At 37.6% G+C, this 62,256-nt stretch overlaps 5 protein-coding genes, 2 long non-coding RNA genes and 1 pseudogene across 8 annotated transcripts; 4 read left to right on the forward strand and 4 right to left on the reverse strand.

Annotated features, from left to right (window-relative positions):
• Window positions 1-3,554: 3,554 nt before the first annotated feature.
• LOC108170638 (uncharacterized) lies at window positions 3,555-4,883 on the forward strand. Its single transcript, XR_001787038.3, has 3 exons — window positions 3,555-4,192; window positions 4,448-4,518; window positions 4,808-4,883. It is a non-coding gene; the product is annotated as an uncharacterized lncRNA (long non-coding RNA).
• Window positions 4,884-5,150: 267 nt separating this feature from the next.
• LOC114826979 (uncharacterized) lies at window positions 5,151-11,945 on the forward strand. Its single transcript, XM_070805433.1, has 12 exons — window positions 5,151-5,291; window positions 5,386-5,535; window positions 6,377-6,536; window positions 7,301-7,374; window positions 8,606-8,672; window positions 9,081-9,199; window positions 9,320-9,496; window positions 9,611-9,693; window positions 10,017-10,514; window positions 10,603-10,812; window positions 10,955-10,995; window positions 11,363-11,945. Exons 2-4 carry the CDS (start codon window positions 5,407-5,409, stop codon window positions 7,333-7,335), a joined length of 324 nt encoding a protein of 107 aa, XP_070661534.1. The 5' UTR covers window positions 5,151-5,291; window positions 5,386-5,406; the 3' UTR covers window positions 7,336-7,374; window positions 8,606-8,672; window positions 9,081-9,199; window positions 9,320-9,496; window positions 9,611-9,693; window positions 10,017-10,514; window positions 10,603-10,812; window positions 10,955-10,995; window positions 11,363-11,945.
• A 3,428-nt stretch (window positions 11,946-15,373) lies between these two features.
• On the reverse strand, window positions 15,374-19,282 carry LOC103443170 (uncharacterized; annotated as a pseudogene).
• LOC139187970 (uncharacterized) lies at window positions 17,451-17,813 on the reverse strand. The gene is made up of 2 exons (XR_011571014.1): window positions 17,752-17,813; window positions 17,451-17,641 (listed from the first exon to the last, which is right to left on the reverse strand). It is a non-coding gene; the product is annotated as an uncharacterized lncRNA (long non-coding RNA).
• An 830-nt stretch (window positions 19,283-20,112) lies between the features above and the next one.
• On the forward strand, window positions 20,113-26,904 carry LOC103443169 (anaphase-promoting complex subunit 5). 2 transcript variants are annotated; one of them, XM_008381967.4, is made up of 20 exons: window positions 20,113-20,507; window positions 20,595-20,754; window positions 20,843-20,964; window positions 21,338-21,587; window positions 21,952-22,126; window positions 22,220-22,298; window positions 22,394-22,479; window positions 22,871-23,000; window positions 23,094-23,126; window positions 23,324-23,572; window positions 23,725-23,802; window positions 23,916-24,175; window positions 24,650-24,709; window positions 24,808-24,875; window positions 25,037-25,142; window positions 25,238-25,379; window positions 25,480-25,578; window positions 25,733-25,997; window positions 26,144-26,211; window positions 26,508-26,904. In XM_008381967.4, the coding sequence occupies exons 1-20, from the start codon at window positions 20,337-20,339 to the stop codon at window positions 26,667-26,669; spliced, it is 2,763 nt and encodes a 920-aa protein (XP_008380189.2). In that variant the 5' UTR covers window positions 20,113-20,336; the 3' UTR covers window positions 26,670-26,904. The 2 variants fall into 2 exon arrangements, with proteins under 2 accessions (XP_008380189.2, XP_070660925.1); XM_070804824.1 differs by having other exon boundaries at window positions 20,191-20,507; window positions 26,144-26,264; window positions 26,434-26,568.
• Window positions 26,905-27,075: 171 nt separating this feature from the next.
• On the forward strand, window positions 27,076-30,419 carry LOC103443168 (4-hydroxyphenylpyruvate dioxygenase). Its single transcript, XM_070804825.1, is given in 4 exon segments — window positions 27,076-27,748; window positions 27,750-28,664; window positions 29,428-29,510; window positions 29,949-30,419. Coding segments are annotated over 4 exon segments (1,350 nt in total). The 5' UTR covers window positions 27,076-27,583; the 3' UTR covers window positions 30,136-30,419.
• A 565-nt stretch (window positions 30,420-30,984) lies between these two features.
• On the reverse strand, window positions 30,985-34,157 carry LOC103411500 (GDSL esterase/lipase At2g42990). Its single transcript, XM_008350133.4, has 3 exons — window positions 32,955-34,157; window positions 32,266-32,755; window positions 30,985-31,252 (listed from the first exon to the last, which is right to left on the reverse strand). Exons 1-3 carry the CDS (start codon window positions 33,318-33,320, stop codon window positions 31,059-31,061), a joined length of 1,050 nt encoding a protein of 349 aa, XP_008348355.3. The 5' UTR covers window positions 33,321-34,157; the 3' UTR covers window positions 30,985-31,058.
• Window positions 34,158-57,817: 23,660 nt separating this feature from the next.
• Window positions 57,818-58,285, reverse strand: LOC139187769 (uncharacterized). Its single transcript, XM_070804352.1, has one exon. The coding sequence runs from the start codon at window positions 58,283-58,285 to the stop codon at window positions 57,818-57,820; it is 468 nt and encodes a 155-aa protein (XP_070660453.1).
• Between the last annotated feature and the right edge of the window lie 3,971 nt (window positions 58,286-62,256).

Genomic DNA, 62,256 nt, shown 5'->3' on the forward strand with positions numbered 1-62,256 from the left:
AGCCCAAAGTAATCGGCTGGAATGTTATGTGAAGGGCGAAGGCCTATATGCCCAAAAGAGCCAGACCCTCTATCATCACTAACCAAGTGATCAAAAGTACGTCCAGTACAAATTATTCGGCAGCCTGCCGCTATAATCACCAACCAGGTGATAAAAAATACGTCCAGTACTCCAAAATTATTCAACAGCTTGCCGCTATTATCACCAACCAGGTGATCAAAAGTACATCCAGTACTACAAAAAGTTATTCAGCAGCCTACCGCTATTATCACCAACCAGGTGATCAAAAGTACGTCCAGTACTCCAAAATTATTCGGCAGCCTACCGCTATTATCACCAACCAGGTGATCAAAAGTACGTCTAATACTCCAAAATTATTTGGCAGCCTGCCGCTATTTTCACCAACTAGGTGATCAAAAGTACGTTCAGTACTCCAAAATTATACATAAGCATCACTCATGTCAATCATAAATAAACATTCATGAGCATCACTCGTGTCAATCATACATAAACATTCATGACCATCATTCATGTCAACATTCATGAGCATCACTCATGTCAACATCCATGAGCATCACTCATGTCAATCAGCTTCGAAAGCTTCATTTACAAAGCTCCAGCTTCGAAAGCTTCATTTACAAAAGCTCCAGCTTCAAAGCTTCCCTTGCAAAGCTTCACCTACAAAGCTTCAGTGTAGGGTATACAAATACCGTCTCCGAACAACCGCCACTTCAGCCTATACATGGATTCAATTTAAGGTCTCCAGCCAACAAACTCTATTAACTAAAGACTTGGGGGACTACATTATGTACCATATATTGGGCTTCCGCAACTGGGCCTCATGAAAAATACTCGGGAGACTTAGTCCATTATTTATGTACTGAGGAGCGAACCCTTATTCTATAAAAGGGAATCCCTCACTTTCATTATAGAGTACCCATTATTTATGTATTGAGGAGCGAGCCTTTATTCTATAAAAAGGACTCCCTTACCATTGTTAGAGAGTATCGTTGCCTGCTGAGCAACCGCCTCGCCACGAGCCTCAACTCTAGCCCATCACTTATGTATTAAAGAGCGAGCCCTTATTCTATAAAAGGGACTCCCTCACCATCATTAGAGAGCATCGCCGCCTGCTGAGCAACCGCCTCGCCGTGAGCCTCAACTCTAGCCCATCACTTATGTATTGAGAAGCGAGCCTTTATTCTATAAAATGGACTCCCTCACCATCATTAGAGAGCATCGCTGCCTACTGAGCAACCACATCGCCGCCTACTGAGCAACCACATCGCCGCAAGCATCACTCTTAACCCATCACTTATGTATTGAGGAGCGAGCCCTTATTCTATAAAAGGGACTCCCTCACTATCATTAGAGAGCATCGCCGCCTGCTGAGCAACCGTCTTGCCGCGAGCATCAACTTTAGCCCATCATTTATGTATTGAGGAGCAAGCCCTTATTCTATAAAAAGGACTCCCTCACCTTCAACGTCACAAACCGAGCCAATCAAAGCAACATAAGCCACAAGCCGAGCAGCCTCGCAACATGTGCTACTTCTAATTGAGCATCATTTCACATTGAGCACCACCTCATATCGAGTATCAGTTCTAGACGACATCTAGTTACTTCGGCCTACAAATGGACTGAATTTCAAGTCTCTAGCCAAAAAATTCTCTTGACTGAAGACTTTGAGGATTACTGTTTGTACCATACTTAGGGCCTCCGTATTTGGACCTCGTATAAATACTCGGGAGACTCAAATGTAACTATGTAATAAATGAAGGGGCAAATAAATAATAAGTGAAGAGCCATTGGTCTATAAAATGGACTCCTCACCTTCAAAATCCTCAATCCTCACTTTCCTCATTAAAAGGGCCAAGTTTTAGGCCAAGATTGAGGCAAGGCTTAGGCCATAGGAAGAGAGAAAATAAGCTAGAGAGCACACTGCCTCTAGCCTTCTTGTATATTCACCATTCAGAGTGAAACAATATCAACATCAGTGTGGACGTAGCCCAAACATTGTGGTGAACCACGATACATCTTGTGTTCTCTACTTTCCTGCAGATTCATGGTCGGATTTACGTTGTCACAAGACTCCTCCAGTTTTGTGCATCAACACACACACACATATATATATATATATATATATATATATATCAATTCAAGTCATGCTTCACATATCTATATTCATATGCTAACTTATCACATAATCATCACGTCTGCTAGCTCATCATGTATTCACCACATATGCTAGCTCATCACATATATTCATTATGTATGCTAGCATTTCATCACATATCTCATCATAATTATATGCTAGCAATTCACACATATCCCATCATAAATATATACTAGTATTTCATCAAATATCTCATCAATCATGGCTAGCATGTAAGTCGGAGTCACCTCTAGTGACCTATACGACATATTCATATCTCATCACATATCTCATCAATCATGGCTAGCATGTAAGTCGGAGTTACTTAAAACATAAATGTAGTCATACCATAACCCCATCAATTCAACTAATACCGTAAACTTACTTGAACTTACCTAAACTTACCTGAACTTATCTGTGTGTCCTACGTTCACCTTTGCAATTCAGAGCGTTAATAGTAATTATGTGCAAGGAATATACGTATGGATATGCCATGATGAAATCTAAAATAAAAAAATTTCATAGTATTTCCAATTATATAATACGATGTATTTCCAATATTATATAATCTCATTTCTTATATGGCTGCATCTAACGCCTCGTTAGACTGCTTACGTACCCTAAACAGGGATCAAGACATTCGTAGTTCGTATTAATCATGTATTGTAATACGCATATGGATATATCACAATGAAATCTAAACTCAACTATCTCATAGTATTTTATAACATATATGTATGTGTGTGTGTGTGTATATATATATATATATGTCATGGCATAAATTTCTCAGTTTTTATTTAAAAGCATTTATAGAATTTTTAATCATGAAAAAATATGATAAGCAAGGAAAAATCCACTCACCTGGAGTCCGCGCTACAACTTCCTAGCACAAACATCGAGGCATCACGAACGATCGGTGCCTGTGACCAATTATCAAACCATATCTTAGAATTCTCGTCGATACAATACATAATTTACATCGCACATGAGTCTACGTAATTCGATCCAAAAGATCTACAAATTAGATCTCTGATCCGTAACTTCCAAAGATCTAAATTATGCTTCTAGAATAACATACTACAGTTTCGGAACGATCCAACAATCAGATCTCTGCCAATTGCCAAAACCAAGTGGCGGTTAACATTTTATTTTACGAACTTACAAATCCAATTCGAGAAGATCCGTACTTCGAATTCCCAATCCGTAAGTTCCTATATTCCTCAAATACTATGAATAATAACCTATTAAAGTTTGATGATGATCCAACGGTCGGATCATCGATTCATATAATGGCCTATTAACGTATCTTAGAGAATTTTGGTTCTAATGATCAATCTACGTCCTTAAATTCTCAAAAGTGAATTCCAGGCATCAAATTACTTTACTCTAAAGAAAGCATTGGAATTGGCACTGTATAAATGAACAGTGTTTTGTGGTGAATTTCAACTTATTTACAAATTTGCCACAGGCTCTATCTGCCGCTGATCTGCACACGCGTTGATGATCGCGGGAAGGGAATAACAATGGTAAAGCAGGCCTTTTCCGTTTCCTTCTCAAGCCCTCCTTGCCTTCTCCGTGTCGCGCACCTCGCCTTCTCTCCGTCGCACTCCTTACCAGAACTCCAATCAATGGTGAGGTGCATGTCGTTGTGTAACCCATCTTCAGCTCTGTCTCTTTCACTCTTGAGGTACCTGCTGTTAGATTCCATGTGCTGTCGCCGATCTACAGGTAAAGCTTCAATTTCCATAATGTCATTTCTGGAATTTGGGTTTTTATTTCAGTAATTTAATTGTGACTGTCAGTTTGTGCATGCGATTGAGAGAGAGAGAGAGAAAGCAAGGGAACTAGCGATGGAGCGAGAGAAAGAGAGAGTGAGTTTGGGATTGAGAGTGATTCTGGAGTCGTATATGAACGAACACGTTCCAAAATTCCACGAATGGATGAAACACCCCGCTCTCCTCCAAGCCACCGACTCCGAGCCCCTCACCCTAGACCAGGAATACCAGATGCAGCTTACCTGGACCCAAGAACCCAACAGTACTCTCTTTCTCTCTCTTACATGTGTTTGTGTGGGTTTTGGTAGATTCCTTTGCTTTTTCATAACAAAAACTGAACTGGGTTTTCTGGGTTTGACAAAAAAGTGGTAATTGTGGAATCTGATATTGAAGGTTTGATCTATCAGGAAAATTATAAAAAGGGTTCAATTTAGTTTTGACAAATGATTGAGGGTTTTTTATGTGATTGTATTAGTGGTTTGGTGAATGATTGAAGATTTGAAAATGGTTTTTGCAGAGTAGACTTTCATTGTATTGGATAAGCAATTGGTTGTGGGAGAGTTAGCCATGGAGAGCTTCATGCGGAAGGTTAACCAAATTTACAGTCTTTCTTCACAAAATTACCTTATGATTGGTTGCTGAGAAAAATTATGGAGACATTCAAATGATTACTTAAGAACAGTTGGTTGGATGGTTTTGGATGAAATCATAAGAAGTGTTTAATAAATTTTGTTCTTAATTTTACTTAAGAACAGTTTGTAATTTTCTATAAAACTCCCTGTATATTTATTATTTGTTTCCAATAGCAGGTAATTAGGTATTGTATTTTTTGAAAACTCCGATTAATTTTTTCATGTTCTTCTTTTCTAGTGGGAAGATTAGGGATAAGCTCCGTACCCAAACTCGAGAGAGAGAGAGGGCAATCTGTGGGCGCCAAATCCCAATGCGATCTCTGGAAAAGTTTGATTTTCTTGCATTGATGCCTTTAACCTTGACGTGGTTTTTTGTCATTTTTGCATTTTGTAATTGGAATTCGACTTGGTTTCTTTAAATTTCGTTAATTACTATGATCTTTGAGTTGGGTTTTTGTAATTGTTGGACATTGTAATTGTAATTGGAATGGGGTTTTTTGTTCATTAATTCTTGAAAGTTGAGGTAGGATTTTGTCAATTTTGTATATGGTGGTTGTAATTGTGATTGGGATTATTGAACTGGATCCTGATTTGCTTTTTATTATGCAGAAAAGTGGAACACATAGTGGAAGAGGCTCAGTCTGTGACAGATAGTTTGGATAGGTATGATGCGAGGAATCAGAAAAGGACGACGAAGCGAGAGAGAGGGCAGAGTTGCTTGGAAGAGCCGTATTAAACCAGAAATCCCTTTTAACATTCTGTTTAGTGCTTCAGTATCATGTATGCCTTTTGTTTTATATATGCCTATATTATTGTGATGTAGAATGGAGATGGTGCTCATGTTATGAGAATCTTCGACAAGGAGGTGCAAGCAGGGGACTCAGTTCGTAACTCTGCTCGCATGCTTGAAGAAACCAATGCTGCTGGGGAAACTATTCTCAGGAAATATGCAGAACAGAGGGAATTTCTAAAGGTATCACCCTATTTGTGCTCACCGCTATGCACCTCAACTTTCATGATTATTGAAAAGAAAAAAAAAGCAATGGTGAAACTGTGGCTCTGTCTATATCATTTTTGTTGAATATAAAACGTTCATTGGAGTACTTACTCAAGTTTTATAGCAAATTTTAACTACTAAAGGACAGTTGTATACTTAAGAAAATTGGTAGCTCTTGTGCACACATAGTAGTTGCTATAAACGAATAGGTTGAGTTAACGTTTGAGATGAGCATATGTGTCGCAGGATAGGAGAGAATCTGAGAGGAAATAGAGAGAATAGGAAAAGGAATTTATATACATTGTTTGTTAATTTGATTTTGCTAAATATTAATTTAACTGTAATTGTTTGCTTTGTCTTTTAGGTTTTTGGAATTCTGATGTTTGGTGGTTATTTTGTGTTTCGATTGAAGCATTTGGTAATGACCAGTTTGTTAACGTGGTCACAATGTTAATTCCTTTCTTTGCTTCTCGGTAGATGTGAGCATCCTCCCGTCACTTCCTAGATCATTGGTTGGTTCTTCTTGCTTGGTTTAATTGGGTAAATTATTAATTTCATGTATTGATACAATCTCATGTGAGAAATTAATAAAGCTTTGCATTTTTAATTTGTTGGTGTGTGATTATTGATTAGTTGGTTTGATTGAGTTGTTATATATTAATTTTTAGTGATAACATACTAATGGCATTCCAGAGCTGGTTATCTAACAAATTTGGTAGCAAAATAATTTCAATGTTGGTGCTTTGTGGATTTTGCATATTGTTACGGCTTCTTGAGACCTCATCATCTGTATTCTATGTGCTTTTGTTTTGTGCAGACGATAGTTCAAATGTATCAATGGTTCTGGAAATGCGATTACAAGTTTACATACATTCAGTCTACCAACAACATTTCTATGCACACAACTCAGACACATGGATATGTTACAATCTCTGCGACAAGTGAGGCCATTACCATAAGCGAATATCTTCATACATGTCAGTTCCCTTTTCTCACCCTCTTCATGTTTTGTCCAATATTATGTTTTTTATCTGATTTCATGTGTTTTCTTGATGCTTTTCTGTTCTTTGATATAGGTAATTTGTTATGTTTTCATGATCTGGGTCTTTTTTCAATTTGCATTTTGGTTGTCCAAGATTTCTAAGTTTTTGTATAAAAATATAAGAACAAAACTGCACATCGAGGAGTTTATGATGAACTTTTTGGAGTGACACGGTAACAATTCGCTTTAGGAATATGTAAAACTACTAATCATTGTTTGATAATTCCTGACATGTGTATAATGAACGACTCGGACTTTACCATAAATTAATTTAATTTCTATTGCAGCAAATCTGGTCATTTTCTGTGTAAGTTTCCCCTCATGGTTCAGTTTTGGCATTCCCCTCAAAACATCGTTTGTGTCATTTCCTCACTTTCTGTGTTCAGCTTACATACCTTACATATATATTGGAGACTACGACAATAAAAGATGTTAGTTGAATGTATATAAAAGGCAAGCTGCTTATCTTATCGACCTCATTCACTCATGTGTCCCTCTGTTAGTCCTCAACACTTTCTGTTTTTAATTACCTGTTGAAATGGCTACCTACACTGCAGGACACATATTATATGTGTGAACTACATGTTTCTTCTGTTTCTTAAGGAAACAGGCCCAAATGTGTTGGTTTTTTCCCATTTCTTGGTTCCTTATGTATTTGTTGGTTCTGTCTAATTTTTTGTTGTGGAATGATGCTTGCAGGTGAACTAGGTGCACGGTTTTTTGGGATGAGTTAGGAAGATCCACATGAAAACAACATAGAAGATAGAGAACTGGTATGCTGCTTTATCTTTCTATGGGATTTTTATGTTTATGTTCTGATGCTAAGAGGATTTTAAAATGTTCTAAATCTGTTTTGTAAATGTGCTTAAAGATTGCACATGTTCTTGAATATTAGCCATGTTGTTTGGATTGAATATTCGAAAAGATACCATCTTGCTTGATTTCAATTAAAGACTACTAATTTGATCAGCTTATATAAAGTCTGTTTATGTTTGAGATATATTTTGTTCGAATCTCTAAACTGAACAGTGCATCTATAACCTCTAGGTCTGTATCATGCCTGGTGAGTTATCTGTGAACATCACTCTAATATATATATGGACTCATATAAGGAGTAGTTAGGTAATTAAGCTTCACACAGTAATTAGTGATGTTAACAATGAATAAAACATGATCAGTCTCCTTCCTCTCAAACAAGTTTCTCAGTAGAAGCCCTCATCTCTGACAGACAAATACAAATGGAAGCAGCATCAATGGGTAGTTGTTGTGTTTCCCTAAGATAAAATTAGGTGTGTGTTTTGGAAATAAAAGGAATTCATTCCACAGATCTGTACATTCATATACGAACTATGCAAACAGAGCCTTTTCCTGTGAGATTTTAGGAACTGTGAAAGATACCGCATTCACAGCGGATGAATTTTCTGTTTTATTATTTTTTGTAGCTAAATAGTAAATTAGGCAAAGTTGATTTAAACTAATTTATAATGTTCATAGATTGGATTAGATCTGTATATGTTTATTTTAAGGAGAATATGTTCTTTAGTGAAGAAAAAGAAAAGGTTGATTGTTCTTTTACATTTCTATATTAATCTACATGATCAAAGTGGTGAAAGTTGTTTATGCGCACCTTTTACCGGATCCAAAGAGAATATATACTCGAATGCTTTAAGGCAAGTAAAACTGATCTAATTTGCATCACAATGATTTGTTTTCATAATTTGGTTGTATCTGAAAAGAAAAGAAAAGAAATGCTTGAATCAATTGCATAGTTATAAGACATTGTAAAGTTGAGGGTTTGATTGATAGGAGTGGAGACTCGGTTTGTGCCTCAAAATATACTCTCTTCTCTGTTGTGTGCTTGAATAACTCGGATTTGTGACTCTTGGATTGCTGAAAATTAGGTTTTTGCACCCCAACTATGAATTTTAGCATATTTTTTTTCTACGGATTAATGCAATCACAAGATTATTTTGTTGATTTTTATACATACGTTTGTGGATGAAGGGTTTAGGTGCTCTTGAAGATGCCCACCCTGATTTTTTTTACTACCCAAGCATTCCAACTTGCCCAGGTGCTTCAATCTTTTCAGTTTTTGGTAATTTTCGATTGCTATTTGATTGCTGAGAAAGAGAGGGAAAAAAAGAGAAATCATCAAAGTTGATATATGAATGCAAAAGTAAATTTGAAAAAAGTTTAAGTAATATATGAATGCCATATATTTTATTATGTTCAAAATTGAAATTAGAATTATGCTATTATTTGATATGAATGAAGTACATGGTGTTCTCCTTCAAAATTGAAATTAGATTTCTCCATCCCCTTAATTAAATGAAATATCAGAAAATTACTTTCCCTTTGCTTTGTTTGTCAAATATTATGCTTATATCTGTTTAATTTCATTTTCTATCAGCAAAAGAACTGTGATACCAATGTACTAATGAGTATTGTTTCAATTCTATGTTTACTCATCTTTTCCCAGGGAAATACTGCATTTAAGGAAAAGCCTGAAATAATGTTGTCGAGTGCTATACTGAAGCTATCAGATTGAACATGATGTGTGCAACTTATGATTGCAACCGTGCAACTGCTTACTTGGAGGTAATAGTCATTCTATTGCATGCATATCTTTAGAATCTTTGTTTTTATAACTATTGGTGAAAGCACTGCAGACCAAATCATGTTATATATGCTTATTGTAAACAGTTCTGTTTGTAAAAGGACAGTTGGGTGGTTTGGCGTTAGTTGCTGTTATCCAGATTTTGTATCTTTATGTGGAAATGAGTCGTAGCTGGTAGATGAGAAACAGAGTAAGCAAATTACGGAGATACCTCCAGAAGAGTACAAAACGCCACCAGTATGGATTGACTTGGAAATGACTGGTGAGGGTAAAATAAAGTATGTTCCTTCTACCCTTTTATTATTTGTGGATAAAATAATTTATGTTCCTATCATGGTTTCTTTTTATTCTCCAAAAATAGATTTTTAATATGCTGTTTACTGAAATTTCAGTCCTTGGAGTGAAGCTCCTTATAAAGGATGCTGCAGAGAGAACGGCATGTGGGAATTTACCTCTTAATGCATTTTTGTCTGAGGTATCTTCGTTTTCATTGCTACCCTGTTTAAATTAGCTTACATATGCTCTTCATGATTTTTTTTTTTCCATTTATTTTGGATGATATACATGTTTCCCTATTTTCTTTGTTTGGCAAGTGCCTTCGCCCATGAGCGGTAGGTCTCGGGTTCGAGACTTGGGAGCAGCCTCTCCATAAATGGGGGTAAGGCTAGCCGACATTCACCTCTCCCAGACCCTGCGTAAAGCGGGAGCCTTGTGCACTGGGTACGACCTTTTTTAAAGAATCTCCTTAAGCCAATTGTAAATTGTAACTATATCCTTGTTTTTTTTTTGTGATTCCAGTGGGGCCCTCATGACACTGTTAAATCCAAACCGAAGTTAATTTGATATATGTTGGATACAATGGCAGTTCTGCTTCAGCTATCCATGTAGGGCGCCCACGCTTCAATGATCGTGGATTGCTTCAACTCTGTTTCCATCCCCTTTTCTTTCCCTCTTTTCCTCTCCCGACTCTCTCTGCAACCATCCGTCAAATCCCCTCATCCCTCCCTTTTCTCAGCGGTACATTCCTATTACGTTCCAACCGTTTCTACGAAAAAGCACTGTAAATTCGTCAAAAAATCTGAAACAAATAGACACGTTTTGAGGAGGACAAAGTGAAAAAAAAAATCAAGGTGATTGGTGTGTATGATGAGTGCTTCAGAGGTTTTCTACGACCGGAGGTCTCGCTACAACAGCCGAATCTCCACCGATCTAGGGTTTGACTCCCTCCCTCCTCCTCCGACAGTTGCCCGAAGTCACAACCTTAATCATAGTCACCACCACCGCACCTACCTCCCGGTAATTTCGTAATTTGCAATTCAATTTGGTAATTGATTGAATCGTGTGTTTGGGTTTAGGCTTATCTTGCATTTGGGTTTGTTTGCAGGAGCGGGCAGCTATTGGGCTCAAGCAGGGTGGGATCCACCAGGGTTCTAGAAATAGGGTCGCCGGAAGCAGTGGCACTTTGAGCGAGAGCGAGAGACTTCCGGGGTCTGTCTGCTCGCCAGGGAAAGGCTGCTGAAGAGGCTGAAACGGATGCCTCGGTTCTTCAATTTGATTCGAATAATTTTTTTACCCAGAAAAGCAGTGTTTCCTGGTGAGTTTTACAGTTTTCTCAATGTTTTTGTGATTTTGGATTTGCAAATTTGTTTTCTTTTCAAATTTCCTTTTTTGATTTTGGGGGTTTTGTTTATCGATTCTCTCACTCATCTCTCAGCTCTCTCTCTCTCATTTTTGAGGTACATGCCATTGGATTCCGTTTGCTGCTGCTGATCTGCAAGTAAAGCTTTCAATTACCATATAAGGTTTACATTTTTCATGATTTCTTGAATTTGGGTTTTAAACAATGGAAATACTGCTAGATTCTTATCATTATGTGCAAATTACTGGCAATTTGGTTGGTGCCTGAGATTTAGAGAATGGCTCGCTGCTTTATTTTCTTTTTCCTTCATTATTACTGTTTTCAAAATTTTTATTGCTGGGTATTGGTAACTTGTAGTCTGTGAGGGCTTCAATCTGTTGGAATTTTGAATGATTATTGCTCCATCAGAATTTGGGTGACCCAAATTTTGAATTAGAAGAAACCCATTTCATTAATATTTTTGGTGGATTGGTTCTCTGTGTTTTCTCTGTTATTTCTCCCCCAGTTGGAAAGTGGAAGCCCCAACTTTTGAGCTCAGAGCTTGAATTTCTCAATCGTTCGTTTCTCTGCACTCTCATCAGTCATTCTTGATCCTCTCTCTGAAGAACTGGGTAATTTTCCAGCTCTATCAAGTAATACTCCATTTAATTGCTTAATTGAGGTTTTTTGTTTCTCTTTTTCTCTCTTTCATTAGTTAATTGGCTTTGATGTTGGGCTTAAGTAAATGGGAAATCATTAATTGGCATTGTCAAGATATAATTCTGTGTTTTTGGATTTGTGAAACGATTTGGCTAATGAAGATAGTGGTTAAGATAAATTTTTCATTACGAAAGAGAACATTGTTCTTCATTTGCCCACGGTTTTTACTACAAAGTTAAAACTACTGTGTTTTTGTTCAATTGACTGCAACTCATGCTGCAGTTTGCTTCATAAACCTCTACGGTTAGCTTTCATACAGTATGTTGCAAGTTTGAGGATATCTCTTCATCTTAATTTATGCTCTCTCTGGTTGCTTCAAGTTTGTAATTTTACGTGCTACACTGCCACTTGATTTGATTATAAAAATGTAAAACAAAATCCGTCCATGATTTACAAATTTGTATTCGATTGTTGATGTTTTTCCAATGTAAGGCATATGTTGCACAAGTGTTGTTTGTGCTGCAGGGCATATATTTTGCCGTCTTAACTGCCTACAATGCATGACACATATTATATGTGAACTAAATGTTTCTTCTGTTTCTTAAGGAAACAGAACTTTTTGGGAAACCATCTCTTTCTAATCAAAGACATTCAGTTTCTTCCCACTCATTGTACAATGTGTTTATATGTCAACTCACTTGAATGTATATAAAAGCAAAACCGCTTATCTTATCAACCTTATTCACTCGTGTATCCCTTTGTTTGTTCATAATTATGTTGAATTTATTCAACTTAAATGTGTTTTATTCATCTGATTACGCTTGAACCAGCTAGTTCCCGCGGCATCGTGCGGGCCTAATTTCTAGTATAGCCTAAAAATAGCATTGGTGGCCCTTTAGCCACGCGCCGCCGTGGCGGTTGGCCGTCCCTACTCGTCGGAAAAATCAACTATCTTTAAAAATTACCAAAATTTTCAGATTTGAAGATCTCAATGAGTATAACAACTTTCATACCTATGACCAAGGCCAATTTGGCCTGGAAATGCTCCAATTTCATCAAAATCCGTTGGAACCCTAGAATTGGGTGTTCTTGATTCGTCCCCAATTCGACTCCGACGTTCCAACCAATGATTGGGCATTGTTCTAGGCCTCAAGGGAAGTATATTGGTGGTGACAATTGGAAGAAATTGCTTCAAAATGGGAGAATTTATACAAAACCCGTCGGTGTCACCATCGCCAAAAGTCACGAATTTGACCCAATTTCCATCTAATCTTGATAGAAGAATGAAGGGGAAGAGGTATGGTGATGATTGCAGGAGGAAATGGGGTGAAATTCTCCTAAAAAAATGGCTCGAAAACGTCGGAATTCCACCGGTTTTGAAACTGGGTTGGGTGCGGGTTCAAGGGATCCAGCCGATCCTCTCCTTTTCTTTCTCCCTCCTTTCCCTTCTTTCCTTCTTCTGGTTGGTCACTCACCTTTCTCTCTCCTCTCCTCATCTGGTCTCTTCTTCAATTTTCCAGATTGGGCAGCTTTGTCCAATCCCTTTCCCCCCTCTGTTTTTCCTTCTTCCCGACGCCCTCTTCCTTCTTTTTCCCATAATTCTAACAACAATTAATAAGATAATAATACTTCTAAATATATACATATAAATATATATATAAATAGTAATCAAAATAAAAGTATTTCTCGGTTTAGAGTTCCGTAGAACTTTAACCGTAAATTCAAATCCTCCTCTGCTTGCGTCTACGAGCCCGTGTTGTCGAATACTTCGAGGATACGCTAAAGTAACATTTCATACGCCTCACTATACGCTCATCAACGAAAATCAAAATCCTCGCCTCTAAGGGCACTTTTGTAAAATCATGCCTTTAAAAATCATAAAATTGTAAAATTAAAGACAGGCTATCACAATCTACCCACCTTAAAGAATTCCGTCCCCGAAATTGAAAATCATTGTTATACTACACTCGAAGATAGGAGTAGAAGATATATATACATAAAATAGAAATCAAGTTAGAACGTATGCCAATGGAAATATGGCATTCTGTTGCGGTCATAATGTAATTATTCCTCTTTTATGCCTTCGAGCTCAAGTCTTCCTTCTCTTTCTAGGTATAATAATGCTACATAATAGACGGTAAAATAATTTTCCTCAAAAATAGTCGTCCTACAAGACACCGTTTTCAAGGGCCTTATGATGCTACTTTCGGAAAACTGAAGTGACCAATATACCCAAACAAGCTCAACCAATTCGTAAGCCTAAATCTCCCTTTCATAAAACAAATAAATAATTGTTGTACTTGTTTGGAAAGGTTGTTGCTCGCTCATGGGGTTTTGATCACTGGCGCACGTGCTTGCCAAGTTGATCTATTATGAATTCCCTACTAATCAAGTGTGAAATCATGTCAATAAGGCTAACAGGACACCCAAGAATATGAGCGTCAAGACAAATTCAAGAAATCTAGAGTATACGGTATCTGAATGAATTATGCAATGTCAATATCTAAACGATCTTCTTGGACAACTTATCAATCTCCTAAATCACATGAGGAATATACTAGTGACTCAAAATCAACCCAATTAACTTTAACAGCATGAGGTGAGACTAAGAGTACAACCATAATTGGCGCGGACTAAAATATTAAAAGTTGAAAATTTCAAAAGTAAGATAATAAAATAAGATGAATTACGACGGAATACTAAACAATTCCGCCATTACCTCAGACCAAGAAGAAGGAAGGTCGAATTTAAGAGGGAACTAACAAGGCTTCTTGATGATCAAAAGTCACATCACACATTATTAGAACTACCATGGATCAAAAACAATTTTCCCAAACTGTTCTTCCTTCGATTGCTACCACTTTAGAACCATCATCGAGCAAGACAGTTCTAGAGTTTTGCCATAAATAATTTTGCAGGAATTCTAATAGATGATATTCTAATAGATACTACAAAAAATCAAAACTAGCTGAAATTTCCAATCTCGAAAGGATCAATACTAACGGTGGAGGAATAATGATAGAATTATTTGATAAGAAGTGAAACACGTAATACGATACCGTATAAATACACCAAGATGATAATTTGTTGGGTTTCTGATTGTCCAAACTTGTATAAAGATCTAGAAGTAACTTTTTCATAATGCCATCATCCTCCAAAAGTAAACAGAAAAGAAACTGTGGTTATTCAGTTTGTTTGGACCTTCTTTCCTCAACATCCCACTTCTATCTTAGATGTTTTCACAAGTGTTTTGTTTGTTGAAATTTCAACGCCCATTTTAAGGAAAGAAATCATTATCAACACTTTAAGCTTTGAGACTGGAAGAATATGGCTTTCCACTTAAGTAAAGCTACCACCAATTGAACAACACATGAGCATAACATTTGTTCAGCATCATAATTATTGGTTTTCACATTCTCAATACATACAAAATATTTCGTACTAAAAGTTGTATAATGGTATTTCCCAACTCCATTCATATGACAAATGATTATAATCATTCAAACCATTTCCCGATAGGTTAAAGATAATTCCATATCGATACTCGTATTTTCCAACTGAAACAGAATAGGACAAACTAAAAGTATTCGAGAGTAAATATGTCCTCATACAACCGGAAAGATACCCTATAGCGCACTCATAGCTATTGATTAAATTCTTCTACTGCCACTATCAAAACTTAGTCCTTTCCAAAAGTAAGTGTATTTAAGAAGTTCTAAGATTGATAAAGATTTTAGACACGTTTTCCATAAGTAATTTTGTACAATTTACATTTTTTTTTTTTTTTGTTTTGTTTTGTTGTAGCGGATAGTTTAATGACCGGAATATCTTGTTTTCTGCTTGCCAAAATGCCAATAGTTTAATGCTCCATGCGGAATCAGCCTGCCAAAATGCCAATAGCTTAATTTGTTGAACGAAACAGGGTAAATAAAGAATACACCGACGAAGTTCACATCTCTCCTGTTTTCTGCTCTACAAACGTATCAGTTCATTTTCAAGGCTGTTGAAAAGAGTCCACTCCTTGCTCATGGTGGTTACCCGTCGGCTGGGTGACAACCGGAATATCCAAGCTACTTGCTTCTGGTTGGGGGGTCGACTTCTCTTACGTCGGCTATCCTTGCCTCTTGAGCCTGAATGTCACTCCATTCACGGTCACCAACTGGCTGTAGGTTGACTTGACCGTCAGCCATGTGGACTACACTCTCCCCTGGTACCGGAACTGCTCTAGAAACACTGAGGCATGCTTTATCAACATTTTCTTCAGACAAGTCTACATGTTTAGTCAAGGGTGTATTTCCAATATCTGAGCAAGACTCAGACTTCTCGAACACTTGCTTTGTATCTATGTGATGCCTGATAAAGGGAAAAAGGTTGATTAATCAACATTGACGATAACTTGATAAGGGACAAAAAGGATTCAATGCATAATAATCCCGAGCAACTTATAATATAAAAGGCAGAAGGTACTAAACCTCTGAAGTTGTGCTTGCAACGTATTCACATATTCCAGAAGCTCTTGCTTGTGTTTCAGCGCGGCTGATTCTTTCTGCACAGCCTCCTTTATTCTAGCTTGAGCATCTGCCTCGGCAACCCTGACCTTCTCCTCTGCCCTCACAACAGCTGCTTCTAATATCACAACACGCTCTCTAGCTTTTGCGAGCTCAGAACGCCACATGTGTGCCTCTTGGAGAGCAGAATCTCTCTGCCTAGTCAATTGGTCTCTTTCTTTGCTCAAGGTCGCAACCTTTTCTTCAGAATCTTTTAGCTACAAACACAAACAAAAGCCATAAATAAAGTAGAACAATCAAAAAGTTCTCTCAAACAAAATTCAGCTTTTCTTTTTCCACACTAAGAATATATTGTAATGGAAGGGGAAAAGAAAACAGATCCCTAATTATTCAAATATACTACACATTTAAGACGTAGCAAAGCTCATCATACCTTTGACAAGGAAGATTCCAGCTGCTTCGCTGAATCCTTTTTTAAGCGATCAATTTCTGCACAAACAATTTTCCTTTGTTCATCAATTGTATGAGCTGCAGAGGCTGCAGCCTCAGCAGCTTCGGCAGTCTCAGTTAATTTATCTGCTATTTCTTTAATTGTTGAATCGCGTGAACGAAGGTCCCTAGCCAAATTATGTAGTTCGTCATCTTTGACCCGAAGTGTCTCCTACAGGACACAGACAGTCACATAGATGCTGGGTGAACTGTGAACATAATAATCACAAAGAGCAATTACATTTAAATGACTCAGAGCTTTTCATTTAGAAATAGAATATCATTCTTTAACAAACTATACTGTAAAGTGCATTTCAAATGAATTTAGGGCACTGTATTCTGAGAACAGAATTATATCACAAGTAGAGTACCTTCATAATTGCAAAATCATCCATTGGCCCATCAGTTGGCTTATTGGTTATCACTCCCAAAGCATTTCTCAAAGAAATGTGCATTGCTGCTTCGATTTCCTTAGAACTCTCCGAAGCAGTTGAATTGGCAGCAGCAACTACTGCTGCAACCGTTCCTAGTTTTGCAGAGCCATTGCCACTCAAGGAATTCACAGCTTCTTTATGGGCCTTTAGAACCAATTGTGTTGCTCTGGTCGCCAGAGGAAAAAAATGAAAAAGAGCAAAAGAAGACAATATTGGATGAAACATTTAATATCGGAAACTTTATGGTTAATCTGGCCTTAATTGAAATGAGTTGCCAAATATCATATAAGAAATAAAAGGGAAATAAAGGAAAAGAAAGTGGAATTATTGTCAAATATGCATGTGATATATCATATAATTCGCTTATTTCACTACGGTAAGTGGCAACAGAAATTTTCAGTCCTGAGACCATCAAGCCCCTATCCTCATCATATATAATGGACAACAGCTTTCTAGTTTAAAAGACATTATACAAAAAATTCCAACAACCATGTCCATATGATGCTTGAATAATATCTCAGAGTGAAGCAACACACATACTTTATTTTTTTATTTATTTCCTGATGTCACATTTAAGATAAATAACTTGCTAATATACACCTTGAAAATGAGGAAAACATGGAAAAGCAATACATTTGAGCCTGTAAAAAAATCCAACTTCACAATGGCCAACCGCATGCAATGGACGATCTTGAAAGAGAAATACAACGTACTCTGGAGCATAAACAATAAGTCTTCATAGTGAAATTAGACCCTAACCATAGAAAAGTTCAAATTCTAAACCCCTTGTTACTGCCCCAACCCCACATTGATAATCTACATACCTACGTCAGCTAATTCCTCATTTGGACCAGCAGCATATAATTATGTCCTCCAAAGGTATATCCTAAAGCTCATAAAGTCTATATAAGAGAGGCACAGAAAAACGAAACTGTACACTATATAACATCTACACAATAGCTACAGCATATTGTAAAGGGAAATAACTTACTGTAGAGTTGCTACCCAAGCTCTAGCTGCCCCAGGAGTCTCTGCACAAAGGAAGTAGTCCTTTTTCTGCGGGGTCCCAATATCTAAAGAATAGAGTTAAGAAGCACAAACGTCCAGCTTTACAAGAGTACCTGTTTCTATAGCAGTTATAAGATACAACCTCATTTTGTTTCAACATCAAGCAAAAGTACAAGCGAAAATAAATGAGGATACAGAAACAGCAACCGTCATACTTTTGCAACCCACTGAAACCACGAACCAAAAAAATAACAGTTCATAATCAAGCAAATTGAAGCCTGCTGAGATGACTAATGTACTAAACGGACTACTATGAAATGCATCAATCTTACTGGAAGTTTACGGGAGATAGGGTGATTGTGCTATTCGCATCAAATGGAATGGTTCCCTTGACAGTCGGCTCATTTCTCCTAATCCTAAACCATAACAAGGTATAATGTTGGTCAATGCATTTATAAGACTTGAATTGAAGCGAAAGTCAGTGCAGAACTAACTTGTATTCCATTCTCCCTGTCGTCGGGTCTAAGATCACCCACCGCTCATTCCATTTTCTCAGCTGTTAAAGTACAAAACACAAAAAATAAGCCAATTTCCAGATTCCAGAACAAGGAGCACCACACAGACCAACCAACAAAAATCATCCCAGTATCCAGTTTCCATTTAGAACTCTTTCAAGCATGATTCATCCAAATTTCGAAATTACTGAACTTCGAAAGATTCAACCGGAGCTTATAAAACCTTAAACTGATCAAACATTCTGTAATCCGCATTATAATTTGTGCAATGAAAACTCAACTGAATCGAAATTTGGAATTTGACCCAACAAAAAAAACTTGAACTTTCGCCTAAAAATAAACTTCGGAATCACAGAAATACAATTAAAAGAAAGTGACAAAAAATGGGAGGTCCGGGGAGGATCGTACAGTCTCGGATCGCTTGAGAAGTGGACCCTGCAACAAGTTCCGACCCGAACCTGATGCGAGCTGGCGCTTGATCTTCTCCAAGCTGTTCTCAGCGTCCGCAGCTCTCTGCTCGATCGCAAAATTCACAATTCAGCTAACCCGCGAATATAAAAATAAAAAAAATCGATAAATACATACATATATAAATGGAAGAAAAAGTAAATAGAGATAGAGAGGGGCCGACCGGAGAGGCGCCATTGGTGGTGGCCATGGAATTGGGAGGATCGAGACGATCGAAAGCCTGAGAATTTTGGGGAATTTTTAAAGGGCTTTTGCTATGGGTGAGGTTTCTGCAGTCGCTCAGAAGGCTGTTAGGTTTGTTTCCCGGACTTGCAGGTGGAGGTGATGACGATGATGCTCTTTAGCTTATATCACAAACTTTCGTCACTTTGTACAGTAGACCGTTAAGTATTGCAATTTGGAAGGTACCTTTATGCCCAAATATACTAGACATTCAGTAATGCCAAGGATATAAAAAAATTTAAACTAAATGATATAGTGTGGTGGATTATTAGATTATTACTTAAGTATTGATTAACGTGTTTATTTTTTATTGGTAATATATTATTTGATTTACAAATTTAGTTTAAAAATTTGGTTTCCTATCATTACCCGTACTATATTATAGTGTAAATTGTAACAATAATCTCTCGATTTTAATTCATTTACTAAAAATTTGTGACCATTGATCCCTTAACTTATCAAAACATGCAATCATAATCATTTTCGTTAGCTCCGTTAAAACTTCAGTCAATATGAGTCACGCTCCACGCAAGTGAAGCTGATCCAAGGGGCAATATGGAAAACCAAATGAAAACAATTGTAACAATAGCCTCTCAACTTTAATCCATTTGGAGAAAATAATCTCTCAACTCTAATCCAATTAAAGTAATGGTCGGTCATTTTAACACAATTGTAGCAATAGTTCTTCTAACATGACTCATTGTGACAAAATTCTGAATAAATTGATGAAAATGACCATAATTATACATATTAATAAGTTAAGGAACCATTAATCATGAATTTTTAGTTAACGGACTATTACTCTTATAGAATTAAAATTGAAGAACTATTGCTACAATTTTCCCTATTATATAAGTCATCCTCTAAATATAGTGTTAGGATGGACACATAAGATTATGCAGTAGGATGTTTGATTTTTTCAGTTGTTTTCATGAACTATATACTTCATAGTAATTTTGTCCCCACAAAATATTTCAACCCAAATTTACCACAATCGAAAAAAGAAAAAAAAAATTGTATAAAATGGTTATCTTCCTCCCAAGGGACGATGAGAGCAGAAAGGAAAATAAAAACCATAATAATTTCCCGGTTCTTTTTTAAAATCCCATTTTCTTCTCCAAAAACCCTCCCAAACCCCCAAATATCAAGTGAGACCTCACTCCCCTCCGCTCCGAGCTAAACCTGCGACGGTGAGAATGGCGGGTATTGTCAAACCGCCGGGGGCTTTCGCGGTGACGCCGCACAAAGTCTCCGTCTGCATACTGCTCCAGATCTACGCGCCGCCCTCTCAAATCTCAGTCCCGTTCCCCTTCTCCACCGTCAGCCAGCACAACCGCCTCGGCCTGTTCTTGCTCTCCCTCACTAAGGTGCTCTTAAAGTTTCGCCCTTTCCCCCCAATTTAGCTTCAATTTTCGGAAATTACTTGCAATTAAGTTCTTCTTTACGTTTTGCAGTCTTATGATGATATGTTCGAGCCGAAATTGGATGAACTTATACACCAATTGAGGGGAATTGGGGGATTATTGAACTATTGGTTAACCGATCATCTGACCAGTAGGTTGTCGGCTCTGTCCTCGCCGGATGATTTGTTTAACTTCTTTAGTGATATGCGAGGTTGGTTAATCGTAATTGCCCTTGTTTTTGCTAACTTTGAATTTTACTTGCTTGCCGATGCTCGTTTGGTTTCGATATTTCTTTTTAGGGATCCTTGGGGGCCCCGAAGCAGGTGTTTTGGAAGATGACCAAGTTATTCTGGATCCAAATAGCAACTTGGGGATGTTTCTCCGACGTTGCATACTTGCGTTTAATCTTTTATCCTTTGAGGTAATGTGAGTTTTTATTTTATTTCACTTTCTTAATGCTTACTATATGTTTTGAGTTCATTTTGTATTCCATGTCGTTGCGCATCACAAATGCATCCCCACCCAATTGTTTGAAAATCAGGGGAACATGTACTACGCAGTTGTAATGTCTTCTATGTGGGTTCATGAGAGGCCAAAGGGAACGGCTTTGTAGATTAGATACTAAACTTTCAAATGAATGTCTTTTCTCCTGTGTGTATTTTTAGCAACCCAATGAATACGTGCATCGGTGGAAATGAGTGTTGTTTTGTCTTGTGTTCGTTGTTTTAGATTTTATAGCAAACAAAGCTTTTACGGTTAGCTACCCATTTCATATGATTTTACCATTGATGCAGGGTGCGTGTCATCTTTTAACAAGTATAGGAATGTACTGTAAAGAAGCCATCACAAGTTGTCCTCCATATGAGTCACCTCACTTAGATGATTCAAGTAATGATTTAGAAACACCTCCGGAATATGAAAACATGGAACTGGAGAATCTTGTTTTTGAAAAAGTCACCGAAGAAATCGAAGCAAGAGAAAGAGCTGGTGGAAGAGTTTCTTTTCATCTTCATGCACCCAAAGCACTTGTTGGATTGGTTGAAGGTATAAATAGTATACTAAGCGTCCTTCTCTTGAAGCACATAGAAATGCTACAACATCATTAGGTCTTTTTGATTGACAACAATAATCTTGAAAGCCTATTGTATAAAATTATTTCCAAATCAAGTAGGATGACCTACAATTTATACTTATATCAATAATTTATGTTACTCTATCTGTTTAGAACGTCCAATAATCCTTTAGTTTTGAGAGCAAACCCGGCATGCTTGTTGGGCTGGACATTCCCTGCCAACAAATAGCCTAGCACACTACTTTTGGGTTCCTTTATTTATGGATTTTCTTAAAATGTGATGTTTACAAATTCTGTTACAATCATAATTGTGCATCATATGAACTAAACATGCAGATATTGAAGTCCCTGGTGATCCAGAATTCAAACATGGTGGCAATAGAGAAGATTGTCATTATGCACATCCTACAAGCAGTACATTCAGTGATCTTGATCCCAACGGTGGGATATTCCTACGGACAAACTGGCAGATACAGGGATTTCTACAGGAGCAAGCTGATGCACTTGAAAAGTATGTGGCATATACATCTGTCAATCTTTTGGTTTTCCTATTTGTTTATGTACTTTAGGCTGTACTGCATCTTAATTTATATTCGTTTGGTAGGCAGGGGAGCTCTTTCTCTTTAAATGCTTTTGAGCTCATGCTTAGGCAGCTTCAAAAACTGGCACCTGAGCTACATCGTGTTAGTAACTTGCACAAATATTTTTCTTATTTGGTAATTTGTGTTGCACTTGCACTTAAGAAGTGTTTGTCTTAACATTTTGGATTTTGGTCCAGGTTCACTTCTTGCGTTACTTGAATGGTCTGTATCATGATGATTTTTTTGCTGCCTTGGAGAATGTTCACCGCTATTTTGATTACAGGTATATCAGAACTCAAATTTCTTGATCAAATAATGTTGTAAAAGTTTCTTTATCAATTTGTGACCTAATTTTGAAATATTGAACAAAAATTTGAAATGGTGAGCTATGACTGCGCTTCGTGTACTCCTATGAAAGGAGATACTTGTTATAACAGGATGCATTACTACTCTTCATGGCTTTTCATGCATGTTCAATGGCATGCTCCTAGTCTTGGCTACCTTTATGAATATAAGTTTGTATTTTGGTGGGCTTAGGTTAAGCCATCAAATGAAAGCTTTAAAACTGTAATTTTATGTTAGTTGTGTTAACATTTATGTCCATTATTTTATCTCTTCTATGTGTTTAACTGTTTATAACAAACAAACTAATCCAATAAATATTGGCACAATAGCTCAGGGATTGAAGGATTTGATTTCGTTCCTCCTGCATCCGGTTGCAATAGCTTAGGAAGATATGAAATTGCCTTGCTTTGTTTAGGAATGATGCATTTCCATTTTGGACACCCAAAGCAAGCTTTGGAGGTGAGCCCATGTTCCCTACTCTAATTATGAATCTTTCTGTCATTTATATTTTCCTTTGGTTTGAATATTCCTTTTTCTTGTTAAAATGTTCAGGTTTTGACCGAGGCAGTACATATTTCTCAACAGGTAATTTCCTTGGTTTACGTATTCACTTTTATCCTAAATCTAACATATACATTATGTCCGTAGGTATACTGTATCCAATGGTTTTCTATAACCTTTAGGATGACGTGTATGCCTCTGAATTAAAAGGGCATCCTAGTATTATCCTTCCTTTACATATATGTTGTCTACAAGAACCTCATGATTTTCAACTTGTGCAGCAAAGTAACGATACATGTCTTGCTTACACCTTAGCGGCTATCTGCAATTTGTTGTCCGAAACTGGCATATCTAGTACAACTGGAATACTGGGCTCATCATATTCACCTTTGACCAGAATAGGCATTTCACTGTCTGTCCAGCAACAACTATTTGTTCTCTTGAGAGGGTCTCTAAAGAGAGCAGAAAATTTGAAGTTGAAGCGTTTAGTGGCATCCAATCATCTTGCGATGGCTAAATTTGATTTAACGGTCAGCATGAAATTGCAGTTTATTTTTACTGATTCCTAATGTAGACTATCTGTGTACTTCCCACCTCAGTAAAGACTGAAGGGTGTATTGTGAGTATCATGCTGCCCATAATGATGATAAAGCTATTTCTCATTGCATAATTTCATTTGCAGCATGTGCAAAGGCCTCTAGTTTCATTTGGACCCAAGGCTTCAATGAAGCTTAGAACAAACCCAGTTACTGTTTGCAAGGTAACGATGACCCTTTGAAGATATTTCAATGTTCTTTGATTTCCTGACATGTTAGATTGTTCAATTTCCTAACAATGCTCCCCCTTCCCTTATGTTACATGTAATTCTTGCAGGAACTTAGATTGAGTTCTCAATTGATTAGTGAGTTTGGATCCGAAACTTCTTCAATGACAACTGATGGTGCTTTTAGTACTGCATGGCTTAAGAATTTACAGAAGCCAATGGATTCACAAGTCTTGTCTCAAGAAAGTGGAACAGGAAGCAATAATGCTTTCCAGTTCTGTGCACAACCAAGTTCAGTCCCTGCATCTGTGTTGCAGTTAATAGGCTCTTCATACTTACTTCGTGCCACTGCATGGGAAATATATGGCAGGTGATCTTTAGTAAAGGCCTGTGTTAGTGTTACTTTTTCTTTTATGCTAATTTGACTTCTACGGTTGACCGGATCAGTGTTTCCTGTTGGAAAAATCTGAAATTGTGTAGTTGATTGAGTGAGATGCCCCTTGCAGTTTTTATTTTCATTCATTTCTTAATAAAAAATAATATTGTAAATATGTTAACAATATAAACTAACAGTTATTTCATTTACTAAAACTTAAGGTTTTAGAAATAGTTATAAACAAACAAAAATTAACATGATACCAGAGCTGGAGATTCTGAATGTGAATACTTGCATCTACTCTACAGCCTCACATTTTATATGGAATTTCACATCGATTTACTTTTTCAGAATTTTAAGATTCTCGATTTATTTTAAACAGTAAATTTATTTACTTTAATCCAAACTATTTCTGGGGCTATGATATCTTGCTTGTTTTGATACATTTTTCTTTTTATATGTCATCAGCTCCTCTCTTGCCAGATTTAATGCACTTGTTCATGCAACTTGTTTTCCTGATGTTTCAAGGTAATTTTTAACTGAAAGTATCACAAGATTTACATATTGTGTTTATATTCCTTTCCATTCTTATAACTTGAGCCTGACTATTTCGTGGATGTCCTCAGTTCATCTGACACAGCATTAGCATATCTGAAGCTCATCCAACATCTAGCCGTTTATAAAGGATACAAAGGTTAGATAAAATGCTTGAGTACCTAAAAAGAATATTGTTTTTTTCATAGTTGCTGCCATATTAATTTATGGTTCGAGTACTCTATCTCCCTCTCATGTTCATCACATAAACAAATGCTGTTCATCCTTGATGACTTGTATTTTTTTTTTCTCCTTGTTTAGAGGCTTTTGCTGCTCTTAAAATAGCTGCAGAGAAGTTTTTATCCATCTCAAAATCAAGAATTTTGTTATTGAAACTTCAGCTGCTCCATGAGCGTGCTTTACATAGGTAAGTTTACCATGTGCACTATTTCATGAATATCTTGATCATATACAGTAATTTTTGTGTCTTTGTCGGTCATGACCTTGCCAAATATCATTTAGAGGACATTTGAAGTTTGCCCAACAAGTATGTGATGAGCTTGGAGTCCTGGCATCATCTGTCAATGGCGTGGATATGGAACTGAAGACGGAAGCAAGTCTCAGAAAAGCTCGTACATTGCTTGCCGCAAATCAGTTCAGTGAGGTTTGATATTTTCAGTACATTGAACTTGTTACCTTGTAAGTAGATTTCGTCCTATAAATGTGTGGCATGCTTTTCTTATTATTTTGGCATTTCATTGCAGGCGGCAGCTGTAGCACACTCACTCTTCTGCATGTGTTACAAATTCAATATGCAAGTTGAAAATGCCAGTGTGCTTCTTTTGCTAGCTGAAATCCACAAGGTACAATTGTACATTTGGTACACAATGTGGTCGGAGGTTCAGGCAAACTAAAGTTTTCATGACTCCTGTCTTCTTATCTATCTGTTTGTCTATTAAAATAGTTCCTGTTCTATATTTCCATGAAGGTAAAATTTCTTTTATTTCTGTTTTCCAGAAATCGGGTAATGCTGTTTTAGGTCTTCCGTATGCATTGGCAAGCCTCTCATTTTGCCAGTCGTTTAATCTGGATCTGCTTAAAGCATCGGCCACACTCACACTAGCTGAGTTGTGGCTCTCACTTGGATCAAGTCATGCAAAAAGGGCCCTGAGCCTTGTACATGGGGCTTTTCCTATGATTCTTGGTCAAGGAGGTTTGGAGCTCCGTGCTCGGGCCTTCATTGTAGAAGCAAAATGCTATCTATCCGATCCAAGCTTTTCCAGTAAGTATATAGAATGCATTTCCTGATAACATGTTTCATTGTCCTTGATTCATGAAGAGTTATCCTTGGCTTTGTGGCTTCATCAAACATATTTTATTTGAAGTCCTAATTAATTTCACATTGCTGTTGCAAATTTGACTCGCCAGTTTCTGAAAGCTCCGATGATGTGCTGGATCCGCTGAGACAAGCCTCGGACGAGCTTCAATTGCTAGAGGTAAATATACTTCCGAGTTTGAGTTTTCTGAAACATATGCTTTTATTGGTTGTGTTTAATGGGAAGAGATCATCTCCGGATCTCTCCCACCTAAGCCTAGGGATCAAGTGATCCGGGCCCTTGAAATTTGATCCAACGGTTACAATTATTATAACTTTTAGAAGGCCCCCTGTTCTTAGCCGTTAGATCAAATTTCAAGGGCCCGGATCACTTGATCCCTAGGCTTAGGTGGAAGAGATATGGAGAGAGGATCTCTTCCCGTGTTCAATGGCTATGAAAATGGTTCCCGTGCACAGTATCACGAATTGGCGGCCGAAGCTTTCTATTTAATGGCTATGGTGTTCGACAAACTGAAAAGAGTAGAGGACAGAGAAGATGCTGCGGCCTCGTTTAAGCAACACACTTTGGCTCTTGAGAATCCGCAACATGAGGAAGATCCTCTTATCAACATGTTTTGAAGGTGGATTTATATGTCATCGTGTAAACCAGCCATTTTAAGATGAATTATGATTCCTGTAGGCTATAATGTAAGCTTGTATAGGCATGAGGAACTGAGGGAATCTGATTAGGTTGTGTGCTGATCACAGCGTTACATTTAGGTTTGGTCGTATTTTTCATTTCATTTTGAAATATGTGGATTAATGAAAAATATTCTTGTGATCTAGAGGAATATTATTTGGTTCTTTACATGTACGACGACTTCTTACCATTACCAATAAAAAAATTTAATTTATACACATTTGTTAAACAGATTTATCCCGTCAGGATTTAGGTCTAGCTATTCACTTGTAAGCGAAAGATTTTAGGTTTGATTCTTGTCAAAGAAAAATTTAAATTATATTATTATTAGGCTTAGTCAACTTCATCGTCTTATCTTTACAGATTAAAAAAAAAAAAAAAATTCCCGAAGGGCTATTCTGGCTTTTCACCATTTTAACAATCATAGTTTTCACATTAAAACAGCCTTCTGACTGGATGAAGTCGAGTCTCAGACGTTAGTACCAGGCCCATACAAAAGTTATATAAAGGGGAACCGGATTCTCTTCGCATCCCAATAATCTGAGCTCAAAGATCATTTGATTAAGCGGTAGAAATTTGATTTAACGGTTATAATTATTATAACTTTTAAAAAGCTCTTTGTTTATAACCGTTTGATCAAATTTCAACGATTCGGATCATTTGATTTTTAAGCTCATATTATTAGGATCCGGAAGAGATCCGGTTCCATATTGGGATCTACATCTGCCAACGTGTCACGACAATTAGTTAATTCCACCTCTGCCACGTGTCAGATCACCTTCACCTCCAAGTCCACTGTCAGTCACTGCTTTATGACCCATCTCATTCACCCCCCGCCGCCACCACCACCACTATGACAGCCACGGCAACCAGCAGCACCATGGGCCAGGATAACGACACCCAGTTCAACCTCGTTGGCTTCTCCAACTTCGTACGGACCAACCCCCGATCCGACCGCTTCAAAGTCCACCGCTTCCACCACGTCGAGTTCTGGTGCACCGACGCCACTAATGCCGCCCCTCCGATTCTCCTGGGGACTCGGCATGCCCATGGTAGCTAAGTCGGACCTATCCACCGGCAATCAAACCCACGCTTCCTACCTCCTCCGCTCCGGCGACCTCGTTTTCCTCTTCACCGCCCCGTACTCACCCACCCTGACCCGAACCGCCGACCCGGCCAGGCCCAGAACCACGGCCTCGATCCCCACCTTCGACCACTCCGCCTCCCGCGCCTTCTCCGCCACCCACGGCCTTGGGGTCCGCGCCGTCGCCATCCAAGTCGAGGACGCCGTCTCCGCCTTCACAGCCAGTGTCGCCCACGGCGCCAAACCCTCGGCGGCCCCCATCCTCCTGGACAACCGAGTCACCATCGCCGAAGTCCAACTGTACGGTGATGTCGTTTTGCGATACGTCAGCTATACGGACCACAACCACCTCACAGACCCGGACCCCCACCTCTGGTTCCTCCCTGGATTCGAATCGCTAACGTCGTCGTTCCCAATCGATTTCGGAATCCGCCGCCTCGACCACGCCGTCGGCAACGTGGAGGATCTCAAATCGGCAGTGTCCTACGTCATAGGCTTCACCGGATTCCACGAGTTCGCCGAGTTCACCGCCGAGGACGTCGGGACGAGCGAGAGCGGACTCAACTCTGTCGTCTTGGCGAACAACGAGGAGATGGTGCTGTTTCCGATGAACGAGCCGGTGTACGGGACGAAGAGGAAGAGCCAGATTCAGACGTACCTGGAGCACAACGAGGGTGCAGGGGTTCAGCATTTGGCGCTGGGGAGCGAGGACATATTCAGGACGCTGAGGGAAATGCGGAGCCGGAGCGGCGTCGGCGGGTTTCAGTTCCTGCCAGCGCCGCCGCCGCCGACGTATTACAGGAATTTGAAGAAGAGGGTGGGGGACGTGCTGACGGATGAGCAGATTAAGGCCCCGTTTGGGATTGAGGCGATTTAAAAAAAAGTCACTGTGAAAAAAAGCTGAGGGTCATTTTTGTGTTTGGTAAACTGAAAAAAAAAGGCTTATTTTGGAAGCTGCTGTGAGAATAAGCTGAAAATCAAAGGAAAAGTTGAAGCTGCTATTTGCTGCTTTGAAAAAAAAGCCATTTTTTTTCAAAGCACACGGAGTTACAGTGCTCCTTTAATGAAAAGACACACTATCATCCTGCTTTTTTTACCAAAAGCACTTTCACATAAAAGTTTACCAAACACTCTACTGGCTTTATTTCATAGCCGCTTATTCTCACAGCACAGCTGCTTATTCTCACAGCAGCTTTTTTTCAAAGTACAGCAATACCAAACCAGCCCTAAGACCAGTTTGAGAGTTCGGTGCTAAAAAAAAAACACCTATGAAAAAAAGCTGTGAGGGTTTTAGGTGTTTGGTAATCTGAAAAAAAAAGGCTTATTTTGGAAGCTGCTGTAAGAATAAGCTGAAATCAAAGGAAAAAGCTGAAGTTGCTATTTGCAGCTTTGAAAAACTGGTTTTTTTTCAAAGCGCATGGAGCATGGAGCTACGGTGCTCCTTTAATGAAAAGACCCACTATCAGACTGCTTTTTTTTCCAAAAGCACTTTTACAAAAAAGTTTACCAAACGCTCTGCTGCTTTATTTCACAGCCGCTTATTCTCACAGCACAGCCGCTTATTCTCACAGCAGTTTTTTTTCAAAGCACAGCAATACCAAACCAGCCCTAAGGAGTGTGAGGAGTTGGGGATTTTGGTGGATAGGGACGATCAGGGGACTCTGCTTCAGATTTTCACTAAGCCTGTTGGAGATAGGTAAATGTCATAACTTTCTGTGCTCTTTTTTCTTTGTGTTTTTCGATATTCTAAACTACTCTAATTTACAAAAAGTGGGCATTGGACAAAAAGTTCATATATTTTTCGAAAAGTTGATAACTTTATGCTTCTCTGTGTATTTCATGATTCAATTCTTGGTGGGGGAATATGGTTTATCATGATTCTGTCAAACTATATGCCTGTCGAGTTGGCTTTTTAGTGTTTAGCTTCGATTTTAGTCCTTTCAATTCGAGTCTTGTAAATCTTTGTCCTTTGAGAGAAATATCGAAAAGTGGTCATTCGGAGTAATGTTTTGAAGCTTATGCCTTTGTGTGTGAAAAGGAAAAATTGATCACAAATATATTAATTAATAATGCAAATCGCGTTTCCCCTGCTGTATCTATCGTCGGATGATTGGTTCTTGTATAAAATGGGCAGGCCAACCATATTCGTAGAGATCATTCAGAGAGTGGGGTGCATGCTTAAGGATGAAGAAGGAAAGATACACCAGAAGGGTGGATGTGGTGGGTTCGGGAAGGGTAACTTCTCCGAGCTCTTCAAGTCCATCGAGGAATACGAGAAGACGCTTGAAGCCAAACAGATCGCTGAGCCAGCTGATGCGTGATTCGCCTTTGTCTTGGATACTGTAAAATAAGGTAGTTGCTGAACCCAGGTTCGTTGTACTCTACTCATTGTAAGGCTGTTGTATACGTAGTGTTACTGTGTATAACAAGCTGTATGGCTGTCACTGTTGGTGCCTATTGATTTATGCACAATGACACAAATTTTAGTGCTAATTATATTTGTCGAGTGCAATCATCAATCACCGACCTGTTGCACCCTCGACATGCTTGTAATAACCAACTTTAGCGAGGAATAAAGATCGAAATATTCACTCTTGTACTGTAATCATGTGTTCTTGTTTTTCTTAATGTTGTTGAACCGTGTACAACTTTGGTAATTCCGTTCTTTTATTATCAACCAGATCGGTTGTTTGGAGCTAGAAATAATTGAATCTTTACTTGTACATTTTCTATACTAGGCTTCCAGATGGAGGTGGGTGGTGAGAGCAGTTGTTTCCCGTCATTCATGAAATTGTTTGATAGATTATCATAGATTGCGATGTTGAAACAAACTGATCGTGATAAGTGTAGCGGAAATTTCAATAGCTTAATCTAGATACACGTTTGGTGACTAATTTAGGTCATTCTTGTTAGAGAATTGAGACTGCAGTTCGTTTCGGCTGACGAAAATGCAGTGTGGATGTTCGAGTTATGGTGACTAGCAGGAAGTAGCATGCTGTTTGAAGTTTCAAACTATATGCCATTGCTGTGGATTTTCAGGCAGAACTTTAACTGGTCATTCAAAACACCAACTCACTGATCCCGGTTCAAACCCAAAACTCGGTATTACAGGGGATGGGGATTGTAGTTACCCGTGTGAGATGAGTCTCCAGCACGGAAGGATGAAAACGTTGGAAACATTTGGCTTTGATTCAGCAATGTGCTTGCCTTAATTTTACAAATTACACTTGGAACAAACATCAAATTAAAGGAACTTTGCTAGAGAAGTTTTGAGTGCATATTCTGAGATGATTCGATTGGTTTTCTCAGAAGGATGGAAGGCATCCCAAAACACGTATTTATTTGCATCCTGACAAGTAAATGGATTGAACTGATCGCAGAGGAAACTCATCTCAAATGTTCCTGTGCCGCAGCATCCCACTCGTGCTTCCTCCAATCCTGTCATCCAGAAGAGAACACACCTTAAACCCAGAAGATTTACTGGACAAAATTAGAGAAAAAGGAAGCTAAACACTCGCAAGTTTTCTTTTCTCCAGATGAGGGTTGGACAAAGAAAACCTATTTAATTTATTAATTTTAAAATTGCAGAGAGAAATGAAACGGATAAGTTTTTTGCTTTAACGTCGTGCAAACCGATTCTATTTGAGCATATTTTTCCAATTTTGTAGTTCTAAGTTGCTTTAATAGGAAATATGCGCAAATAGAGTTAGTTACAAACTTTTAATAAAACAAACACTAAATAGGCTTAATTGTTTGTGTGCTATCATTTTAGCACTATTTTTTTGTTAAACGTTTTTTACCGGTCTATTAAATCATGATATAAAATAGTGGTTTTTCACATATTAGTCCTTTGATAACATTACAGTAAATAGAAAAATATTTCAAACTAAATACTTTAAAGAAAAACCTAATTGACATCGTAACGTGCACAAGAGTAATTTCTCAACTGAAAATCAATTAAAACATAATAAGTGGATAGATGAGAGGTTTTGTTTTTCTCGAATTGAGTTCTTGACGTATTTTTGCATAAAGCTTATAACTGCTAGAGTATTTTTCTAATATCTACTAATTAATAAAACACTTATTGTCAACCAAAATTATATGAAATTACCAATTTAACCCTCTAATTAAAATATGGGGTAGAAATGTAATTTCACACAACCAAATTTTGCCTTTTTTTTTCTTTCAAAACTTCACCTACATATTAAAAAAAAAAAAAACACTTCCTACTCCCACATTCTCTATCACTCTCTTCCTCTCTCATTCTATTTCAAAAACAAAAATAAAATTTTTTATCACACTTTGTATGTACCCATATGCTAGTTTACTATTAAAATAACACTTGCCGACATGTAGAAGTCAGAATCAACTATCTTTTCAACGGAGTTCAGAGTTAAAATTTTGGGGCCGTAGAATCAATACTTAGAGCATTAATCAAGTTAAAGACTTACCAAATGCAGAAGGCCTTTTTATGATTTGCAAGAAAATGTAATAAACATCTGAAAACATCAAATCAAGCCCCGGAAGCTCCTCATTCAGCTTTGCCACCAAACCCTTCAACTTGCCATTAAACTCCAAAGCTAAGTTGTTGCGTTCCTCCACACATGAATTTTGCCCCATAATATTTGTGGTCCTCTCCAATGGCAAACACCCCATTGGAGGAAGCCCCGCGAGCGATATCTTCCGAGCTCCTAGAACGTATAGTTTCTTCAGAAAATCTGCGGCAAGATCGATCAGGAAATCTTCGTACTGTTTCACGGTGAACTGGGACTGCCGGTTCGGGAGTGTAAAATAGTTTTCAAGGAAGTCATTTGTTCCTATGCTGATCAAATATAATGCCTCGCTTAGTAGCTTCTTTGCATTCCTAACTCCAAGATAGGCTTTTAGTTTCTTTTGGTATTCCTTGTAGTACTCCACTTCTTTCCACAGTGGAATCACTTGCTGCATTAAACACAAAAAAATGATGAGATATTTAGCCTAACATGTTTAAATATTCATCAACATAAATTAGTTAATGCAAGGGGCATGCAACTCAGTTGGTTAAAAGCATACAACACTGCATTTGAGGTTTTGCGTTCGACTTTCTCTCTCCCAGCAGTATCACTCGTATAAATAAAATATGAGTTGGTTGATTACTTACTACAACATCAGAAGTAGCATTATCATAGCCAGTTCCTGCAGAAGCGAAGCAAACACCAGTGGCAAAATCTGATATGTTGTGAGTTGGATCTAAGTAGGCAGGTATAATTGGCTTGCAGCCTAGACCTTCGGAGATGAAGTCAGGAGGAATCCGGCCATTGCAGAACCGCCCGGTGGGCTGGCCTCCCGGAAAATCTTGACCATAAGGCTGGAAGTTGCTCCTGGCAATTGTAGGAATGAAGTTGTTGTTACCTGAATCAACAGAAGAATCTCCAAATACTATGACTGCTGGAACTTTAGCTCTACATTTGGCAACAAGGGTTAGGGTATGAACTAAGAAAAGCCAGGGAATATACAAGTTTTCCATGTTGCTTTGTAACTGTATGGTTTCCCTTTGCAAGCTCACAATTGGATGGAAATATGTGAAATGAGAATAACTAGATTGGTGGGAGATATTAGTTTATTTTATTAATTGCTCATTTATTTCATGGAATAATAGAGAACGTGGATATAATCGAGCAACTTCTCATTCAGTGACGACACATATTTAACCATTAAATCAGTTTAAACTCTTGAATTAAATTCAATGATCAAATAAGTGTCGACACTGAGTTCGGAAGTACGTAAGTACTTATTAAGAGAAATCGATAATTGAGAAAGTTTGGTGAGGGGTTCTCATTATTATGGCAGTAGAAAGCTTGGCATGTGCCAGCATTATGGGGTTAGGATTAACCAAAATGGGTTACAATTCAATATGCCTAGGTTCCTGAAATCATAAAATTTTGATGAAAAGTAAGGAGTAAAAAGTGGGAAGACCCCATTAAAAACCAACAAATGGAAAGTTTTGGCACCAAAAAATGAGATGAGTTGCTTGTGTGATTGTTAGTATTGGTAATGCTATAAATGTAGTAGATGGAGGTTGTCAGGTTATTGGAATGCTTCTATGTGAATTCAATTCTCCATTCCTGTTCCTGAGGAAAAGATAGAAAAATCTTCCCGCACTACTTGTTACCAAAAAATAAAAAGGAAAAAAAAACAATGATGCAGCTGGTAAGTTGAAGACAAAATGACCGAGCTGTGCACCAAGGAGGATTTAAAATTTTAGAACCCTACTGAGAGAGAGAGAGAGAGAGAGAGAGAGAGAGAGAGAGAGTACTTGGAGAGCAAGATATATCTGAATTGTATAGAATGTATTTCATCATCCTTAACTGTTTCCTTACAAGGGTTATTTATATTGTCTAAGATAGCTTCCTAACTAAGCTATCTTCTAACAACCTTATAACTGCAAGACTAATCTATTGACATTTGGTAACATCTTAGCCATTCACTTAATACTCCTAACAATGATTTCCAAATTTTAGGGATATAAAACTGATGTATATATCATGTATTTGAATTTTCATGCACAATTCAAGTGGAGATTCTAGCATACAATCGGGCATATATCGCTAGTTTTTTCTATTTTTTATCATGTAACGTGACAAAGTTAAGTGAAATGTAAAAATATGAGGATATATTGCGGAGACACCTAAAAATCTGCCTAATTTGAGAAACAACAGTAATTTTCAAAGACCAGCAAACTTCTACGACTTTGCATATTTTGTGGCCCATAATTAAGAGGTATTAAAGACATTAAAAGCTTCCCAATCGGATAAGTGCTTTGGTTGGTACCCATTTATGAGGAATGCTGTCATCCCTTCATGTAGAATGATCGATCTTGCTCTCGGAAGAACACAGTTGGCTCAGCTTTAATAGGTGGTTGCAGGGGTATGCTATCAAAATTTTGACTCATGATTTCACCTTTCTTTCATTAGAGAGGGTCAATTTGACAAGATGATTGGTTGTTTTTTCTTTTTGAACAAACGATATTATCTACACTAAAAGGGTGGGGGAGTGGGCTAAGCCTCACAAGGTTAGCAATAATATGGTTGAAATTTGCCTAGCTATGTTAAGAATCGAACATAAGACTTCTCACTTATAAGTGAAGAGGAATACCATTAGACTGTAATATTAAGTGGCAAATGATCATTTGCTATAATAACCAAAAGTTCAAAAAAGGTAAAATAAAAAGGAACCATATATATCTTGTATTTTACCACTGAACACTAGTACTAATGAGTGTTGTGGTTACTTGTCGTATGATTAGAGAGATACTTGGTAACTATGAAATGAAAATATCAATGCTCCAAAAGGGTGAAAATATACACATGTACAAGTAGGTATATATGTATCTACATACACATATTTTTTGGGTATTCACTACCAGTTAACCAGGGCCGGCCTTGAGAAAATGGGGGCCCTAGGCGAGCCTTCGAGTGAGGCCCCTAAAGTTTTTACCCAACTCATTGTACATTTGTATGTATAAGAAAATGTTTCGCTAAATACATGAAAAAGTTCATTTCTACATCAAAAATCATTAGAATTCATATCCAAAGAAGAAAGATATGCAAACATTACTTAAATATTACACGTCTCACGTTTTTAGACGCAAAAGTATTAATTAAGTTTACATAATCTAACTTTTCAACCAATTCTTTTTCAATTGACAAAATAGCTAACCCATTCAATCTTTTTTGTGACATAGTTGATCGAAGATACGATTTGATCAACTTTAATTTTGAGAAACTTCTTTCTGCGGAGGCAACTGTAACTGGTATGGTTAACAAAATACGATAAGCAACCCATGCATTTGGGAAACAACCATCCATTCGGGAATCAACTCAATATTCTGTGAACAACAAATTGACAAAGAAACAAACTAAAATTCAAATTTTACCCACTACCCAACACAAAAGTTTGATACAAATGACACAACACAAAATGAGGTGCATAAAAAATACGGTAAAATTCAACATCAAAACTTTGAATTATCTTGAACCAAAACTAGTTAGAAAGCAAAAGTAACCAACATTGTTAAGTGCACCCATAATCCATTTATCTTCTTGAAGGGATTTAACCACTTTATTAAGTGCATCCACATGTTCGAATTTTATAACTGCAATATAGACACTTGACAAGTGAATACTCTAATGAAAAGGGCTTGAAAACTTTGAGTTTTAATGATAAGGACAAAATAAAGGGTAAAGTGAATAGTACCAGGATTGACTTTTTAGTGTGAAAATGTGGTTTTTCGTTAAAGTAAACAGTACCAGGTGCTTTTCGTTAAAGTTCCCTAAAATAAACAAATCATAAACCCTAGAATCGAAAATCCTAATTATATTTACAAACACAACGCTCACAAATTAAATTATAGAAAAAGAAGCAAAAGAGAAGAGGGGCATTGATCGGGTACTTGACCTCTATAAGTGGAGTGGGAAAGAACCGATTCGCAGGCGCAGACTTGCTACTAGTATGCTGTGCGTTAAATTCCCAAAAAAAAGTTGAATTCTTGCTGAAGTTTCACCCCACCCAAGACACTTTGTACGCCAAGTTTCAAGACAATTATATGATTTTATATTTAAATATTTTATTAAATTCAAACTCTAAAAATATATTTATATATATATATTATATATACACACACATATTTAAAAAGAAATATTTTGGCCCCCCCCACCCAAAACACTGCACGGCAAGTTCCCAAAAAATATTTATAATTTCATATTTAGATATTTTACTCAAACTACAAAATTATATATATAAATATATATAAAAAATTATGATTGGAACTCCAAAATTCTTATTCTACATTCCAAACTTTCTATATTTGGAAAGAAAAATACACTTGTGAAGAGTGCAGAATGAGATTTTTAGAGTGTTAATAACACTTCCCTATATATAAAAAAAATTAAAAAATTTGGGGGCCCTAGGCGGGCGCCTACTCGGACTACCCTCAGGGCCGGCCCTGCAGTTAACTAATATAGATCGTTGAATTTGTTGCAAGCATGAAGCGTGAATGAGAAACCTAGCTATTAATCCAACCATCTTCATCAAAAAAGGAAGGACTATCCATGCCTTTCTAATATGAAAATTGTATAAAATATTTTAGTGTGACTGACCAACAAGTTCAAAGTACCAATGATATATTCAATTTCAATTTCATGCATTATAAAAATTTGAATATCCTCCCTGCCTTATCAACAATATTTGACTAAGCAATATGTGGAAATTCAGACAATTATTAACTGTTTAATTTCATGCAAGGGTTTTTATCACAAATAGTCTTTGAAATTGACCAATCCCATCAAGATGGTTTCTGAAATTGAATGTCGCAAATCAATGTGGTCATTCCGTCACAATTCCGTAAAAAATTATGTTAACTGCTGATGTGTTAAGTAATTGGATCTCATAAATCTAATTAAATATTATTATATAAATTAAAATTTTTTAAATAATAAAAAATAATTTTTATTTCTATATAATTATAAACTTGAAAAAAACAAAAGAAGATTACTATTTATCTTCTTCCCCATCCGATCCGAGCAACACCCAGTCCCCACCCCCACCCCGTCGCGTCGACCACACCAGAGAGGTTTCAATTCGGATAATCGGCGCTAGCAAGCACTAGAACCGCGGGAATAGGGTGCGACAATGGCATTTCAAGGGGAGGAGAGCCCTCACCCACCATGTTGCCTACACCTCCGGGTCAAGCAAAACCGGAAAGATTTCAATTCGAATTATCGGCGCCGACAAGTGTAGTTGTTTCAATTCGGATTATCAAGCTCTCCCTCCATATCGTTTTCTTTTGGGAAATATTTGTGAGATTGTTTCAGAATTTTCTTTTCTTATGTAGGCGACAGGGTGGGGTGGAGTGGGGAAGATGATAAACAGTGATCTTCTTTTGTTTTTTTCAAGTTTATAATTATATAGAAATAATTTTTTTTTATTATTTAGATATTTTTTTTATTATTTAGATATTTTTAATTTATATAATAATATTTAATTAGACTTGTAGGAACCAATTACTTGACACATCAACACTTAATAGAATTTTTTACGGAATTATGATGGAAGGACCACATTGATTTGCGGAATTCAATTTCAGGGACTACATTGATTGATTTTCAATTTCAGGGACCATCTTGATGGGATTAGTCAATTTCATGGATCATTTGTGATAAAAACCCTTAATGCAATAAAAACCATATGTGTAACATCTTAACAATCTTGACATGCTTGTATGAATTGCTGAAATTAGACATTCAAGAGGAAATGATGAATCTTACAGAGGAAAAAAAGAGAGCACAATTGTATTTCTCAATATTCAGTTTGTTACAAAATATTAACCGACTCACTAAAGTAAGAGAGGGAAGGTCTTTATATACTGTAGACATTGAAATTTCGGTGAAATAAATGTTCACCAACATTAAAGTTTCGACATTCCAAGGCATACGTGACATGCACCATGTGTCTCACAAATCATACACATGGATGTGACTCATCAAAATCGGACGAGTCATAAAAAAGAGCACGTGTCAACACCTGGCGAAAATGAATCATTTGATTTTAATTAATTAAATCAAATGTTAATTAATGAAGTCAAATATTTCCCAAAAGAAAACAACCAAATCAAATATTAATTAAAGAAGTCAAATATTTCATGGATCATTTTATGATCGATCTAAGAAATATTTCAACCAGTAAAACTATCAAAGAATTATCATATGTAACTGTAATTAAGAGAGCAACTGAGCAACGTATATTGGGGTCGTACGTATCCACACCTGCTCATCCAAAAACAAAACAACAATTGGAATATTATCTTAAGGGTGCGTTTGGTACGTGGGACGGAACGGGACGAGGCGTTCCGTCCCGCGTTTGGTGCGCCAAAAATGGGTGAAACGAGCTGTTCCACGAGACAGATTTTGGGTGTTTTTGCGTCCCACCTCCCCCCTGGAACGGGTTGTTCCACGTCTGTGGAACACAATATTTTACCATTTTAAGACAAATATACCCCATGTCTTTTTTCAAAAATTACACCATCTAAATCATTCAACAAACCCTAAAAACAATCTTCTCTTCTCTCTGCTGTTGTCTTCATTTCATCCTCCTAAAAAACTATCATTTCTCCTCTTTGCCGCTATGAACTTGTTCATCCCTGCATCTCCCTTTCGCAACCTTCCTCCTCATCCTCTTTCGTGTAGCCTCTCCATGAACTTTCAGCTCTGCATCTCCGTTCTAGGTTCGATCTGATTGTGATTGTGTAGCCTCTCGATCTCTCCGGTTCCGTCACCATAGCCAAGCCGACGACGACAACGTATGGAGCGCATACAGGCTGAGAATGACATTTTTGAAATTCAGGGCAAGGTTGTCCAGCTCCGATTCCGCAAGGAAAAGGCTCGAGAGGCTCTAGATCTTGCCAGGGTGGCTGTTGCTGATCAGGAGAAGAGTTTGCAGCAAAAAAAGTTGCAGTTGGCTGCTTCCTCGAACAGGATTGAGGAGTTGGTGAGGGAGCTTGAAATGATTGGATGATATGATATAATGAATGATCTAGTTTAGTTTGGATTCATAATCTAGGGTTTTGAATTGGGATTAATTGTTCAAGTAATTTTTAATTCTGCTGATTGTCTGTTTTCTGGATGTTTCTATGTAATTAGCTTATGTTCAAGTAATTTTTAATTGTGCGAAGTGTTGGATAATGTTTGATTGACTCTGGGATTTTGTTTTCATTTAGTTTTTCCTGTGGAAGAGTGAGGGCATTTACTATTGATTTGGAATTGAAAAAGTAAACTTTAAACATTTCCTTGGTGTTGAATTTCAAACCTCTACCATCTGCCCAAAGAATTTCATTATCTTCAACCAGATCATCGAAGTCAGATTATGTTCAATCCTGAAATTGCCCACAAAATTACTGGTCCTGTCTTTAACCTCTGTGTAGCTTACATCCAAGACAATCTGGGATTGATACGTTGTTGAAAGTTTTCTGGTTTTTAATTAATTGGGGTTTTCTTGTGCTTATTGTAAGGCATATGATGCATGGGTAAGTTAGTCTTTTAATCTTTAGGTTCCGTTCTGTCCTGCGCATACCAAACACAGAACGGAACAACCGTTCTGTTCCATCCTGCGCGTACCAAACATGACATAGAACCTTTGTTCTATCCCGTCCCGTCCTGTCCCGTCCCATCTACGTACCAAATGCTACCTAAAAGAACCAAAACAGATGGAGGTGTGTCATAATCTCACTAATCAATCTGTTAAAATATATATGCGCCAGAAACATGTCATACAGTAACATTAGTTTATTGATATCCAAATCACGAAACGTTCATTGTACAGAATAGTTACTCTTGTATCTCTTTTGTATGACTATATAACAGTCTCACAATTATTACATTATACAAGTAACACATAAGTATGAATTTATGGCACTCCTCGATTGAAGGCAAGCTTTTCTTAACCAGAGCTAAAAGTGGGTAATATATGTTCCTTTTTTGAGGGAATGGGTAATATATGTTCCTAGCTGTAATGGGTATGGCAACTCCAACAGTAAAAAGGATACAGGTCACTAGTACAAAAAACACTTTGCGAGACGCAGGTCCTTTTTCGTGTAAATTTAAAAAAATGTCGAGCAAAACTTAGACCAACGAACCTTCATCACGTGCTAACCATCGTGCCAAGGCTAAGACAGAAGGGTTTGCGCGACGAAGAAGAAACATGCGTCGCGCAAAGCCACTTTGTGTGACTCATATCCCTGCGTTGCTCAAAGCCACTTTGTGTGACTCATATCCCTACGTTGCTCAAAGCCACTTTGCGCGACGCAGGCTGCGTTGTGCAAAGTGGCTTTGCAATACGTAGGCTGCGTCACGCAAAGTGCATTAGGTCTCTTCACACGAACCCCTTTTTTGGTTTTGGTCAAAAATATTATTTTTAAAAATTTTAATAATATTGTAATTAAATTTTAAACAATAATTAATTAACCAAAAGAAAAGTATTTAATTATAAAATATATGAAAATGTACTTACAAGATGTCCGAACAAAAAAAGAAAAAACTACAAGTAGTCTTCTAAGTGAAGTGGCTACTAGGTATCGGCATGGTGAAATGGCTCGAAGTTTGAAAATGTAGCAAGATCAGGTACTGGTAGCAAGATCGGGTACTGGTAACTACATCTCTGCCAAGGGCAAGAAAGTTGTGGTAATTGGTGGAGGTGACACTAGCACTGATTGCATTGGAACATCTGTTCGCCATGGCTGCACTAACATCATAAATTTGGAGCTTCTTCCTAAGCCACCACGAAAAAGGGCTCCAGGAAAACCTTGGCCACAGGTTGGATTACTACAATATCTTGCCTGTCTGTTCTTACATCGCTCTTGCTTGGATCGCTGATTAACCAGGTTTTGTGACATTGTAAGTGTATTCTTACGTCTTTTGTATTTATTTTCTTTACTTTGGATTTGCAGTGGCCTCTTGTATTCCGTGTGGATTATGGGCACCAAGAAGTTGCAGGCCGATGTTGTTCGCCGGTCACAATCTTAGGTTGTTGTTTACTTATTTATAGACAAACTCAAGTAGTCAATTGTAGTTGGTGTATAAGGCTATCTTTAATCTCAAAACTAAAATCTAAAAGTTATGAATTCGTACTCGGCCTAAAATGTGGTAGTGCATCTATGGCCATCATCTTTTCACGAATTCTCAGCCCTACTCCCTACGGCCTGCACCTCCAGGTTGAGCAATATCGAGGAAGTTTCATTTTGAATTACGTCACCGGCGAACACGAGAATTGGGGGAAAGGGGTGCGACGGTGCCGTTTCAAGGGTAGGAGAATGGTGGGTTGCTAGGTATGAGGGGAAGAAGATGATGAATAGTCGTCTTCTTTTTCTTTTTCTCTTTTTTTTTTTGTTTTTAATTATATAAAATAGTTTTTTAATTATTATTTAAATACTTTTAATCCACATGGTAATATTTTATTATATTGTGGAACCCAATTATGTGCCACATCAACACATAACAAAATTTTTAACGGAGCTGTGACAGAAGGACTACATTGATTTGTGACACCTAATTTCAGGGATTACAGTGATCGATTTTCAATTTCAGGGACCATCTTGATTGGGTGGGTCAATTTCAGGGACCATTTCTGATAAATACCCTAATACTAATGATAAGGAAACCATTTTCTTTCTGAACATACTAACCCCCTGTTTTGAAAACACATATAGTACTACATAATAGGTTTTCTAAAAACTTTAGCATGCCATGAAAAACATTTGTAAAACAAGCACGTATAAACTGGTACTCAGTTATGGTAATATAGCTGCCCGAAGGTAAATCCATAAATCTCATCAATGATGTACTCAACTAGAGGTATCATAGTCACCCGAAGGTATAACCATCACCTCGAAGGTGAAGCTATACGACACTGGGTTACGCTAGAGAAGAAACATATACATAATATAACATACCGACACTAGTCGTGGCTAGTGAAGCTGTCCAACACTGGTTTTGCCAATGAAGCTGAGAGTATGTCATGAATATCCTCAAATGTGTCCTATGGCCATAGACGTCACATACTCGTGTTGTATGTATGTGTTGTATGATAACCCACTAGATAAGCACAGAAAACGTATCTCAAAATCTCATATCAAATCACCGAGGCTCAAAAGCTTAAGGCATCAATTCATAAACCATAATAAATTATATCCGTAAATCTATAATATATCATACGCGTAAATCCAATAATTGATAACGTTCCGTAAACCATAATTCGATAAATCATAAATAATGCATAAAACGTAAAATCATGAAATCATGCTTTTCGTGAATGCAAGCCTAGTATTTAATAAAAACATGCAATTTAAGAAGGGGTCCACTCACAAATATTCCACTACCGGAGAGCCGCTCGAACTAGAGAGGACAAGGTCACTTCTCACTGATGGACCTAAACACAAATAGAGACCATTTAGTAAAACTCTACTAAAAAGATAGAATTTTGGAAAATGGACAGCGGATTTGGATTTGGCGCGTAAAAAAACCTAAGGAGAGACATCGGGTTCCCTCACCCACCGTCGCCACGGGGTGGCGTCTGGGAGGCTAAGTGCTGAAAAATTCATCAGCGTCGCCGTGGACAGTGATGGAGTATAGTACCTACGCTAACCATAATAGCCCTTCATGCGCACCCACGTGCTGCTCACACACCGACCATGGAAACTAGGTATTGGGTCCGGGTCTGGGTTAGGTCAGATCCGAGTCGGGTCTGGGTCAGGTGGGCCATGTCAAATCCAGGTCGAATTTGGGTTTTGGGTTGCTAGGTTGGGCCGGGTTATGTGATTGGGCCCGGTTGCTGATTTTGGATCTGGTTTGGGTTACGGGTCTGGTCGACCCGATTTCAGGCATAAGTCGGTCAGAAATTGGGCAGAGGTTTTAGAGCTCCATTCGAGCTCATCTCTTCACCATTTTCGATGTTTTAGTTATAAAAAATGAAGGTTAGAATAAGGATAAGGGTTTTATACCAATTTGGACATGTGTCGGAAAACGGCTCAAAAGCCATCAGACCTCGCCAAAAAATATGGAAAAATGAATCGAGTTGATTTCTGTACTAAAACTCTACCAATTCATGCATGTATACTCTGCAATAGCATCGGAACATCAAAAGGAAGAGAAAGAAGGTGTCCTTAAGGCTTACCTTGGCCGGGATTATGGAGAACTCGCCGGATTCCATGGCAACTCATTGGGAATCAAGGAGATCGAGGTTCGGGTTCAGGTTTATAATGTAGGGGTCTTAGTTTCAATTATGAGATGTTGGTGAACCTCGTTAAGGTGATAAAGAATAAGTGGTGGCGTCCAGCTATGGTGGTGAGTGGGATGGTGTCACAATGAGAATCTTGGCCTCACAACCATTTGGCATTTGCAGAGGTAAGAGAGACAAGAGCGGGAGAGATCAGAGCTGAGGGATGAGAGCTCGGGAAAGGGTTCGAGAGAGACAACCTAGATGGTGGTTTGGTTTTTCGCCAGCATAGTTGTTTGTTTGTGAGGGTCTAACATCTCTGCATTAGCATAGAGATGGTTGAGAGAGTTTGAGAGAGATGATTGAAAATGGAGGATGACATAAATGAGATAGGGAGAAATAAATGAAGAGTTTGAGAGAGTCCGAGAGCTTGGGGGGAAAGGAAGACACGGGGAAGAAGGGAAAGTGAGGTGTGGGCCCCACGGCTACAAAGACCCACTAGAAAAATTAATAAAATAAAATAAATATCCAACACTAATATCTAGAATAGTGAATTAACTATTTTGCCCCTCAACTTCGTAATTCTGTGTAACGTTCATCGTAACTTTGAATTCGATTCCACTTGCACCCACACATACGTAGCGACAAGTGCAACGTGAATAAATTAAAGGGAACTTTAACGAAAATCTCCCGGTACTGTTCATTTTAACAAAAAATCACATTTTTACTCTAAAAAGTCAATCCTGGTACTATTCACTTTACCCTTTTTTTGTCATTTTCGTTAAAACTCAAAGTTTTCAAGCCCTTTTCATTAGTTTTCCTTAAATTAAAAGAAAAGTTCCTACATGTCATAGAACGATAGTCAATGAAAGTCAACATTTTCCTCGTTATGGGTATTTTCGTAAATTCACATTATACAAATTATAAAACAATAATATTTGGGGACGGGTCGTTACAGCTGTTTCTTCCACAATTAGAGTGAAATCGAGAAGAATTTTGATGTGAGAATTGATTCTGAGTTGCAAATGCTTGAGGCGGTAGAGTGGGAAGTAAAAATGCTTATGGCTGCACAGAGAACGCCTAAAATGGTTCAGTATTGGATGAGATCTTCTTGTGACGAGACTTGGAGAGTTCTTGTGTGAGAATAACTCCATGTAAATCATCTAAAGAGATGGATGAAAGGTGAAGCATGAGTGAATCAATGAAAGATTTGAACTCATTTGGTAAACCAACTAGTGTTGCCGTCATTAAATCACGATCGGAAATCAGTGCTCCAGCTGTAGAGAGAGAATAAGAGATTTCTTTCAACTGTTGGAGATAATCTGACATAAATTGATAGCCTTTCTGTATAGCTTGGAGACGAGATCGAAGAAGGTGAATATGAGCATTAGAAACATCACCAAAACGTTGCTCAAGCTTGATCCAAAGATCTTGAGAAGGAGATACACCAACAATAAAGGGAATTACATCTTCAGAAAGTGTAGAATTCAACCTGATCAAAAGAGTCTAATCTTTCTCATACCAGAGTTTAAAGGTAGGATTGATGGAGAGATCTGGGAGAAAAGGCGGTGGACACAACTCAGTTCCATCAACGATTCTAAGAAGCTTGTAATAGCAGAGAATCGGTGCAAACAGTGCATGCCATAGAAGGTACTTAGATCGTTTGAGCTTGATTGGAACCATGATTCCAATGTTCTGAATCGTAAGAGATGCATACGAATTTGACGAACTTGTGAAATTAGGGTTTAGAGAAGAGGAATTTGGTACTTGATTTTGAAGCGATTCATGCTGAGATGATGAATCAAAAGGATAAGCCATGGCAACTGAGATGAAAAATCCTTGAAAATAATCAAGAAATCAAAGATGCGAATCGAAGACGATGAGGATCGAGGAGGCCGGAAGGTGTGGAGCCAAAAATAATCACAAAGTGACACGTGAATTTTTGGGTGAAGATGACAAATTTACCCTTAAGGCATACCGGGTTTCCTACACGCGAACAGTGGAGAATCATCCACCAACCAAATCAGGAGTACTTAAAATAGGTAACAAGTTCAAATTTGTCTCATCCATCCTCATTCCATAACCTCCAAATACCTCCCAAAACATTTCTTTTATTATGATAATTAGCCAATTAATATATTTATACCTAATTAATATATTAATTGCTAATTGAATCACCAAATAACACCCCAAAACACACTTAAAGGCCGGCCACACCCCATTCCCTATATATAGGATCCTATTTCTTCTACAAAGCGAAGTTGATACTCTTGTAAAACTCCCAAAAGTCCTCTAAACACTTTTTCTCTCGAAATTCTAACTTTGGCATCGGAGGTTCTTCGGCCAAAGCCCCCCTCATTCATCGTGGGCGCGTGAGGTTTTTGGCCTTGACCAAAGGTGTTGATTGTTTTGTAGGTGCAATTTTGTCCAAGAAGAAGAAGGCGGAAATTTGCATCCACAAATTGGTGCTTTCATTGAGAGTTGAGATTCACACTTGTAGAAGACTATCGTACAAAAAGATTTTTTCTCTATTTTATCTATTTACTAGTCCATTTGTATTTTTCGTACGTTCTTATTATTAGAAATTTTTATTTGCAAAGATTCTTTGATAAAACGTGAAAGAGAAATACAATGGCTAGAAATTTAGAAAATTCCAATATTCAAGAAATGAGACTGCAGCGATCCACAAGACTAAATGTGATCTTAGAGGGAGCGGCACCGCCACCACAAGGCTCAACCATGGCAACCACCACGGTGGCCACCATGGCAATTACCCATGGCGAGGTCCATGACTCTACCACCACAGCCCGAGCCATGTCATTCCATGCCCAACGCGAGCCCTATGCGTTGCCAAGCCTAGCTCAAGCCTTGCATTCGCGAGCATCACACACCGAGCAGCCTGCTTCTGACGAGCAACCCATTCTCGTGGCCCAGCCTGCTCCCACTGAGCAGCCCATTCTCGTGGCCTAGCCTGTTCTCGATGAGGAGCCCACTCCCATGGCCCAACCTGTTCTCGTGGCCCAGCCTGCTTCAGCTGAGCAGCCCACTCTCGTGGCCCAGCCTGCTCCCGACGAGCAGCCCACTCTCATAGCCCAAATCGGTCCAAGATTAGTTCAACTATCCCGATTTCAAATTTTTGGGCTTACGATTGAACCGGGGGCATTCTCACCACATTTCTTCACGAATTTGACATTTCCCAACTTAAATCTCGCGCCCGGAGTCTACCACATTTCCACTGCTTAAAGAGGCACATTCCTTCCAAGCTCTTCCAATCCAAAAGGTGAACAACACTTGTCTTAACAAGTCATAGAATTGACAAGCGCCCTAGCACAGCAAACGACCTTGGTGAACCAGCTCTTGCAACCAAGGAAGAAAATATCGGTAATATCGGAAATATCGGTAGTCCGAAAACACGGAAATATCGATGGAAATATCGGGATAATATCGATATCGATAAAAATTACATGGAAACCACGGAAATTGTAAGAAAAACTTGGAAATTTTTATTGAAACTTTGCAAGATGTTTATTTAGTCAATTATCTATTAGTTTATCACAAAAAATTGGAAGGAAATGCATTGCATGATGGATTTAATTGATTTAAGTTGATTATATAGCGAGCTGGCAAACATTGTGAGTGTAGAAAATATATAATAATTAATGAAAGAAGTTTAAACACACCATAATCATTTATATATAATGAATTAGTACAATATTTTACACTTTATACATTGCATGGTAAGATACATGAGTGACTAAGTACCACATAGAGTTCCTATGAGGTTCAAAATTTTCACTATCTTCATCATCACTATGTGTAGAGTAAGTGTATTGTGAAGAGTAGTTAGCAACCATGGCAATGGCTTTCAAGAACCGAAACCCAAAAGTCAATAGGAAACCGAATACTTCGGTATTTTTCGGGATTTCAGGATTACCAAACAAATGGGATTTGGAAACCAATCCCATATCGAAAATTTCCGTATTTTTCGGGATGGTTTTGGTTTGGGACTTTTTCGGTTTGGTTTGGGATTTTCGGGAATTTTTTCCAACCATACATGTAAGTGACCAAATAAAAAATAGAAAAATTAAAAACCACATGCCATTGACTAAGTAATTAATTGACACAATTTAAAATATAATACCACAAAAAATTTGGAATATGTGCAAATTTGTTTCTTGCAAAAAGAATTCAAAACAAAACCATATATATAAATAGTTTAGCATGTTTTCACAAAAACGTAAGTGGTATAGTGGTCAAGTCGCTGAAGGAGTTAGATGGGAGGGGTTCGAATCCCTTTATGTGCATGTTTGAGACTTTTCAGAAATTTTCAAATATTTTTAGGTTCATCTCGCGATATTATATATAATATCGCGATATTATATATAATATCGAGATAATAGCGATAATATCGCGATATTATCGATATTATCGATATTATCGCGATATATTAACGATAATTAAAAAAATACTCACGAAATATCGTTATATGAAAAAAACGATAATATCGGCGAAATATCGCCGATATTATCGATTTTTAAATCTATGCTTGCAACGCACCAAGATGTAACGTGCCCCAAACGAGGTATCCCAAAAGTAGGACAAGGGCAGATGAAAAACCTCTCCAGCAGCATCCCGGCAAGCAACCACTCGACCATCCACGAACCGAGCGTTTGGGTAGAGTACACTCCCGATTGGGCCCTTGAGATAACGTATACTCTTGTCTTAGCGCGCGGAGGAGCATGCAATATCGACTAGGCCCACGGACGAGCATACACTCACGGTTAATGACGCACTCCGATAATCAACATGAGCAGCCTTCCAAGCGAAGTATTCATTCATGGCTAGGTCCGTAAGAAGTATCATTCACATTACATCGGAGCAGGCAGCACAGCAGATGGAAAAAAGTAGTCACTCAATCCGGCTCAAGTTCAACCAGCAGCCTGTGAGTTACATACTCGCATGCTAGGAACATACCACACCCACCGCAACCGCGGCATAGACGAGCCGAACATATGGAATAACAGCTTAGACCAGCACATCATGATCAGGGGCAGTCGAGAGCTCTGCCACCCCAACAAATGAAAATTCATGAGGAAGTAGAAAGGCTCATAACCAAGCGATTGCATAATTTCTCACGCCAACTAAGCCTTAAAAGGGTCTACTTTCCAGTGCGAGAGGATAAACTAATTGCTCTCCAGTGCGAGAGGGTAAACCAATTCCCCGACGCCCAAAAGGGTCTGTTCTCCAGTGTGAGAGGATAAACTAATTGCTCTCCAGTGCGATAGGGTAAACCAATTCCCCGACACCCAAAATGGTCCGCTCTCCAGTGCGAGAGAATAAACTAATTGCTCTCCAGTGCAAAAGGGTAAACCAATTCCCCGACACCCATATGAGTTTGCTCTCCAGTGCGAAAGGATAAACTAATTGCTCTCCAGTGCAAGAGGGTAAATTAAATCCCTGAGACCCATATGGGTAAACTCTCCAGTGCAAGAAGGCCACATAGTTCAAAAGATCGAATGCTTGAAGATCAACTAAGCAACAAATGTTGAAAAAGCGAACTCAAGCAGTTTCCTCATTTTCAGTCGGCAGCCAAGACGTGGCAGCCCAAACAATTGCCTATCCCACGCCACTTCCTCGCCCTATGCCGAACCAATCCTTGGCTACAATCAAGCCGAGCTGCTCAAGCAATGGCATCTGCCACATCACCTATTTGGCCCATGCCAAGCCGACTCCTGGCCCCTGCCAGCCGACATGTCGCACCACCCCGATGACTGCTCTGTGGTAGCACCACCTAAGAAGAAGACAAGAAGAAATTAAGTTTTTATTACATTGGTGCGGCACGGAGAAGACGAAGAAAGCTACGAAAGACGATCCTTTGCACGGGTAAGATGTAAAAGATTGTTGGAGGAGGGGGAACAAATATCCTCTAAGCTTTCTCTCTCTCTTATAGGGTAGAATAAATCACTCTCCAAAGTTGATTTAATAACCCACTTAAGGTGGACTTAAATAGGCTTTGAAAGAAATTTATTTCCTTTTCCTAGAAGGATCTAATTTCATATTAAAGAGGGAATCTACATCAAAACAAGAAGCAGTCATAAGTTTCCTAGAGCAAGAAGATCTCTACACCTGCTGCACTTTCCTACGAGCTGCCCAGCAGGTGTGGGGCATTTGTGGAGCCAAAATAATCACAAAACGACACGTGGATTTTTGGGTGAAGATGACAAATTTACCCTCAAGGCATACCGGGTCTCCTACACGCGAACAGTTGACAATCATCTATCAACCAAATCAGGAGTACCCAAAATAGGTAACAAGTTCAAATTTGTCTCATCCATCCTCATTCCATAACCTCCAAAAACCTCCCAAAACATTTCTTTTATTATGATAATTAGCCAATTAATATATTTATACCTAATTAATATATTAATTGCTAATTGAATCACCAAATAACACCCCAAAACACACTTAAAGGCTGGCCACACCCCATTCCCTATATATAGGACCCTATTTCTTCTAAAAAAGCGAAGTTGATACTCTTGCAAAACTCCCAAAAATCCTCTAAACACTTTTTCTCTCTAAATTCTAACTTTGGCATCGGAGGTTCTTCGGCCAAAGCCCCCCCCCCCAAATTCATCGTGGGCGCGTGAGGTTCTTGGCCTTGACCAAATGTGTTGATTGTTTTGTAGGTGCAATTTTGTCCAAGAAGAATAAGGCGGAAATTTGCATCCATAAAAGGCAAGAAGCGAAGGATACCATATAGAAACTCAAGGCTTTCTCTGAAAGCTTTCCTTAAAGACTAAGAAGAGTATATTTCTCATTAATTTTCAAATGAAGGATACAACCACTAATATATAGTCTTTGACTATTTACACTCTGACTAACCAAAAACATAATACATTATAACAAACCTATAACAAACTAATAAGAACATTTGTTATGACTTAGCATCTTCATCTTTATGTGCTGGTCAAACCACTTTCCTTATGTATTTAGATATACTATTTGGCCTCACATAGGTGTACATTCTCGAATGCAGAAATATTTTTGCTCACCATCCTCAAATGGTAGTAATGTTCACTACTCTATTTATTACCATTAAATGAGTTTAAATTTCGAGATATGTGTAGTGGATAGACACTGTGAGAGTGTCTCACCAATACGTACCGCAAACTTTCTTCTCAACTCTATAGTTATATTCCATTAAAATGACCAAAAAGTTTGATAAAATCTACCTAGAATATACACTAAATCTGATATTTTAGCAATTTGCAAAACGAGAAAAACTTGTTTGAAGACTTTCTGCCACATGGTAATTAGGTGAGTGTCAAGTTTTTACACATGAATATATTTACACTAAAGGCATCTCCAATGGAAAGATGCAAATTTGAGATGTCAAAGTCATATTTGCATCTCATTTTACATTTTCGAGAATGTAAATGTTACTTCTATTCTAATGGGGGAGATGTAAATTTAGGAGTCTATTTATTGTTCTCTCTTTGATTGACGAGATTCACCTCCAAAAGATGTAAAAATGTGCAAATTTTTTATTTTATTTCCATCTTCCGATGACGATGGATATTTTACATCCCGTCATTGGAGTGTTTTTCAACCAACAAAAAAAGTAAAATGTCAATTTCAAGAAAGATGATAAATTAGTATTGAATGCGGCATTCATGAGATTCGAACTAAAAACTCTTCACTTACAAGCAAAGATAAATAAAAAAAATGCTACTTTTATCATCTATACCATCATTTGTACAATCTCTCTAATAGAAACGGGGACCCATATGCATTGGTGAGCCCTACCTCCATTAGAAAGATGGTACAAATAATGGTACAACCAGGTGATAAGTGTAGTATTACTCAAGATAAAAACCACTAAACATACAGTGTGACATTTGTATACATGCTTAAAAAGGTCTTTGGATTCCCAAAAAAAAAAACAATAAAACTCTTTGGCTTCCTCTATTAATTCATTTTCAAAGTTTGTAACTTCTTGTTGTTTACATGTTACCCTTTTCAAAAACAAATTGTCGATTATCAAAGTACTTCAATGCTAGGTAGGTGTTCAAACCTTGTGTCCAAACTGAAAAAGGTCGAGTTGGGTCGGTTTTCCTTCTTTTGGGCACGTGAGATTCATCTAGGAGCTCTCCCAAATATAGGAGAAATTTTTTGGGTGACAGGAACATACACCTCAATAGTGCAGATGGTGTTCCCTTCCAATCCAATAACGCCATATGCCCCCCTAAAGCCAAATAGTTTTATCTTTTATCAAATAACCAATAAATGAATTTTTTTTTTTAAATAAGTGGCATTCTCGAGGCCCTTCCCCAACCACCAAATCATGCCCTTCCAATTCCTCTCAACCCCTGACAACCACCATCGTCGCTTGGGGTCTTGCCCACTATGTCCTCGTCCCCTTATCATCCCAGCTTTCTCTTGGTGATCAAGAACTGGCATCTTCAAATCATGATGGTGAAGCAACATGATAAAAGACGATTTCGGTGCCAAATCGAGATTTTCGTTGAGCGATGGAGGCTGGAGCTTCAGTGGGTGTTCATGGTGGTGGGCGTGACGTGGATTTTGGGTGGAGGACAGACATTTTGGCGTAGGTGTTGGTGACCCTTCAATCGGAAAATGCTTGGTTTCTGGTCTGCAATACCGAGACGGCGGAGGGAGATGGAAAAGAGAGGGGCATTGGTTCTATATTAATTAAATATTAAATTTTTAATTGTTTTAATTGTTTTAATTATGGGCCAGACTGTTGGTGTAAATTCCAACTTAAATGCACATGTGTCAAGACCTTGTTGGTGGAACTTTAAGTCAGCAAGAGTTCCCGTTACCTAGAATTTTTTTTCCAAATATAGGGAGAGAGGAGCTCTTAGTGGTTTTATATAATTAATGCTAAATATTTTGATACTATTTTAAATACTAAATAATTTTTGTTGGCTAACTATTGAATCGTAGTCATAGTTATTATTAAAATAGGGAGTATGATGTCACTTAGTATTACGGTCTAGTAGTATTGATATTCACTTGTAAGTGAGAGATCTTAAGTTCGATTCTCGCTAAAGGCGAATTTGAACCACATTATTGTTAGCCCATTAAGAGGCTTAGCCCACTCTCTCTCTGTTAGTGTAGATAATATCGTTTGTTCAAAAAAAAAAATAAGGATTATAATTGGAGAACAACTTTTTTAGTGAGAATAAAATAATTTTTTGTTAATTTTGATTACTTTGCCATAAAATAAAGAGCATAATTGGACATGGTCTCGGTTTCTATTCCTATCTGGTATCCTCTAGCTTAGTGTTTTATAAAATGTGGTCTTTATGTGAAAAGGAACATTGACGTGTTATTTTATGAAACATGATCTTTCTCATGAAGGGGAAACATATTCTGGCATGGTATTTTATAAAATGTGATCTTTGTTATAAATATGCAAAATTTAAAAAGATAACCTTTACTCGGGACAGGAACGAAGCAGTTGCATAGTCTTATACCAACACAAGCTGTTGCAGAGGAAATAATGTATATTATTGCTATTAGATGTTTTTCTCTTCCTTTTCTCTTCTTAATGTTTTCTCTTCATTTGAACAATCTAAGTGCTCTATTTATAGAGCCACTTCAATGGAAAATTACAAAATGATTACTATTTAGCTTGTGGGTTTATACTATACACATGTGATACTTTACTATACACATGTGATATTTTACTATACACATGTGGGCAAACATACCCACTATTTACAACACTCCCCCTTGGATGCCCACATATCAGTATCAATTGCCTCATTAAAACCTTGCTTGGAAAAACCCAGTGGGATAAAACCATAGTAAAGGAAAAAAAGTACAACTTTACCTGGATGGTGTTGATCATGCTTATGTTGCCTCATTAAAACCTTGATAGGAAAAACCCAGTGGGAAAAATCCTAATCGAAGGAAAAAGAGTACAACATACATGTATCATGGATGCTCCCCCTGAATTGTATCTCCCCCTGATTCCGCATTCTTCAAATTTGTAAGCTGACATAATCTGATTCCCTGCACCAACTTCTGAAATGTGCACTTTGGTAGAAATTTGGTGAACAAGTCTGCTAAATTTTCATTGGAACGGATTTGTCTGACTTCAATAACTTTACCCTTCTGAAGCTCATGTGCATTGAAAAATCTTGGAGATATGTGTTTAGTCTTATCACCTTTGATGAACCATTCCTTCATCTGGGCGACACAGGCTGCATTATCTTCATGGATGACAGTTGGAGTGTCTGTCCTTAAAGGTATACCACATGAATTCCGGATGTGATGGATCATTGATCTTAACCAAGAACATTCACGACTTGCTTCATGTAAATCAATTATTTTCGAGTGATTGGAAGATGTAGCAACTAGCGTTTCCTTTGTTGATCACCATGAAATTGTAGTGTCTCCATAAGTGAACACATATCCATTTTGTGAGCGGGCTTTATGCGGATCAGAGAGAAAACCAGCATCTGCGTATCCAACAAGGATCTGATCATTTGTGAGCTTGTCTGAGTAGAAGAGACCCATATCTGTTGTCCCACGAAGGTATCGTAGAACATCTTTGACTCATTTCTAATGACGAATTGTTGGAGCAGAGCTGTATCTGGCTAACAAGTTAACTGAAAAAGCTATATCTGGTCTAGTACATTGTGCTAAATACAATAAAGCACCTATTGCGCTCAAATATGGTACTTCTGGACCAATGACCAGTTCATCATCTTCTTTTAGACAAAATGGATCTTTCTTAATGTCCAAAGAACGAACGACCATTGGAGTGCTAAGTGGATAAGCCTTGTCCATGCCAAACCGCTTCAGTATCTTTTCAATGTAAGCTGATTGATGGACCAAAATTCCATTATCACAATGATCAATCTGCAGGCCTCAACAATATTTTGTTTTCCCAAGGTCTTTCATTTCAAATTCGCTTTTCAGATATTCAGCAGTTTTATTGAGCTCTTCAGGGGTTCCAACTAGGTTCATATCATCGACGTATACTGCCACTATAGCAAATCCAGTATTTGATTTCTTGAACACACAAGGGCAGATGACATTGTTGGCATATCCTTCTTTAATCAAATACTCACTGAGACGATTATACCACATTCGCCTAAATTGTTTCAACCCATATAGTGATCGCCTTAATTTGATTGAGAACATACCTCGTGGTTTGTTAGTTGCTTCAGGCAACTTAAGTCCTTCTAGGACTTTCATATATATGTTAGTATCTAATTCTCCATATAGATACGCGGTGATGACATCCATAAGTCACATGTCAAGCTTTTCTGAAATCACCAAACTTATTAAGTAACGAAACGTAATTGCGTCCATTACAGGAGAGTATGTCTCTTCATAATCAATTCCAGGTCTTTATGAAAAACCTTGTGCAACGAGTCTTGCTTTATACCTTGCAATCTCGTTTTTCTCGTTGCGTTTCCTTGTGAATACCCATTTGTAACCTACGGGGTTCACACCAGGTATGGTTTGGACTATTGGTCCAAAAACACTTCATCTTTCCAAGGAATTTAATTCTGCCTAGATTGCATCTTTCCACTTAGGCCAATCTTGTCTCTGTCTGCATTCATCAACAGAGCGGGGCTCAATATCATCACTTAAGATAATTTCAATGGCTATTGCAAATGCAAACATGTCGTTGATGATTATTTCATTTCGATCCCACAATTCATTAGTACATGCATAATTTATGGATATTTCTTTGCTTTCATGTACTTCTGTCTCTTCAGGGACAAATGTCTCATCAAGGACATTTTCTTTTTCTGAAAGTACAGAATCATGAATTATGGATTTATCATTCAATTTCTTTTCTTGAATGATTTCATTTGGGTTCAATTATGCCCTCATCTTTCTCTTTCGAGGGGTTGAATTTTTTGAACCTGGGGGTCTACCACGCTTCAGGCGTGCACTAGAGGAATCATTCGCTGCCACTTTATTTTGTCCAACAGGCACATTAATTCTTGCAGGTGCGTTTGCAGCTGGTATATGTGACTTTGTCACTTTCAAAGCATCATTAAATGCATCTGGCATTTGATTAGCGATACCTTGAAGATGAACGATCCTTTTCACTTCATTTTCACATTGAGTGCTTCGTGGATCAAAATGAGATAAGGTGGGAACAACCTATGTCAGTTCTTGCCGTTCTTCTGGAACGGTCTTTTCTCCCCCCTAATGACGGGAAAACTGTCTCATCAAAATGACAATCAGCAAAACGAGTTGTAAACATATCACCAGTCAAAGGTTCCAAATATCTAATGATAGATGGTGAATCAAAACCCACATAAATTCCTAGTCTACGCTGAGGTCCCATTTTAGTTCGTTGTGGCGGTGCAATAGGCACATAAACAGCACAACCAAAAACTCGTAAATGGGAAATGTTTGGTTGTTGACCAAACACGAGTTGTATTGATGAATATTGGTGGTTGGCTATGGGTCTTAATCTAACCAATGATGTAGCATGTAATATGGCATGTCCCCATGCAGAAACTGGCAATTTCGTTTTCATGAGCAGAGTGCGGGCTATTAATTGAAGCCGCTTGATAAATGCCTCTGCTAAACCATTTTGAGTATGGACATGAGGAACAGGGTGTTCAACATCAATGCTCAATGCCATACAGTAATCATCAAAGGTTTGAGACGTAAATTCACCAGCGTTATCAAGTCGAATGAACTTAATGGGATGATCTGGGAACTGTGCTCGCAACTTAATTATCTGAGCAAGAAGTCTCGCAAAAGCTACATTTCGAGTAGACAATAGGCAAACATGTGACTATCGGGTAGATGCATCAACCAAAACCATAAAATATCGAAATGGTCCACAAGGTGGTTGAATAGGTCCATAAATATCCCCTTGAATTCTTTGCAAAAATGATGGGGCTTCATCATCAACCTTTAGTTGTGATGGTCTAATTACCAACTTCCCTTGGGAACAAGCCTTGCAAGAGTTATCATTTGAGACATCAATGTGTCTGCTCAATAATGGATGTCCATTAGAGTTGGTAATGATTCTACGCATCATGGTAGATCCTGGATGACCTAGACGGTCATGCCAAAACATGTAAACCTTTGAATCAATGAACTTCTGGTTCATGATAGTATATGCCTCAACTGTCTTTATGTATGTATAATACAATCCACTCGATAAACCATGCAACTTCTCCAATATACACTTCTGGGTATCATTGGAGGTAATGCATAAATATTCCACATTTTCTACACTTTTCGTTTCAATGTGGTATCCATTTAGACGTATGTCTTTAAAACTCAACAACATTCGAATGGATCGAGTAGCATATAATGCATTCTTTATAGACAATATTGTTCCATCTGGTAACATAATCTGGGCTTTTCCTGAGCCTTCAATTACATCTGATTGCCCTGATATTGTTGTTACCTTTACTTTTGCAAGTACCAAATTCGAGAAATACTTTCAATCTCGAAGTATTGAATTCGTGGTTGCGCTATCTGCAAGACAAAATGCTCCGCCATTGCTCTTATTTTGAGAATAACCATAATTTTTATTCATGTTCTCTGAATAAAGAAAAAGCAGTTTATTCATACTAGAATACTACTTTTATTGAATTGAAAATGCGAGCATTAAACCACAAGTACAAATAACAGGAGTACATTAAACATAAATAATTGAATCGGACCCATAAACTTCATTCCCTCTTTCATTAATAAAGTCTGTAGCATTCAGGTGGGTTATGTTTAACTGTCCTGATAAATTGGTCACTAGATCAGGGGTTTTCATTGGTTGAGCCTGGTCGAAGAAATTAATCTCTACACCCTTCTCCTTGAAGGAGGCTTGATACAGCTCCACCTGATGTTTTAGGGTGCGACAAGTACGCGCCCAATGTCCGTTGCCACCACACCTATGGCAACCTCCTTCATGATTTCTATGAGTGTTCACATGAGCTTTTCTTTTCTAACGATTTGTATTTTTAAAGCTCGGACCTAGATTATGCCTTGGAACCTGGTTGTGAAACTGGACACCATGGTTCTTACCTTTCCCTTTCCACCGACCTTGCTTGTTGCCACGTCCTCATTTGTAATTATTGTCATGGGAGGATATGGTATTCCTTTCAAGGGAAGCAACATTCACTTCTGGGAACATGCTGATCTAGTAGGTCGGGAATTATGGTTTTTCATCAAGAGCTCATTGTTCTGTTCAGCTACCAGAAGCACAGATATCAGCTGGTTGTATTCAATGAAGCCTCGCGCTCTATACTACTGTTGCAGTACCATGTTAGAGGCGTAGAAAGTGCTGAAAATCTTTTCCAATAACGTCTCCTCAGTAATAGTATCCCCACAGAGCTTCATCTGAGAGGTTATTCTGAGCAACGCCGAATTGTACTCAGCCACTGACTTGAAATCCTGGATCCTTAGGTGAGTCCAGTCATAGCGAGCTCTTGGAAGAATCACCGTTGTCTGGTGATTGTATCTGCTTCTCAAGTCATTCCAGAGGGCTAACGGATCTTCAACCGTTAAGTACTCGCTCTTTAGTGCCTTATCAAGATGGTGACGAATAAAAATCATGGCCTTTGCCCGATCTTGAGAGGATGAGCTGCTCTCTTCCTTGATGGTATCTCCAAGATTCGCTGCTTCCAGATGGATCTTGGTATCCAATACCCAGGTGAGGTAATTCTTTCCAGTAATGTCCAAGGCAGCGAAATCAAGCTTTGCCAAGTCTGCCATTTTCTTTTCTGAAAGAAAAATGAGGTGTGTAAGCACTTGCAATAATATGTGTTCTTGACGAATATATTGTTAGAACTTCCGGTTCTTACAAATTTTGATCTTCATGCCAAAATGATAAGTACTCGAAACTTCAGGCTTGAGATTTTCATAATTAATGAGAAGGGCAATTGTACCGCACCATTCTCATCGAAACAAGTATAGGATGGGCGATTATTCCGCACTACTTTAAACAACAGGAAAATTTAAATATGTAGAGCAAGGTGGACAATTATACCGCACCACCTAAAATTGCAATAAAATTTAAATTGCGATAAAATTTGAATATACAAAGCAGGGTTGACGATTATACCGCACCACCTAAAATTGCGATAAAATTAAATATGTACAGCAAGGTGGGTGATTATTTCACACCACCTAAAATTGCGAGCGATAAAATTAAATATGTAAAGCAGGGTGGGTGATTATTTCACACCACCTAAAATTGTGATAAAATTAAATAACAGGCAAATTTAAATATGCAGGATAGGGCGGGCGATTATACCACTGCACTTAAAATTTGCAGTAAAATTAGATCTGCAATCCAAGATAGGTGATAGAACCGCACAATCTTGGATTGCATATATAATCAGTGGGTTAGTAGTCAATATCTACACCAAACAAGAAATCAAAGATATAAGTGACTGTTAGTTGGAGAACTAGAAGTAAACATGGTGCAAACAGTTCTTCGCGACGGTATACCCAGCAATTGAGGCAGAGGAAACCTTGGAGGAAACTTTTTTTTTTCGGTGAAGGGAAATGAGAAATTATTAGAGAGTCGTGCTGATAACATGTTATAAATAGGCAAAATTTAGAGAGATAACCTTTACTCAGGACAGGAACGAAGCAGTTGCAGAGTATTATACCAACACAAGCTGTTGCAGAGGAAGTAATGTATATTATTGCTATTAGATGTTTTTCTCTTCCTTTTCTCTTCTTAATGTTTTCTCTTCATTTGAACAATCTAAGTGCTCTATTTATAGAGCCACTTCAATGGAAAATTACAAAAGAATTACTATTTAGCTTGTGAGTTTATACTATACACATGTGATATTTTACTATACACATGTGGGCAAACATACCCACTATTTACAACAATCTTTCTATAAGAGATAACAAATTCATTTATAAAAAAAACAAGACAGATGTACAGTAGGGTTCCAGATCTCGTTAGTTTGGCAATCAATCAAATGCCATACCTATCTTTTGGTGGAAATATTACTGAATGTGGTAGATGCCTATTTGTTTGCCATGCTTGAGAAAAGCAAATGTTCTCTTAAACTTATGCAACCTCCACATCAAAGTATGAATCCCCACCTTTGCTGTAAAAATATCAGTATGTAATACTTTATAGTATATTAGTACAGTATATATCCAAATAAGGATGTGTATGTATTGAGACATTTTGATTAGACAAAATAATATCCTTGAACTAACATCTTTCAAAGAGATAAATGTTTTCTTTAACTTTTTTTCCTTGGAAAAAAATGTATATATTGGTCGTATTTCTTATGTTACTCATTCGTGTTTATACTCATAATTAAACTTTACGGCCAAATTAATAAAATAAGTCACTTAGTTATGGTCTAGTGGTATTCTTTTTCACTTGTAAGTAAGATGTCTCATATTCGATTATCGCCAAAGCCAAATTTGAACCACATCATTATGGCAAGCTCATTGTAAGGCTTAGCCCACTCCTCTACCACCATAGTATAGATATATATTATCGTTTATTAAAAAAAATTATAAAATAAATTTTCTGTAAAAAGAGTACGTATTTTTAATTAATATTGTTTTTTTTTTAAATCACGCCACATGAGGAGAATTTTTATAAATAAAAAAAAAACAAAACTACACCGAATCAGGAAAGACATAAACCTATTGATACAAAAATTCATTTCATAATAAAATGGAATGAAAAAAAAAGTTTTAGAATAGGGTGCTCTTATTACCACTTCAAAAATCTTATTGTATACTCCTCGTAAGTGTATTTTTCTTTCTAAATATAAAAAAAACTTAGAGTGCACAATGAGATTTTTCGAGTGCCAATGATGAGTCAATATTATACCATGTATTTTACCCTAATTTTAGAATTAATTTATTGGTTATTTTGGTAGAATTTTGATATTTTATTATATATTTTCAATGTAAGACATTCAACTTCATCTGGAGCAAAAAGTGATCAAACGGATGAATCTTATAGTGATTCCAATTGGAGAATGTTTGTGAGTCTTTCAAGATGATTGTGTCAAAATTCCAGATTTTTCTACTAAGCCATTTGACCCTGGCGATGAAACTAAGGCCCAGCGCGCAGCTTTTCCAAATTGACGTTTCTTGATGTTTTGGGTATTTTGGAGGTAAAGATGGCATATTTTGAGGAAGATTTGTAGGGGACAACTTCAGCTTTCAAAAGAGACCTTTTGGGACCAAATCAGAGTTGATTTGGTCTGTCAAAAGACTAATTTTCTGAGAACTCCGAATTCTAGTTCAAATAGGAAACCTTTTATTTTCTATTTTATCATTTAATTATGTTTCCTAGTTTTATTCTAAGACCTTTTCAAGGTAGGTTTTATTTTGTATTAGTATAAATAAGGCTTTTTAGCCATTAGATTGAGGGGAGCGGAACGCACGCATCAATACTTTGCTAGGTTTTGAAGATTCAAGTTTATTTTCAGGGTGTTTTCTATCCATATTTTTAATAAATTCCTTTTGTTGTTATATTTTTCCAATATAAATCAACCTTTAAGTGGTCTACTACATGTAATAGGAATGTAATATTGGAGAAATAATGTTGATTATGATTCGATCTCTTAAAGATATTAATCCTATATCATGTGTCTTATGTTGGAAATAGGATTGATGGAATCCTTAATTGACTATAATTATGATACTTAACTTAGAGGCTAAGAAAGTAAGTTTAGGTTTCCTTTATGGATGGAAACCCTACCTTTTAGCCTATATATAAATACTGGTCCCTATAAGCCTATATATAAATACCTTTTATCCCTACTTTTGCAAGTGGTAAAAATCTCTATCAGCCAATAACATCAGTCTTAGAATAAAGGGTAAATTATTGAATTTGAATCATTGTTTTTACGAAAGTTTTTTTAAATATCATATGAACTTGTTCATATTTTTCAACTTGTCATATAAACTAAAATTTTAAGCAATTTGTCATACCAACTTTACAAAATCATTAATTTGTCGTCTCACTCTAACTATGTTAAGTTTTCCATCTAATATAACTATATAAGTCATGTGCGAGACTTGTGTTCAAGGTTATTTAGGTCATTTTAACATCTTTTCACAAGTTTTTTACTTTTCTTTAGTACAAACACTTAAATTTTTACTTTTCTTGAGCCATCTTCAATTCGAAACACTTAATAGCCGTCGTTCCTCTTTTTTGACTAAAACTCTAAGAACATGTACATGTATCAGTAGCCTGTTTTGTTGCTTTAGAAACCCTAGGGTTTTTTGTCGAATGCAACTTAATAAAAGGGAAGTAAGGTATTAGAATCACCGAAATAGACCTAAACATTTGATATAAAACTTAATAGAGTTAGGGAGAGATGACAAATTAATTATTTCGAAAAGTTGATATGGCAAATTGCTTAAATTTAGTTTATATGACAAATTAAAAAATGCATACAAGTTCATATGACATTTCAAAAAGTTTCCCTTGTTTTTACCCTGTAGTTCACTTATAATTAGTGTGCTATCCAATTTTTTTTATTTTTTGTTTTTGAACAAACAAGTTAATCAAAAAGTAAAAATACAAATAAATTGAAACTTGAAAGATTATACAAATGCAGGACTAACAGGCAACAGGTACATGCAGTCTCGTGATAATTAATCAAAAGCCTAAAATGACACCAAAAAGAGACCTAAAAACACTATGTAAACATGTGCAAAATTCACATGCACCAAACACATAG

This window comes from Malus domestica, chromosome 09 (assembly GCF_042453785.1).
Source record: "Malus domestica chromosome 09, GDT2T_hap1".
NCBI classification, from domain to species: Eukaryota; Viridiplantae; Streptophyta; class Magnoliopsida; order Rosales; family Rosaceae; genus Malus; species Malus domestica.

Bases quoted from the DNA above. Each gene is read 5' to 3' on its own strand.
- LOC139187769 (XM_070804352.1), bottom strand. From the start codon at position 58,285: ATGGCAGACTTGGCAAAGCTTGATTTCGCTGCCTTGGACATTACTGGA.
- LOC103443169 (XM_008381967.4), top strand. From the start codon at position 20,337: ATGGCGGGTATTGTCAAACCGCCGGGGGCTTTCGCGGTGACGCCGCAC. The intron at 22,299-22,393 runs GTTAGTAACTTG...ATTTTGGTCCAG, and splicing joins TGGCACCTGAGCTACATCGT to GTTCACTTCTTGCGTTACTT. The intron at 23,001-23,093 runs GTGAGCCCATGT...TAAAATGTTCAG, and splicing joins ACCCAAAGCAAGCTTTGGAG to GTTTTGACCGAGGCAGTACA.
- LOC103411500 (XM_008350133.4), bottom strand. From the start codon at position 33,320: ATGGAAAACTTGTATATTCCCTGGCTTTTCTTAGTTCATACCCTAACC. The intron at 32,756-32,954 runs GTAAGTAATCAA...TGTTTAATGCAG, and splicing joins ATGCTACTTCTGATGTTGTA to CAAGTGATTCCACTGTGGAA. The intron at 31,253-32,265 runs GTAAGTCTTTAA...TCTGGATGACAG, and splicing joins AAAAAGGCCTTCTGCATTTG to GATTGGAGGAAGCACGAGTG.
- LOC114826979 (XM_070805433.1), top strand. From the start codon at position 5,407: ATGAGAATCTTCGACAAGGAGGTGCAAGCAGGGGACTCAGTTCGTAAC. The intron at 5,536-6,376 runs GTATCACCCTAT...TGTTTTGTGCAG, and splicing joins AACAGAGGGAATTTCTAAAG to ACGATAGTTCAAATGTATCA. The intron at 6,537-7,300 runs GTCAGTTCCCTT...TGATGCTTGCAG, and splicing joins AAGCGAATATCTTCATACAT to GTGAACTAGGTGCACGGTTT.